The 71,244-nt window shown below is 49.9% G+C and overlaps 1 protein-coding gene across 1 annotated transcript; it reads left to right on the forward strand.

The window, feature by feature from the left end:
• The first annotated feature begins 47,129 nt into the window (after positions 1-47,129).
• On the forward strand, positions 47,130-48,632 carry Lbx1 (ladybird homeobox 1). The gene is made up of 2 exons (XM_050149548.1): positions 47,130-47,454; positions 48,112-48,632. Exons 1-2 carry the CDS (start codon positions 47,130-47,132, stop codon positions 48,630-48,632), a joined length of 846 nt encoding a protein of 281 aa, XP_050005505.1.
• The last annotated feature ends 22,612 nt before the right edge of the window (positions 48,633-71,244 follow it).

Consider the following 71,244-nt stretch of genomic DNA (forward strand, 5'->3'; position numbering starts at 1 on the left):
AGCACAGTGACAGGAGTGGGCAGGAATGGGTGTTAGAAGAGGATTGGATGAAGCCACAGTCCCAGGTTGATAGGTTCCTTCCTAAGGCCCCCTGGCGGCTGTGGTCATCTGCAACATTCCTTTATCTCTGGGAAGGAACACTGAACTGTGGTTCCTGCCTTGAGCTTCCAGCAGGGGCAAACCCTGTGCAGACAGAGGAGGCCATGTGGAAAGTTAAGTGTAGGGACTACGCTACAGCAAGTAAGTCCAGGATGTCTGCAGGAAAGTCCTGGAAAACAGACTAGCTAAAAAGCTGGAAAGCAAGTCCTCTTTGCATGTCTGTCTCCTCCCTAAGCCACTTGCTCCTGTGTGGTCCTGGGCACATCACCTTCTGAGTCACTGCAGGAGGTGGGGGTTCTTGTGGTACCTGCTTCTCAGAGGAGATCTGAGGGGGAAATGGAGCCAAGCATCCTAAGCAGTCAGAGCGTGTTGGCAGCATGTTGGGGTTGGCAGAAGCAGAAGATGGTGTCTCCGTCTTTCACTAAGACCATCTGAAGGCGTGACTCACATTTGTCTAATCTGTGTAAGGCCTTGGGTCCAATCCCCAGGATAAACACGAACAAGCAAAAAATGAATAAAATCTAAATTAAAAAAAAACACTAAGTGCTTACTAGGTGACAGTTTTATACATTGCAACCTGCTAGACCTTCCAGGATAAATATTATTATCCCAATTATGAGACCCCCCCCAAGAAGAAAGTTGCCCGAGGTCCTTCTACAAAGATGAAATCTGAACCCCATATTATTGACGTCTTTCTGTCCAGTTTCTAGGTCCCTTTAAGTGAGAGATACCAGAAATGATGCAAGTAGATACTGTACAGTCAATTACAGCATCTAACATCTGGAGGATGCTCTACAGTCTGGGATCCCTATTTACTCCACTGGAGGAAATTCTCTAGCCCCATGGCCTGCTTCCTGCCATGGCACATGGGGTACTCCACCAGAGGGACTTTACCAGCTCTGTCCTAAGGGCCTGTCTTCGATAGAGCCCGTTAGACAGTGAATGGGAATAGTGCTTGTATAGTCATTGATGAATCCGGCTCAAGGCCTGGCACGTGGTGGCTGACTTGGCCAAGTGAATGACTACATGACCAAATGCACACATGACTATCCTTATACCCTCAAATATACGGAACCCATCTTTAAGATGTCTCCCCCACCCACGTGCTGCCCCTCTGAATTCTCTATTATTTACACACACCAGTGTACAATGGGGCCTCTCACCTCTGCTGGTGAATACTCATGACTCATACGGAGCTCATGGACCATTGTGAACAGCTGCTTCTGCTGATCATGGCTGAGTGTATGAATGTGTAACATGGCAAGTATGTAGAGGTATGAATGAGGACCGTGTGAGTGTTTGCATAGGTCGATTGTGTTAGTGTGTATGAGCAAGCATAGCTGGGTATCTGAAAAAGCATGTGATGTGTGGCCACATGCATGTTCACATAAACCTGAGGCTCCCCAAATCCACCCTATCCCCTCAGACTATTAAAATATGGAAAGGCTGGGACTAGAGAGATGGTTCAGCAGTTAAGAGCAACAGGGGCTCTTGCAGAGGATCTGGGTTCAATATCCAGCACCCACGTGACATCTCACAACATCTGTAACTCCAGTTCCAGGGGACCCAATGCCCTCTTTGATTCCCAGACATTCTTACAAACAAACACTTAGGCACATAAATATACACAAAGTTGAATTTAAAGATAAAAATATAGGAAGCAACCACAAGGTTTTGTTCCAATCCCTCTTCTTCGTACCTGCCGCCCAGTCCTGCTCCTTTTAAAGAAGTTGGCCCTGTCGATTTTTCTGCAGCTCAGGGAGGTTTGGGAAAAAAGTGGGTGATGGGGGGGTTCTGCGGTCACCACTGTTCGTCCCCGTCATCCACTTCCCTTTGCTATGCTTCCTCGCCACACCCACATCCTGGAGAAGACAGATCGCAGCCACTAGTGTCTTCCCCCTGGGGTAGGGTGACCCAGGACCCACAGACCTCCGTGGTAGCTGATCACCCAAACACAGCCTCCTTATTGTCCAGGCTCTTGTACTCTGGTCACTGGGACTCGGTGCTCTTCCTGGGACCCTTCCCGCTTCTGATATGGTCACGTGCAGCCTGCCTTCAGCCACTGTCCCCAGCTCCCTTTCCTCCAGGCGTGGCAGTGCTTCCGGAGGGCTCTGTCCTTGGACATCATTTCTCGGGGGGGGGGGGGATCTCAGAGATCTTCTGCATCCTTGAGATTTAGCCATCTTCCCAAGGTGGAGCCCTCTCCTGGGCAAACACGGTCACTGCCACAGCTTCACCTGTGAGGGAGTTTGGTTTGGGTTTTGCCTTCTCCTCCAAGAGCCAGTCTCTCTCCGGGGCTGCTAATGGGTCCTCTCAGGGTCTCTCCCCCAAACCCTGGACATGGACGTCCCCTTGGCGCCTCCTTCTCAACGTAGCCTCTGTCGGACTCTAAGCCCTGGCCGTTTGCCTGCCAAACGCCTCCCGCACCCTTTGTTTATGAGGCCTCCCGCAGGGAATCCACAGAGCCTCTGCCCAAGGCTCTCCAGGGGACCCTCTCTCCCTTCCCCCATCCCCAGGGCTGCCGTCTGCATCTCAGGCACAGATGGAAGTCACTCACAATCTTCACAGGTCCAGGAGGGTTGTTTTTAGAATATCCCCTGCTCACATCACGACTAAGTCACTACACCCTTCTGTTTCAGTAGAAAGGCTCAAATCTTCTAAAGCCTGCTGGCCTCTACTGACCCGTTTCCATTCTTACCACGGGAGCGCCCTGTGCTCCCTTAGACCCGACTCCCGGCCAGGGACTTTCTTGAGACTTTCCAATCCTGGGTCTCAGCCACCCTCCTCTGCAGCTACAGGATCTTAGATGCTTGTTCTAACGTGTGTTTTCTTCTCCTCACCTGTCTAATCCCTTCTCATCCTCCCAGAATCTACCCTGATGGCACTTCTCCAAACAGCCTTGCCTGCGCTCCTAAACCAGCCTTCCTGCGGCTGAATGGGCTCACACTACCAGGAACACCTCCCTGTGGACATATCTACACTTGTACTTCGATGTTGAGGAGATTGTTGCGGTTAGTGTCTGGCTCGCTAGAGAGCTGTGAGATGAGGAGCCTGTCTTTAGGCATCGCTGAATCAACAGGGCAGTGTCTGCTGTCTCCAGGCCTTTGGTGAACATTTGAGGGATGAACTGAAGAGCAGAGTTAGACTGGAAAAGGAAGAATTTTCACCATAAACCAGGAGCTCCCCACTCAACATCTGAGTTCTTCTAGCACGCTGTTCACCTGCCCAAGAGTTTTTGGTGTTGGCAGGAGAGATGGCTGAGCAGCTAAGAGCACTGGCGGCTCTTCCAGAGGACCCCACTTTGAGTCCCACAAGTCACAGGTAGTTCACTCACAAGCATCTGTAACTCCAGTGCCAGGGGATCTGATGCCCTCTTCTAGCCTCCTGGGGCACTGCATGCGCGGTGCATATACTTACACTCATGACGTAAAATTTAAAAAAGATAAGTTTTCAACGAGGGAGAGTGAGAGAGAAGAGGAGGTAAAATAATTAAGGCACACCATATGCATGCGTGGAAATGTCACAACGAAGTATCATCATCTTCATTATTGAGACAAGGTCTTGCCACGTAACCCAGGCTGACCTCGAACTCAGTCCTCCTGCCTCGGCCTCCCACATGCCAAGAATACAGGCATGAGATAGTGCACCTGGCTTTAAAATGTTTTGTTGTTGTGTTTTGATTTTCCGAGCCAGGTCTAGCCTCAAACTTGATCGGCAGGCGAGGATGACCTTGAATCTCTGATTCTCCTGTCTCCACCTGCTGACTCGTGTGACTACAGATGTGTGTCATCACGCCTAGTTTATTCGTGTCACGGGCTGAGCCCCAAGGCTTCGCGCATGCAATTTGCTAACTGAGATGCAGCCGCAGCCCCTTCCCACTCTTATTCATTACTCATCACTGTTATTTGAGTGTGTGACGTCTGCGTGGGAGCGAAGGTGTGTGCGCGCCAACGTGCATGTGTGGAGGACGGATGACAGCTGGTAGGAGTCATTTCTCTCCTTCCACTCTGGGGTCCGGGGATCAAATGCAGGTCAGCAGGCTTGTGCGGCAAATGCTCTCACTTGCTGAGCCACCTTTTTTCCAACCTCAATTTTTCTAAAGAATTTTCTGGAGCTCCATATGACCCCACAAACTAAGGCTCAGGAACTCTCAGATTTTTTTTCCAAGCTTTTCAAATAGATTTTCTTCCTTTCTTTCTCCCATTTTCCAATTAGGGGTGTTTTAAAATTGCATTCATTTAATGAGCGCGTGCATATGCCATGGTTGGCCACGTGAGGTCAGAGGACAACTTTCAGGAGTCAGTTCTCCTACACGTGGGTCCTGGAGACTGAACTCAGTTTACCGGGCTTGGCGCCCGGCACCTTTCCCACGTTGAGCCATCTCACTGATCAGGTTTGTTTTAAACAGGTTTCCTGTAGCCCAGGTTGGCCTTCAGCTCCCTAAGTAGTTGAGGATGACCAGGAACTCCTGATGCTCCTGCCTCTACCTCTGTGCTCAGATCGCAGACTTGTGCCAACACATCTGACTATTTTCTTTGTGCCCCCCCCCCCGTCTTGGCTTCCAAAAAACCAAGTCAGCAGCACACACGTGCCTCTCGATTAGTAAGACCTTTATGCCATTCTTTCTACCTGGAAGAACTCTCATTTCCTGTTTATCTTCCTTTATAGTCCGTACTCATCCTCTGGGGCCAGAATTTGGCCCCAGCTCTTACACAGAGCTGTTCCTCTCATCGGATACTTGCTGAGCTCTTGTGACCTGTGCTTTGTTCAGAATATCAGACACTGCTAACCTTGCTTTTTCTGCAGTCGAGTTGAACTAGTTACACTCTCAGCCCAATGGCTGTTGACCTTGAAGAATCACAGTGACCACTGGTTCAGCCAGCGTCCAAGCAACTGCTAAGAACATGCTTCCCAAATGCTAACATCAGGCAACAGCTTCACGGTTCATGTCACATCCATATTCTGTCTAGAATGGTATTTCCTTGATAGTTTTCTGTAAATCAATATGCTGTTTTCACTCCAATATGTTCATCCTTAAAAATACCTTATAGAAAAAAAAATACTTTATAGGGCTGGCACGGCAGCACACACCTTTAATTCCAGCACTCAGGAGGCAGAGACAGGTGAAACTCTGAGGTTGGGGCCAGCCTGGTCTACAGAGTGAGTTCCAGGATATTCAGGGCTACACGGAGAAATCCTGTCTCAAAATAACAACAAAGTCAGCTAGAGAGTTGGATGACTGGCTAAGAGCCATTATTGCTTTTGTAGAAGACTTGAATTTAGTTCCTAGCACACTTGTGATAGCTCATAACCGTCTGTAACTCCTGTCCCAAGGAATCCAACACCATCTTCTGACCTTCGAGGGCAACAGGCAGGAACGTGCATGCAGGCAAAACCTCATACACATAAAATAATCTTAAAAAGTTCTTTAAAGTTATTTGTGATATGATACCATTGTGAATAAAATTAAGAGCAGTGAAATTCGTGGAGAGACAGGGTCTTACTGTGTATCTCGGACTGACCTTAAGCCTGCAACCTTCCTGCTTCAGCCTCAGCAGCTCTGTTTTTATAGTTAAGTGCTAGGACTGTACATATGAATCAGCACCTTCGGCTGAAACAGTTAAATTGTGCAGTATAAAGCACAGGTGATGAGGCACATATGCACCTGGGAGCTGAAGCTCCTGCCTGAGACTGACGCTGGTTAGAATCTTTCCGGGTAAGCCACGACCTTGTAGTGTTACACAGATTGGTAAAAATGGGTTAGATCAGGATGTGAGAGTTAGCCAATAAGAGGGTAGAGCTAATGGGCCAGGCAGTGATTTAATTAATACAATTTTTGTGTGATTATTGTGGTGGTTAAGCTAGCTGGGTGACGGAACGCAGTCCGTTCCTTCTCACAACTCTCGGTTAAGAAAAATTGGGTTTGATGGAGGAATACCCCCTGAAAAATCTCCGATAGGGGCAGATGGTCAGATGATCCAATGCTTTAGAGCACCCCTGTTGCAGTTTCTTCTGAATTCTACATCCAAAACAGCTTCAAGACTTCTGACTGAGATGACCAAGCCTCAAAGAATACTCCAGTCAGGACTTGACCATAATCTTAAATTTTCTTTGGGTCCCAATAAGATTATCAATGCCCCCAATCAGCAGGAAGTATCCTAGAAAACTATGCCCACATTTCCAAAATATGGATTATGGATGTTTGTCTTTGTTTAGAATGTTGGTTACAAGTTGTTATGGACAATGGTCAGGAAAAAAAAAAGCTTAACAAAGTAGATTAGATCCAGGGTCTTGTTTTGGAAAGAAAAAAAGAGAAATACTGTGGCTTTTATACACTATAAAGATTTGCCACTCATATTGGTTTAATAAAACTCAACCAGACTAGGAGAATTCTGGGAAGAGAAAAGGCTTAGTCTGCAGTCACCAGCCAGATGGAGAGGGAGCAAGATGAGAATGTCCCACTGAGCATGTAGCTAAATGTAGATAAGAATTATGTGTTAATTCAAGTTGTAAGAGCTAGTAAATAATAAGCCTGAGCTAACAGGCCAAAGAGTTTATAATTAATAGAAGCCTCTGTGTGTTTCTTTGATACTGAATGGCTGCAGGACTGGGTGAAACAGAAACTTTCATCTACAATTATGGGCTGGAGAGATGGCTCAGTGGTTAAGAGAACCAACTGCTCTTCCAGAGAACCCGGTTCAAGTTTCAGCACCCACATGGCAGCTAACAACTGTCTGTATGTTTGACACCCTCACACAGACATACATGCAGGCAAAACACCACTGCACATAAAATAAAAATAAATAAATTATTTTTAAAAACTATGATTATTTATTTTCTTGAGACCAAGTTCCAGTGGAAGGAAAAAAAGAGAGAATGGACAAGGAAAATGCTTTCTTACTATTGATTTAGAGTAACTTAATATCACATCCCAAATCACCTGGTGTTCTGCAAAAGGACCACGTTCCCCAAGCAGATACAAAGCTATAAGCTAGAGGGTGCCTGCCTCATCAGCAATCTTGCCTCCAATATGAGGGAAGTTTTGACTCTGCACTGAGATTCTCAGCCTCATCTTCTGCCCTTTGATTTGCTCTCCCTTCCATGCCCAGCACACGCCTAGACATACATGACCCTGCAATTTGTGTATCAGTTGCTTCATGTTTGAGTTGACACTCTGGAGCAGGAACCAAGGCAGAGTTTTCATCTGAAGACAAAGCAGGGAGACTGGGGGGTATAAGTCAGGAGAGTGTTTGCCGAATTTGCGGGAATCCTTGAATTCAATCTCCAGCATAAACCAGGCATGGCAGTAAGCCTAAGGGTCAAGGTCTTTCACAGTTAAAATTACAAGCATGTGCCACCATACATGGACTTTTGATGTAGGTTCTAAGGATCCGATTCAGGTCCTGGTGTTTGCAAGGTAAGCGCATTGATTACCAACTGAGCCATCACAGCCTCAAAACCGTCTCCTTGACAACAGCGCTGAAGCAGTTCTCTGGTAAACTTCTGATGGTGTTGTGGGAACTCCTTCAGCCAATAATCTTTAAGAACCCGGCCCACGTTGGTCTTTTGTACTATAAGTGAAGACAAAAGCACTCATGGCCCTCTTTCCTGCTGGATTCAGTTCCCAGTTCCCAGCGCATGCAGAGGACTGTGGATCGCTACCCTTACTGGGAGTTTATCCTCAAATAAACAAACCTTTGTTATACTCCATTCCAGGCCACTGTGGAACTCATTGGTACAACTGCATGATGGGATCCAGATTTCTTCTCAGAAACCAGTTCCCTGGGGGCTGGAGAGATGGCTCCGTGTTTAAGAGCATTGTCTGCTCTTCCAAAGGTCCTGAGTTCGATTCCCAGCAACCACATAGTGGCTCACAACCATCTGTAAAGAGGTCTGGTGCCCTATTCTGGCCTGCAGGCATACACACAGATGGAATATTGTATACATAATAAATAAATATTAAAAAACCTGGGGGGGGCAGAGAATAAATGGACAATTTTCATACAACACTACTGTGAGCGAAACTGCTCTAAAATGATATCAACTTTAGCAATTGTAAGAAAAATTAACACTTAAGCAAGAACAAACGCACAAGAAATAAATATTTTCTATGCTAAACAATTAAAAAAAGAAAGAAAGAAACCAGTTCTCTGTCTGTTCTGCTGAGATCAAGGTTTGAAGGAGCGTACTCAGTCTTTATTTTTGTCCATAGCAACAACGATCCCTGAAAACACCTCTCCCAGGAGATAATCTTAACTAGTCCTCATAGAGGGTTCTTGATTGAAGTAAACTCCGACACGTGCTCACAAATAAAAAGTCTAAAAGCCTTTCTTCTGTGTGTTTCTTTTTTCTCTTCTTTAACGTAACTGAATAGTTGAAGTTGGGCTACAATTTTGTAGCTAGGCTTTTACTAACCCGCAACTAGGTTTAATGGAGACTTTTTGGTCCAAATCTTTAGCCCGACCCTGTGTGGCACCATGCCAGCTTGGATCAGTTACTTTCTACTCCTGATAGAGTTCATGGTCCTCGGAGTCCTAGAAGGAGAGGAAGGGGGCCTTGCAGGCCTGGATCCATCCCATAAATCTTCATTGAACCCAGAACTGGCCACAAGGCCACTTCACTCGTCTCCTGCAGCTGTAGACAGAATCTGTCATCCTTTGACCAGAGCCTGACTCAGGATCTCTGTCCCCTCAGGGATAGAAGGTAGGGAGCAGCAGTGACCACCGGTCCCCATCCCTAAGTCTGGCTTCCATCCAGCTCAGAAACAAGCCCCACCTCCCATTGGACACGGACTGTCTCTAGACACAGCTGACTCCCAGCTGCTAGTCTCCCCTCCCACATGGGCTGGTAGTGAGGGGCCAGCCAGCGATCACCAAAGCTGACTAGGTCATAGGCTGTGTGCCTGGAATCTGCAGAAGTTCTAGTTTCCTTCTTTTTGGTTTTTCTTTGTAGCCCTGGCTGTCCTGGAACTCACTCTGTAGACTAGACTTGTTTCAAACTCAGACATTCACCTGCCTCTGCCTCCTGAGTGCTGGGATTAAAGGCCTGTTGCCACCACTCCCTGCCTATAATTTTTAAATTCTAAATATAAAAGCTAGTGGTAGAAATTTTAATAGCTAGAGAAGTAAAAATAAAATCAACCTGGGCATGCTGACTTGCCCCGGTAATCCTAGTGCTTGGAAGCTGAGGCGGGAAAAGGATCATGACTTTGAGCCAGCCTGGGCAGCACATAGAGACCCTGTCTCAGAAGTAAATAAACTGACTGCCCCTGTCAAGAGGGTTCTGTGAGTAAAGGTGCTTGCCATCAGGGCTGATGACTTGAATTAGATTCCTGGAAGATTTGCCCACACTGGAAGGAAAGAACCATCTCCCAAAAGTTTCTCTATGGCCTCCTTTCCTGAGACGGCTCAGTGGATAAGAGTGTATCTTCTTCCAGAGGACCTGAGCTCAAGTCCCAGCACCGGTATCTGATGGCTTGCAGCTGTGTGTAACTCCAGCTCCAGTGGAGAATCCAACCCCTCTGGCCTCCATGGGCATCTACATTTCAACGTGACTACGTGCATGCGTGTGGGTGTGCATGCATGCTCTCTCCCACACACATGACTTTGAGAATATATCTTTAATGTGGTGATGCATCACTTTGATCCCAGCACTTGGGAGGCAGAGGCAGGTGGAGCTCTGTGAGTCTGAGGCCAGCCTCATCTACATAGTGAGTTCCAGGACAGCCAGAGCTACACGGAGAAATCCTATGTAAAAATTTAAAAAAAAAACTAAAATAAAATAAAATAAGAGAAGCCACATACAGCCCAATCACTGTCTGTACTTTGCTAGTTTTCTTCTTTTTTTTTTTTAGTATGTGGATTTATTTTTGCTCCATGCATGAGATTTTAAAACATATTTATTTATTTTTATTTTATGTGTGTGAGTGTTATGTGTGTGCGCCACATGTGTGCCTGGTCACCAAGGAAGAATCAGGTTCCCTGGAAATGGAGTTACAGATGATTGTGAGCTACCATGTAGGTGCTGAAAACTGAACTTCTGGAGGAAGATGACCAGTGCTCTTAAATGCTGAGCCATCTCTCCTGCTCCAGATTTTAAAAACAGAATCTCTCTATGTATCCTAGACTGGCCTTTAACTCAGTCCTGCCACAAGTCCCAGAGTTATAGGACTGTACTAACACATCCTGCTTTAAATGGGCTCATTCTGTGTCAACTACTTGATATCGACTACTATATTTTTGTATCTGTATTAACTATGATATTTTTTTAACATATCCTGAAAATATTCCTTTTTTAAAAAAGATTTATTTTGATGTGCATTGGTGTTTTGCCTGCATGTATGTCTGTGTGAGGGTGTCAGATCTCCTGCAAAGGGAGTTGCAGATAGCCATGAGCTGCCATGTGGGAGCTGGGAATCAAACCTGGGTCCTCTGGAAGAGCAGCCAGTGCTCTTAACCACTGAGCCACTTCCCCAGTCCTGATAGTGCTGTGTGATTAGAAGCTGCTTGAAAATCTAATTTGTAGTGGGTATGGGGTCCCCTAAGATCTCCAAAGCACGCTTCTCCTCCACAGTACTGCTGTTTCTGATGATTCCTATTGCAGGTCTCCAAGGTTGTCATATCTAATAGTCTTGGGATCTCTTTAAGTACAAGAAGAGAGCCTAGGCCAGGACACTGAAACTCTCCAAGTCACGCTGGGATGATAGACTCCTTTACCTGGTTAGATCCTGCTGGATCTGTTTCCTACATTCAGACATGAAAGACATTCAAGAGGAACCTTGCCTTTGCGTTCCTCCTCTCACCCCAGTCCTGCATGAGATCATCTTCTCGTTTTCTCTAGCTTCCTTTCCTTTGGGGGGAGGGGAATGGGTCTGGAGAATTTCTGGGGCTGTGGGAGCATCTGCAGGCCCCACCCATCCCCACCATCTCTCAGATTTCCTTTGGCTCTTGGAACCATTTCTGAGAAGAGTAGGTTCGTGGTAAGTAGTAGAGAGTGGAAAATGGGGACCAAAAAATAAAGGGTGGCTTGGAACCAATGTTTTATTTATTTTGCTTGTTTTATTTTAATTATTATGATTTGTTTATTTTAAATATTTTTGTGTCTTTTGCCTGAAAGCCTGGTGCCCTCAGAATCCAGAAAGAGAGTCAGATCCCTGGAACTGGAGTTATGGATGGTTGTGTGCCATTATGTAGGTGTTGGGAATTGAACTTGGGTCTTCTGGAATAGTCAATGATATTAACCACTGAGCCAGCCCTCCATCCCCAGAACCAATGTTTGGTGTGTAGAGTTTTAAAAGCCCACCCTTTCCCATCTGGGAAGCAGATGAGGGGCTCAGAATGGGCCCTGCAGTGACACTTGGGCAAGGAAGGATTGACCTGTCAAGGAAGAAAGAAACACACCCTGTCATGATCCAGGAACTGCTACCCCTTCTCCGACTCTTCCCCTCCCCTGTCACAAACCCTCTTCTTATTTCCCAGGTCCTTGTCCGGATTGTTCACCTCCAAGCATTTTCCAAGGTCATTTCCACTGCTGCAGACCCCCATACACTTGGAAAGACACAGAAGTGTGCAAACTCCTTATTTCCTTATAAGAAGTAAGAAGTCTTTATCTGGGCAGTGGTGGTGCAGGCCTTTGATCCCAGCACTCAGGAGGCAGAGATAGGCAGATCTCTGAGTTCAAGGCCAGCCTGGTCTACAGAGCAAGGCATTCTAGAACTGCCAGGGCTACACAGAGAAAACCTGTCTCAAAAAAACAAAACAAAACAAAAAGAAACAAAAAATTTAAATTAAATTTAATTAAAGAAAAAGAAAAGAAGTCTCTACATCCAACCCCACCCACCACCCAGCTTGACCTGACTTCTAGAAAAAGAAGGGAGCTTGAGCATCGCTCCAGGTCTGCCTCCCAACAGGACACAGGCACAGGCTGATGGCCACATCGTTGTGGTGCTTTCGGCAGTGCCTGAACACATAAGCCTTCTTTTCTGGCCTGCCCACATCACTAGCAAGCAAGCAGGGCTGTTCTGAAGGTCCTCGTTTTACAAGCAAAAGAAGCTGAGGCCCTGATGTTAGATGGTTGGCAATGCCATGCCTAGGTCTTGCAGTCTGTGGCCCAACTCCAGCCCTTCCTTCCTTTAGTCTTAGCTCTCCTGAACCCCCAAAAGTCAAGGTACCCCCTTCCTTGGTTTTCCAGGCCTGTATGCTTCACACAGAGGCATCCTCAGTTCTTCCCAACTCAGATGCTGCCATTTGCTTCCCCAACGCTCCTCCCCCACCTCTCCTGAGCATTTTTGCCTGCCAATGGCTCCAGCTCAGTGGCTTGCTGTTGGAAGGAAGGGCCAGGAGGGCCTCATTTTCAAACCTCCTCTAATTGATTTCTCTCTGATGAGGGTCTTAATTCTTCCTGGCTGCCCTTAGAGCACCTCTAGCATCTTCAGACATCCCGCCCTCCAGCATGTAACCTGGGCTGGAAACACCATTCTGTATTTAGTCTTGGCAGCCTTTGCCCATGAGGGCCTTATACCCTGTCTATCGTTATAAGAGCCCAGCCCCCTTCTCAGAGCACACATGCAACACACACACACATGCACACACACCACACACACGCATGTACACATGCACACACACACAACACACACACATTTTGTGGCAGGTTTCACATTGTTTAAGTTAGACAGTCATATTTAAGTTAGACAGTGGGGAGCAGCATTTTTAAGGGTGGATTTACATAATTCTGCCCGAGGTGAGGCCTTTCCTGCCAAATCTATCAATGACTTGTTGGAAGTTGAGGGGAGGCTTGCTGCTTGCTCTCAGTCAGCCTTGGGACAGCTGGGGGAGACAGGCTTGCCTGGCCACCCTGACCCCATGGCAAGGTAAGTAGGCAGAACCTAATCTTTCACTGATTCTCTGCCTAGGATGAGAGCTGCAGAGACTACGCCTGTTTGGAGCACACACTCCTGGCCCCAGACCCTCCGGAGCACAGCCGGATCAGAACCCAAGCTCAGAGCCCATCACTCTTGTCCCCCTTCATCTTGCCAGCTCTGGGGGATGGAAGGGAGAGATGGGCTGGGTGCAATGCGGTGTTCCTGGGGACGGGGGGCAGGGAGTCCATTCAAATTGACAAAAATAGAACATCAGCCTCATATCATTTTTCTCAAAACAAGATTTATTGAAGTTCTGTCGGTGAAAATCGCTGCTGTGTGGAACGCTTAACTTATAGATTAGATTACTCAATCGTGCCTTACTACATTTTTCATTAGAAAAATATTGGCTGGGAGAGTTTGACCTCATAATCTCTGCATTTTAAACAATAACCAGAGGAAAACCAAATAGAAGGCACAAGTTAACGGGTTTTCTCCCCCAGCGTTCCCCCCTGGGAGAGATCAGAGCGAGGGCTGGAAGGGAACAGGAGTGGAATCTGCTGCGTGAGCAATTCCCCATCTCCCAGTCCATTCCCCAGAGGCTGCAGAGGTGCTGGCAGGAGGTGGGGGCTGCATGGAGTCTTTGGGGTGTAGGCCCTAGCAGCTCCCTGTAGGAGGCCCAAAGTGAAGCTGGAGGTTAGTCAACTGGCCTCTCCCCGGAGGGTAAGAAGAAGATGCTGGCAAGCAGGAGGCTTTTCCTTGTGTCCAGGACTGTCGTCTAGTCCAGCCCGAGAGATGAAAGCCCTGATGATCCAGAAAAGGTAACAGAACCATCACGCCGAACACCTTGAATATACTCGATCTTTTGTTTGGGAGGAATGATCTTACTCCGTAGACATAGAATTGACCATGTAAACCAGATGGGCCCCGATCTCACAGCAATCCTCCTGCCTCCATCTCCTGAGTGTTCAGATTACAAGTGGGATAAGTTTACTCAGTCTTATTTGACAGTTCGCCATGTCTTAAAAGTCTCAGAATAATCTCGAATCCCAGGACAATTGTGGGACCCTGTTAGGCTGCAGACGTCCCCTACCTGCACCCCTGCTGGAGTCGAGTGCTCTTTCTCAAGGAGACAAGTACAGAGGGGGAGCAATCCCAAGGTTAGGCCAAGATGAGACCCTCTAGCTGGCCTTGGGCAATCTACCCATCGCCTGGCACTCAGGTCCAGAGGCTCCCCAGGGACTGGAGGTCTGTATGCTAAGGCTGAGGGCAGGAATGGCCATGCTGGCTGGCCACGGGGGAAGGCCAAGTGTCATGGGACACAAGTGGATCTTGGGCCACTTTTCCAACTGCTGATCAGATCCCTCAGCAAGCAGCACCCCCATCTAGTCCTTGTCTTGGTTTCTACTTTCTGAGGCTTTGGTGATTTCTAAGTTCTGACACAGTCATTAGTTACAAAGAGCAATTATTTTCTTTTTGTCATTAAGTCATTTTTTAAATGGCTCCAGGCGACATCACAGAACAAAGAAACAAAATATCCATGAAAAGACTTAATCACAAATTACTAATTATTTCACCCCCTCCTTCCTCCCAAAATCGTGAAATCTGAGCCCCATGAAAAGGGAGAAGGTCTCCCCACCCTTGAGCTTGCCATGGCTCTTAGGCACCTAATCCATCATGGAGGGGCATTTCCTGGCCCCCTCTGAGCCCTGGGGGATGGGGTGGCAGGGAGTCCCTTATTTCTGACTTTTGAAGTCTCCTTCTGTCCATAGATAGAGAGCTTCAGCAAATTCGGTGAGGAGGGCAGCTTGAAACTGAGTGGGGAACCCCATCTAAAGCCCCCACACCTTGGAGGGTAATGCCCCCTCCTCCCAGGCCAGCAGTCCCCCAGCTGGCATTCCACTGCCCTTTGAAGCCTGTGGGCCGCAGAGGAGGAGCCGCCCCCTGCAGTGGGGCTCCTGGAGTCTCCAGCTGGAAAACAAACCGGAGGAGGAAATAATCCTGAAGGGGAAGCCCCTGGGTCCCCAGACGTGAGGAAATAAAATGTGTTTGACACCAAGATGTATGGGAGAGGGGGAAGTCTAGGGTGTGGGCCCCACTACCAGGCCAGGCCTTCTCCTAAAGCTGATTATGGTCGCCTTATCTGACCCTGGCTGAAAGAGAAGGCGCTGCTGGAGCCTGCAGCAACCCAGGGGAGAACAAAGGAGCCGGGAGCCCTGATGAAAGGTAACCTCTTCAGAGATGCCTACACTCACCCCATCTCTCTGCCAACATGCCATGTTCCTCATAAGCAGCTCGCCCTGAGTTTAGGAGACCAAACCCATCAGTGGAGAAGAAGGTGTTGGGAAAGACAGGCTTGTCGGTCCACAGTATTAAATCACTGAGAAGGAGTGGGGGACCCACCTCTCTGAGTCCCTACTAAAAGCTCAAATAATCTCCTAAATAGGTCACTCAACTCTGAACAGGACTCCAGAATACACCTAGGCCCATTCATTCATTCATTCATTCATTCATTCAACAAATGCTCCTCACACTTGCTATCTACGCAGAAAAGGAACACATCAGTGAACAGCGGTGGGAGTCCTATATTCATGGGCCAGGTTTTCCTTTTCTCAGTCTTTCTGTTGTGAAGACCTGGATCAAAGAGAATAGCAAGCCTGGCCCAGCCACTATCCACTCTGTGGGTACTTGGACGATGGTCCTTGATTTTTTTTTAAACTGATTTCCCAGAGATACACTCCCTGGAGTATAGGTCTTTTGTGTCCCTTGGGTCTATGAGGGTCCCTGCCAGTGCTGGACACCTGGCAGAGGTAAAGAAAGTTGCAGAAGGAAGGACAGAAAGGAAGCAGCCAGAGTCCACCCAATGCTTGAAGGAAGCAGCCAGAAGTTCACCCAGTGCTTGAAGCCATTGTTACTGTACCATGTGATTAGTGAAGACTCTGACTATAAATTCCAAAATATTGCAGTCATGGTCTGTGTCCCAGCCCCTTTTTATAGGAAAAATAGTTTATTCCGTACACAAAAGGGCAGCAGGCTGAAGCTGGGCATGGTGGCGCACTCCTTTAATCCCAGCATGTGGGAGGCAGAGGCAGGCAGATCTCTGAGTTTGAGGCCAACCTGGTCTACATAGCAAGTTCAAAGACAGGACTACATAGAGAGACCCTGTCTCAAACGTGTGACGGGGCAGCAGGCTGGGAAGCAACTGGAATACGACCTTCAGCCTAAAGAGGTCTTTCTACTCTGTGGCAGAGGCAGGCAGAATCTCTGAATTCAAGGCTAGCCTGGTCTATAGAGCAAGTTCCAAGATAGCCAGGGCTACCTGTCTTGAAAAACAAAAACAAGACAGAGAGAGAGAGAGGAGAGAGAGGAGAAGGCTTTGCTTAGAGACCATTTCTCCACTCCTCTGCTCCCGGCTGCACAGCATCTCAGACTTGGAGGAGAGAGGGGCCTCGGGTAAAAGCCCTTCTTTGGGTGTCGCGAAGACTGCCATCGTACCCCAGTATTTATTCTCCTTTGTTTTCTTGAATGCTTAAAATCCTCAACAGTCGACTGGACAATGGCCACCGAGTTTATGACTGTGTTTCCTAGATTCCCTTGCAGCCAGATTTGTCCAAGTAACTAGATTCTGGCTAATGAGATATAAAAAGAAGTAATGGCCAGGCGGTGGTGGCACACGCCTTTAATTAGGCACTCGGGAGGCAGAGACAGGACTTCTGTGAGTTCGAGGCCAGCCTGATCTACAAGAGCTAGTTCCAGGACAGGGTCCAAAGCTACAGAGTAACCTTGTCTTGAAGAACCAAAAATAAATAAACAAACAAACAAACAAATAAATAAATTTTTAAAAAAGGTAGTAATGAATATTTCCTGGGCGAGTTTTAAAAAATTAATTATTACATTTATGTACTTAGTTGTATATGTATATAGGCATATAGGCACACACGCTCCATGGTGTGTATGTGTGTGTATGTGCATGTGTGTGTGTTTGTAGGTCAGAAGACAATTTGGAACAATTGGCTTTCCCCTTTCCTCTATATGGGTCCCAGAGACTAAACTCACTTGTTTGACTTCTCAGTAAGCACCTTTACCCTCAGAACCATTGAAGGAACTCATGGTTCTCTGAAGAGAAGGGGCTCACCATCCACCTGTTCTCGCTGGGTTTAAAATGGGTGGGGAGCTGGAGCAGCCACGTAGACCTCAGTGTCACGAGCCATTTCCCCCCTAAAAATCATTACAGGAACCATCACCCTGGGGAGTCTGCAGGGAACCTCACACCCATAATTATGTTCTATTGAGAGAACCTGCCCCACACCCAATTAACTTATCGGTTAGCGGAATGCGCCTCACATTCCAGCTATTCAGGTGTGGCAACTCGTGACTTCTTGGCTTACCTGTTCGAACGTAACCTGGCCTACATGACCGGGACCACGCGGCGAGATCCCGTGCCCTGCCCACCAAGTCCTCATGCAGGGCCTATATAAGCAGCAACCATGATCCTAATAAAAGGAGGCTTTGACAAATCTGCTTGGCCTCATTCTTCTGTCCTAGCTCATTCCCTTCCAGATAGCGCCCCTCCGAGACCCTGGAATAACTGATTGCAGGGTGGGTTGCAAACCCCTAGACTGAGTAACCCACCCAAACGCAATCGACACCTCAGGATAAAAGTTCTGTTGCGGACAGTAGACACGTGGTGAAAAAGGCTCCCCAAGCCCTGACACTGGGGTGTGGCTGCTCTATCTGCGGCTGCATGCTTCTGATTCTTTGTAGAAGAGAGAAACAACCTTCTCATGTGCTTAACTCACCATTATGCTGGACTTGGCCTCATTTGTTCTCTGCTTTATCATCCCCAGACGAAGGAAGAGCAGGTGAGCAAAGGCAGTCCTTCAGTGTCATGTGGACCACATACAGCATTTACCTTTTTTTCCCAGCAGACACCTGAAAAATAAGAGCAAACAAACATGCAAGCTTGATTTTAGTGACAGTTTTACCCACTCACTATTCACACAGTATTTCAGCATGTGAGCAACATATAAAATTATTAAGTGGATCGTTTACACCCTTGCTCTCATGCTAGGTCTGCAGACTACTGTCTCAGTTGGAGCACCATTTCCAGCGCTCAGGAGCCACATTTGGCTAGTAGTGGTAGGATTGGCCAGCACAGATCTCAGGGAATTGCTGGAGGCTGAAAACCAATTAGGGATTGAGGACTAGCCCTGAGTCGAGAATAGCAGCTCCGGTAACCACTGCTCCTACTGCTGCAAGGAGGGCCTTTTGGCAGCGTCATCCCATTTCCAGCCAGATGCTTGGCACACGGAGTAGGCTCTGGCTTCTAAGCCTCAGCTTCCTGTATTGGACCCTGGGGCAGGACTATCTCAGGAAGCAAGTAGACCCCCAGGAAGATGGAGGCAGGGCAGGGAATGCTGGAACATGGGCTATTGCCATTTCCCCTTTGCCTTTAATCCGAACCAGGAAAGGTCATGTGTGATCATAGAAGGCTCAGGGGGACCCAAGGCCATGGGGTGTTCCTCCAAAGCTCATCTAGTGTGTCAGGCCTACCTCAAACAGTGATGGGGTTAAAGGAAGAATACCACGCAAAGCGCTCCTACTTACCAACATATTCTGGTTTCCTACACACCTGGATAGCAATTCAGTGCCTCAGTGATGATCCCCTCACAGCTGCCTTCATTTGTTACTATAATTATCGTCAGGATCACCCACTGACGCTACCTCAACTCCAGAAATGACTGTCCCCTGTTACTCTGAGATTGCATATCACCACACCCCTCGCCATGACAATAGCCAACACCACTTACTCCCTTTATCACCATGGCAACACTCATTTACAACGACCACTCATCACCCCATTCCTGCTATTACCACAATCAGTTCAATAGCTTCAATTTCAACCTCACTATAACAACCATTCTCATTATCCCCATAATAAGAAATGCTATCAATTCCAATATCCCTACCATCTCCATATTGTAAGAAGACACCCTGCCCTCCACCCAGTCCCCCTTCTTCTGTCTAGAAATCTCAGAATATTTCCCTAATTTCCTGGTGAAACGATTTCCTGGGGCTGGAGATTGGTTTTATGGGTAAAGCATGTGGCCCTCAGTTCGGAACCCCCGACTCCACACTAATTCCAGGCCCGGCTCGTGGGGGTGGTGTGGAAACAGGTTGATCCTGGGGAGCTTGATGGCCCCCCCCATCTAGGCAAAATGGTCTAGCTCCAGGTTCAGCGAGAGATCTTGTCTCAAAAAATTCATTAGAGGGGCTGGGAGATGGCGTAGTGGTTAAGGGCGCACACTGCTACCGCAGAGGACCTGACTGAGTTCCATTCCCAGCACTCATGGTAGATGGCTTACAATGCCTGTGACTCCAGCTCCAGCGACTCTGATGCCTCTGGCCTCGTCAGGCATTTGTGCTCACATGTGCATGCTCAAATAGAGATAGGCACATTCAAAAGCAAAGATAGGAGCTGGAGAGACAGTCCAATGGTTAAGAGCACTGGCTGCTTTTCCAGAGGACACTGCTTCAAGTTCTATCACCCATGCAGTGGCTCACAACTGTCTGCAGCTCTAATTCCAGGGGATGCGATGCTCTCTTCTGGCCTCTGAGGGTATCGGGCATTCAGTAAGTGCACAGAGATACAAGGAGGCAAAGCACTCAAACATACAGAATAAAAATTTTAAAAAAATAAATAAATGCAAAGTAAAATCTTTTTAAATTTCCCTGCCTGCTTAGACATAGTAGCTTATAGATCCCTGGTTGATATCTCACTTTCAAGACCTCTGCCTTGACTACTCTGCCATCAGTTGCAGAGGGTGGCCTGGCTAAGCGGAGAAGCTTGGCAGTGCCTCGTCCTTCCAGGACTAATATACTGCCAACGTCTTTTCTCGGACTTTTGCTGAGCAAACCAAGCAAGGTTTTTTGTTTGTTTGTTTGTTTTGTTTTGTTTTTGTTTTTTCGGAGACAGGGTTTCTCTGCAGCTTTGGAGCCTGTCCTGGAACTTGTAGACCAGGCTGGTCTCGAACTCACAGAGATCCGCCTGCCTCTGCCTCCCAAGTGCTGGGATTAAAGGTGTGCGCCACCACCGCCCGGCTACCAAGCAAGGTTTGGATAGTTGGTCTCCAAAGGCTGATGTGGAACTCTCAAGCCCCACGCAGGCTAGGAAATGGTATTTCCTGGCAAGACTTCCGGTGTAGACAACTAGGTGCTCAGGAAGCATAGAGGAAGGAGAAAACCTGGAGAGAAGGAGTGTTTTGTCCAGAGTCAGACATGTTAGCACGTGTGTGTGATCACCATGTAGGTGGTGAAGGCAGGGGCACTTCAAGTCGCATAGCCTGGGCTGTGCAGGATTTCGGAGTCACACCCTTCACCTGACTGAAGCACCTTACACAGTGGTCTCACTCTGAGTAGTCTCCCAGGACTCCTAGGAAGAATGAGGACCCTTAGCTCTGTTCTAGAAGGCTTACCATAGAGACCAATCCTGGCTAGACTAAGGTCCTCTGCAGGCAGTGAGATCTTGGAGTCTGAATTGGGGAGAGGGTCCCCCTCTACTGTGTCATTATCTCTCCCCTGCACTCCTGCCACATGGGGTACACAGGCTTCTGGGTTTTTTTCTTCAACCACCCCTCCATTCATATGTGGTTTTCTTCATGGGAAGGGAAAAGATCCAAATGTGTTCCAGGGTGTGTACATGAATTGGGCTCAGATCCCTAACCTGATCCCATAACTTGTAGGAATGGATCTTGATTTCATTTAGATAAAATTGACAGGGTCTGGAAGTTTGTTGACCAAGGTTTCTGTCCCACCTGGTCCTGCAGCCATTTAGTCCCAAATAAACACACAGAAGTCTATATTAATCATAAACTGTTTGGCCTATTAGCTCGGGTTCTTATTAACTCTTATAACTTATAATAGCCCATAATTCTTTTTTTTTTAAGATTTATTTATTTATTATGTATACACTATTCTGTCTGCTTGGATGCCTACAGTCAGGAAGAGGGCACCAGATCTCATTACAGATGGTTGTGAGCCACCATGTGGTTGCTGGGAATTGAACTCAGGACCTCTGGAAGAGCAGCCAGTGCTCTTAACCTCTGAGCCATCTCCCCAGCCCCCATAGCCCATAATTCTTGTCTGTGTTAGCCACATGACTTGGTACCTTTTTCGGCAAGGCAGTCACATTTTGCTTGCTCTGTGTCTGACTTCCTCTCTGGGTGATGACTGCAGACTGAAACTTCCCTCTTCCCAGAATTCTCGTTGCCCCACCTCTACTTCCTGCCTGGCTACTGGCCAAACAGCGTTTATTAAAATACAATTGACAGGGTTCAGACCATTGTCCCACAGAAGGTGTTGTTTGCAGAGGACCTGGGTTCGATTCCCTGAAGCCACATGGCAGTTTTCAACTAAAATTCTGGACCCAGGGGATCCATCACCTTCTTCTGACCTCCATAGATACTGCACGCACATACATACATGCAGACAAAACACCCATATACATAAAATAAAAAATGGAAACCATCTTTTAAAAATTGACAGAGGGCCAGGGGCTAAGAGGAAGAAGGGAGCTAGGTCCTGGTTTTATAGATTTTGAGACCAGATCCCTTCCCAGTTCCTGGCATTATGTTCTACCCTAGACAAGGTCTATCTGTAGAGAAGATGTGTGGGTTGGCTCTAAGGGTGCCTAGACTTCCTGAACATTAGATAGAGCCCATAGCTCATTAGTAGAGACCCCATCCAGGGCTGGCCAGATGGCTATGAAGAAACTCAGAAGGCCAGGTGGGAGGGAAGGGGGCAACATCTCCTGACCAGTCCCAGGAGACTTTATGGCCATAGATGCATTAGTTAACAAGACTCACCCTCTGCCAGAGCAGGGAGATACTAGCCCTCATTCCTCATTAACTTTATCTATTTATTTATTGGATTTTTTTTTTAGATAGTCTCATGAGCCCACCCAGGCTGGTCTTGAACTTACTATGTAGTCAAGAATGATCCTCCTGCCTCTACCATGAAAATGCTGGAACTATAGACAGTGGACCCCATGCTCAGTTTTCACTGAGCTGAAGAACAAACCAGGGCCCCCATGCATGGTAGGCCAGCACTCTGTCAGCTGAGCTGCATCCCCAGACCCCTCCACTCACTTGTTTACTTCTTTCAGCTTTCGCTGAAGGACTACCAAGTACAGGGCACTGAGCTGGACCGTGGAGGCACTAGATGAATAAGGCTTGCTGCTTATCCTTGAGGAGCATGGAGTCTGATCAAGTTGTCACCGGGAGAAAGGAAAAGATGCTTAGGCTCGTCCCAAGAGGGGGCAATGGGCAAGATCCTAGCCGATGATGGATGAGCCCAGCTCTGCCCTGACAGGGACATTACCTGCAACTGGCTCCAGTCATATGTGGAAACAAGAAGCTTTGAGAGTTGGGGGAGGGTAATGAAGAGGCTTGCAGACCTGGGCCCACCAATACCGTCTGACCCTAGGACCCTGTCTTAATCCTCTTGGGACAGAAAGCCAAGAACAGAACCAACACCTTTTGGGGTTTTTTTGTTTGTTTGTTTTTATTTTATTTTATTTGGTTTTATTTTGTGTGGGTGGGTTTCTTTTTTCCTTAAGATTTATTTTATTTTATAGTGTGTTTGTGTGTGTGTGTAAATGTGTACATGAAGCAAGAGGCATCAGATTCCCTTGGAGTTACAAGTGGTTGTAAGCCACCAGACATGGGTGCTGGGAACACAAAGTTGGGTCCTCTGCAAGAACTGACTGTGTTCTTAACCACTGACTCCATTCTACTGTCCTTGGTGTGTTTCTATACAGGCTGAGTTCTGTGTACGAGAGAGAGAGAGAGAGAGAGAGAGAGAGAGAGAGAGAGAGAGAGACAGAGAGAGAGAGAGAGAGAGAGAGAGNAGAGAAAGAGAGAGACAGAGAGAGAGAGACAGAGAGAGAGACAGAGAGAGAGACAGAGAGAGAGAGACGGAGAGAGAGAGGGAGGGAGGGAGGGAGGGAGGGAGGGAGGGGGAGGGAGGGGGAGAGAGAGAGAGAGATCTAAAACAAATAGCAAGGTGTCTGCTTTTCTAACAAAGAAGGGATGGGAGAAAGTCTGCGGAGCTGAGGAGAGAGGACAAAAGATTAGAGTCCCTGTGTTTTAGGGACGAGGTTACCAGGGCTTGACAGGTACTCTAGACTCCATGTCTGAAGTTTTGCTGTGAAAGTGGAAGCCAGGGGCAACCTCTGAAGGAATGCAAAGTTCTCAGGCTTTGCTCCATCTAACAGAGCATGAGGTCTACCCCTGTCAGCAGAGCGGGAAACAGAGGTCCAGGCCACATTAGGACAGCCAGCTAGAGCCTCTCCGGTCAGACTTTCCTGTGGTTCTGAGGCAGAGGACTCTGACCACATGTCCCCAGCTAAGCAAATCCCTGTCTCAGTCACTCAGTGCCAGCATGAGTGGGTCTCAGGAGTGGCTCCAGATTTTAGGGGCAAAAAGGGTTGGCTGAGTTGATGGCCACCTGAGGCCCTGATGAACCGCAGACTTCCCGAGTCCATCGTCTAGCCTCACTAAGGGCATGGTAAGTCCTCTGCCCTCAGCCATGTGCCATGGGTCTGCCCTGGACATGTTCAGCCACCAGACCTCTCATTTGTTTTCACCCTCCATTCCTTCCTAGCTCATTGTTCTCTCTGCTTTTCTTTTTTTTTTTTAATATTTATTTATTATGTATACCATATTCTGTCTGTAAGGCCAGAAGAGGGTGCCAGACCTCTTTACAGATGGTTGTGAGCCACCATGTGGTTGCTGGGAATTGAGCTCAGGACCTTTGGAAGAGCAGGCAATGCTCTTAACCACTGAGCCATCTCTCCAGCCCCGTTCTCCATGCTTTTCTGCCAACCTCCACACACCAACTCCAGCCTGCCCTAATCTCTGTATGTATCTCTCCTTCTATCTCTCTCTAGATTTCTTTGTTTGCTTATTTTTGTTTTTCAAGACAGGGTTTCTCCATGTAACCTTGGCTGTCCTAAAACTGGCTCTGTAGACCAGGTTGGCCTTGAACTCAGAGATTTATCTGCCTCTGCATCCAGAGTGTTGGGGTTAAAGGCATGCACCACCACTGCCCAGCAAGTTTTTTGCTATGTTTTACTTGTTTGATTATTTGTTTGAGACAGTTTCTCTGTTTAGCTCTGGCTGTCCTGGACTTACTATGTAGACCAGAATGGCCTTGTTCCCGGAGACCTGCCTGCCTCTGCCTCCCAAGTGCTGGGATTAAGTATGTTCCAACTCCACCCAACTCTCTCTGGCTTTTTAAAACAACTTTTAAATTTTTTGTTTTGTATTTATTGTGTGTATGTGTGTGTGTGTGTGTGTGTACACGCATACACACAAACTTGGTAGCAAGTACCCCTGCCCACTAAGCCATTTTGATGGTCCCTCTCTATCTACATCCCCCTTTTGAGATCTTATTTGTTTTTTATGTGTAGATGTTTGCCTAAATGCATGTCTATAAACCACATGTGTGCAGTGCCTGCAGAGGCTGGAAGATGTCCCCTGTGACTGAGTGACAGTCTGCTATGTGGGGACTAGAAATTGAACCCTCAGTTCTCAGGAACAGCAGTCAGTACTCTTTACTGCTGAGCCATCTCTCCAATCTCTCTGCCCTATTCTGAAATAGGGTATTTCTATGTAACTTTCCCTTGTTCAGAATTCTCTACATAAACCAGGCTGGCTTCAAATCTGCAGTAAATCCTCTTGTTTCTATTGCTCTAGCTCTAGGATTTCAGACCTGAGCCACCACGCCCAGCTTTTTGGTTAGCCCAGGCTGGCCTCAAAATTGCTAAATATTTGAAGATGACCTTGAACTCCTGGTTTGCATCTTTCTGAGTTCTCTGGCAGTGCCACCAGGCCGAGTTTGGGACAGAAGAGTACCAAGGGCTGGCTCTAGGACAGATCCTGGACAGTTTGGTCAGGAGTTTCTTCTGAGTCCACTTCTGAGAAACAATTGCCAGGGCCCAACAAGGCCTGGAAAATGAGGTGGGAGAACATGTAAAAGGGCGGGAAGAATAAGCTTTGGCTGTCCCTACCACGCCCTCCACCCTGACTCACTCCAGTGTAGAGGTGGAACTGGCCTCAGCCTGTTTCTGTTAGCTTCCTGTCTTTGGACAATCCAAGGGTAGAAGGCTGGGGAGAAGAAGGCACAAGTATCTTTGGGAAGACAGTGGTGCTCCTGGAATGCACATCCAACATCTGGGAGTCCACATAGACTCCCAGCTCAGGTCCACACTGGTACCTGTCTGTGTGTTCACTCTGAAGCACAGGCTCCCTGTGTGGCTCAACAGACAGTCATCCAGTAAATATATATGAAGACACTATCCTGATTTCCTAGACCCTTGTTTAGCTGTTGGTGTTGCTATCCCATGGAAGACAAACCTAGCCAAGGGTTCTTAGCCACCATGATGTTTTATTGATGCAAAATCATCAGAGATATTAAAATTTTAAGTCCCATGATAAAGATCATAAAGAAACAGAGTTGGGACCAGGCAGGCTCTTTTTGGCATCATGCAGGCTGGTACTGCACAGGGAGTTCCTTGAAGGCACAGAGACCTGGGAGGACATACTGAGGGCTAGGGCTTTACGGCAGGACGGTCTTGTCCCATCTTTTGCCTTTTCTTTCTTTTCTTCCTTTCTCTTTCTTTATAAACAGGACTTCGAGCAACCCAGGCTGGCCTCCAACTTTCTCTGTAGCCAAGAATGATATTTAACTTCCTGAAGTTCATGCCTCGACCTTCTCCAATCCTAGGATTGCAGATGTGAGCCACTGTATTTGGTTTATGTGATACCAGGGATCAAAACCAGGGCTTCATGCATGCTAGACAAGCACCGTACCAGTTTAGCTACATCCCCAGTCCCTGGGGTATCTTTCCAAATCCACAGAGGCTCCTTGTGGGCCGGCAATCACTTACTCAACTTTCTCCAGGGGCTCCTTTCCTATCCGCCATCTTTTATACCCAATCCACTGGCCAAAGCCCGATTTCGGCTTCTGTCTCATTGTCACCATCCAATGTTACGTACACAATACCTGCCGTACATGCTCACAATTGCCTTGTGCAATCGGCATCACACACAGACTCACATAAACTATAACACTACCTTATAGACATGACTTTCAAAGGCTCGATCACACAAATATTCTCACACATGTCCTGTTAAGTGTGTGCACACAAACCTCATAACACAAGACCCATTATATCCCATCTATCACTAGATCCCATGCAGGATGCCACTCCCATAGCCACCACCTCACTACCGCTGCACACAGCACCTCACACTCTGTTATGTGTGCCACGTCCATGTGCACACACCATGTAGTTGCTCGTACACAACAACCATGCTCCTGTTAGGCTTCTAGAGACAGGCATGTGGAGCCCCCGATCATAGCTAAATGTCAGTGAGTCCCTCTCCTCACAGTTAGAGATGAATTGTTGCTCGGGAGATATTTCATCCTTAATGCCTCCTGCTTGAACTGGAGCATGCGTCTCCAGGAGGTTACACTTCTCCCAATCTGTCTACTGTTTCCCCCCACCCCAGGGACCTGCCCTCCTGCTTCTCAGTTTTCATGGGGGGGAACAGAGGCTCCCTCTCCCCTTACAGCTTCTCCTCATCCCTTCTCTCCCTGAGAGCTCAGCTCCTGGCGAAAGAACAAAGCCCAGGAAACTGCCCTGGCCCCCTCTGCAGCCTTCAAGTCAAGAGGTGTCCCTAGAGCCCAGGAGTCATAGCTTAGCCAGCCCCCACTCTGACTGTAACCTCCATTCAGGACCAGAGTAGCTGTTGGCAAGGAGAAAAGTTGGGGCTACAAAGAGTGGGTCTGGCCTTGAAGGACAGCCTCTCTTAGGGTCTGTGCAGCCACACCCCATTTTGTCATATTTTTTTAAAAGTTCAACATATTCAGGACCTTGGGTTCAATCTCCAGCATTACAAAAGCAGCACACATACAAAAAAATAAAGTTCCGAAAAGGGCTGGCATGAGAGTGACCCGGCATAAACTTTCAGGAGGAAGGCTGTGTCAGAGGCACCCGACGCCTCATAAGGTATATTCCTTCGCCCCAACACTGCCACGTTTAAGAATTATTGTAAGAGCACAGACCAGGAGAGTCCAGAAAATTTGGCTTCAAGGGCTCATCCCAGCCTTGTTTATAAGAATGAAAAATTGGAAACAACCTAAGCCTCTCCCACAGTAGGGATTGGCAATGGTACAGTCATCCACAGAATACTGGGTAGCCATTGAAACAATGGTGTGGAAGAATGTCTACATCACTGAACGACATTCCCCACATAACGCCGGATGAACAAGCAGGTTGCAAAGCAGTGTGTGCACTAAAGGCAATGTGGTGTCCTGGACTGGATCCTGGATGAAGAGAAGGGTTTTTGTGGAAAACCCAGCACCGCCAAATGAAAGCATAGAGTTCAGCTGTGGACTAAACCAACGCTGATTTCCTAGCTCTGAAAATGCCCCAAGATAACCTAAGATTTCAAGAGTAGGGGAGACTGTGAAGGGCAGACATGGACACTCCTGTAGCAGCTTTACAAGGGGTAAATTTAAAATGATCCCCGTACTGCATTTTATTTCTAAAACCGTTATGTATAATTAACGGGACTCCCTATTTTGCTCTTACAACATCTACATAGTTCTTTCTCCATGTGAAGCGCTGTTCCCAGCCAAGAAAGAAAGAAATTTCTGTTGTTTATAAGGTAAGGAAAAAGATATGCAAAATGCAAGTGTGTGTGTGTGTGTGTGAAGATGTGGGCGAGAAAGACGGATGTAATAGTACATGCCTTTAATCGGGAGACAGAGGCAGGTGGGGCTCTGTGAGTTCGAGACACATATAAAATGAGTTCCAGGACAGCCAGGGATACACAGAGAAGCCCTGTCTCAAAAAAAAAAAAAAAATTCAAAACCTGTGTCCCAGGGGATGAGGAGAGCAATGAGGTCTGTAGCTGTCCCCATCCTGGGACTGCTGAGGTCCTGTAGGTCTTGAGAACAGCCTTTCACCCTGTGTAGCCCCAAACCACACGATTACCCTCAACTCTGGAAATCCCAGAGTCTGTAATCATTTTTGCGCCCAGTCCACTATTCTCTCACCTTGTTTATTTCCTCAGTAGGTACCCTTGCCTTCTTCCTGTCCACCTCCCTCTGCTTCTGACTTCTTTCCCTCCTGCACCAGTCAGTTTAGCCCTGTGCCTCCGTCAGTCCATCTACCCATAAGCCACGCAGCCACTCCGTCTTCTGGCTCTTCCTCCTGCGCACACTGGAGCAGGTGAATAGAATAGCCCATTCTTGTGGCCTTAAAGCATCTTCAATCCATACTTGACAGGAAAATTAAAGCTCTCTCTTTATGCTTCATGTGCCTTCTTCCTCTCCCCAAACCTGCCAAGCCACCCCAGAATTCCCCTGCATCTTCACCTAGCCTTCTCTCCTGTTTCGGAGAGAACTTGTGGAGGAACTTTCTCCACCAACACCATCTGTGTCCTATCTCTCTTCTCTCTCCCTCCTCTTTCCTCCTTGACAAAGTTGGCTTTTATTACATTTAAATCTTGTATGTATGGGAGGGATGGGGGATGTGCACGTGAGTGCTGGAGTACAGAAGAGAGGGCATTAGATCCCCTGGAGCTGGACTTACAGGTGAGCTACCTGATGAAGGTCCTGGGAACCAAATTCTGGTCCTTTGCAAGAACAGTAAGCACTCTTAACTCCTGAGCCATCTCTCCAGACCCCTGGATAAAGTTCTTGAACGAGTAAGCAATTCTGCCCACGGCTGGTTCTTTGCCACTTGTCACCCAACACTCATTGTCCTCAGGCCTATCACAGCCACTGTACTCTGCAAATGACCCCAAAGCACTGGTCATTCCCTTCTCGCTCACCGATAACTTTGCAATCCCCTTCTATGGTCTATAGGCCGTTGGTCCCCTGATATTCCTCTCCAGTTCTCTATTACTCCTTCACCATCTCCACTGACTTCTGCTCTTCCTCCTGCTTGCTGCATACAGGCATCTCCTGGGACCTGGGCTCAGCTCTCATCTAAGTCCCCCTCCCTAGCATGCTAACCACTTCCCTAGTTATAACTAGCCATCTGCTTGGAAGAATCAGCTCCAAGTCCTAGTCTGGAATGTCCAACTGCCTGCCAAGCATCTATGATAGCCCAGAAATGTCTCTAACTACCATATCCACCTCCATTCCCCGTCTCTAGCCCCATCTCAGATCCCACCACGTTTTCAATCAAGCTCAGCCCTTAGGAGCTAGTGGAATCTACCTACCTCCTTCCCTCTTCTCCACGAGTCCCCAGACCATAGCTACCAGCTCTACAGTGGCCCTGTCTCTTGCCTACCTGCTCTGTGTTCTGTCCTTCCTGCCCTTCTGATCTGTCCTCTCCCAGACAAGGGCAACTTCCTCATTCTGCCTCTTCCTTGCTACATTCAGCCATTGCCAGATCCGAACATAGCAACAGCCATGAGCCCAAAGGCCAGGGTGACCACAAACTTTAGTATTTAAACCAGGATGCTTCTTTTTTGTTTTATTGTTTATTGTTTTGGTTTTTTGTTTGTTTTGAGACAAGGTTTTGGCTATCCCAGAACTGGCTCTGTAGACCCAGCTGGCTTCAAACTCACAGAGATTTGCCTATCTCTGCTTCCTGAGTGCTGGGATTAAAGGTGTGCACCACCACAGCCTGGCCAGGATACTTCTTGATTATAAACCCACCACCACCACCAAAACAGGGTCTCATGTAGCTCAGGCTGGCCTCAAACACACTACATAGGCAGGAATTATCTTAAACTGTTCATATCCCGCTTCTACTTCCCAAGTGATGGGATTACAGGATTATTACTACATCTAGGTGCATCACAACATAACCCAGTGTGACCTTGAACTCGCTACATAGCCCAGACCCTCCTAGCGTCTCAACCTCCTGAGTGCTGGAGTTACAGGTGTACATCACCATGTCTGTTTAAACCAACATGTATTTTGCAAGAAGAGCCTCTGCAAATAAATAATAATAATAATTCAAGATTAAAATACACAGTTGCAGTGGAACTGCCCAGGGCTCTGGGAATGCCACTCCTAGGAGGCCCATAAGGTCATGGAACACAAAACCTCCTGTGACTCCCACTCAACTACATCCCAGCTCTTCTTCTTCTTTCCTGTATGTAGCCTTGGTTGTAGACCACGCTAGCCTTGAACTCACAGAGTTCTGCCTCCTGACTGCTGCGACGAAAGGTGTGTGCTACCACCACGCAGTATATCCCTGCTGTTCTCCACTGACCTTCAGGTCCTACCTTCTCAGCCTGTTTGCACTGTTCTCCTGTGCTCCCTGGCCCAGCAAGCCACCGTGACTCACACCAGCCCCTCCATCCTATATTCCCGCTGGTTCTTCCTTCAGAGCCCATTGTCTCCCACTCTGCCTCCCAAACCCCACCCTTCTCTCAAGACCCAAGGCACAGCCTGCCCTCCATGAAGGCATCCTCTTTGGGGCACCTTGCGTTTCCTTAGTAAGTTTGCTTTCACCCTTAGCGCACTCAGAGCTGCCAAACAGTGAGTGTACAGGGCTCTACTCAGCTGGGCAGCTGCTTACCATGTAGCCTGGCATTAAAAGATGAGCTGGGCCAGTCCAATTCCCTCTCGTGGGAATTTGAACTGTGAAATACTGAGAGACTGGAGCAGTTAGCAGAGGTGATGTAGAGAGAGACTCAAAGAGGCCGGCTGGTCAAATGCAAGTCACAGTTATGAGAAATTATGAGAAAACCCGGGAAGCTTTTGCTGCTGCACAGGGGTCAGAAGTAGTTATGAGCTGGGCTCTGGAGGCCGACCTAGGGGGGGAATCCTGACTTTACCATTTCCTGGCTTGAATACAGAGCAGGTGACCGAACATCCATGAACCTTTGTGTTCTTGTATGTAAAATGGGGATAGCAAAATTAGCTAACCTCACAGCAAGGGAATTAACTGAGTAGAACATGGACACTTGGGTCTGACTCAGGGCATGGAAAGGGTGATTCCTCATATAATAATAATAATTTAATTAATTATAATATTTATTTAATATTGTCAATCATTAATTACTTAGTAATAACAATAATAGATAAAACTAATGAGGGGAGGTACACTTCGAAAAAAAAAAGAGTTCCCATGGAGTGCCTGGGTCTCACCAGAGGAGACTTGTTTCCCAGAGCCCTCTCTGTCCCTGCATGATGCCTTCCACACCCAATTCTAATGACAAACCATAGGCTCAGCCACCAACAGCCCTCTTTTTGTTGTTGCTTGGATGGACCCCCAGGTCTTGCAATGGAAGAGACCTGCCCAGCTACTGTTACCCTCTAGTGTTTGGGCTTATAGCCCTCAGTCAAGGATACTGGGCTGGCTGCACCGTTCTCCTGCTGGGCTGATGTTTACTGCTTGGTGACTGAATGTCAACCATGCCCTTCCTCAGAGACCTTTGGAAGGGCTGACTGTAGAATGCTCAGAAGTCACAGGTACATGGTTAGGGGACAGTGGTCTGCTGTGTCACAGCCCTGTCCTTCAGCCCAGGAAAGAAGAATGGCCAGGACGAAGATGCCCCTGAAGGACTGGCAGGTCAGGCTTTGCTCCTGAATTCTAGCCTAGCCTCTGCGATGTCTCTCACTCTTCCCCTTCCTCCTTCACTCTGGTCCTAGGGTTCAGTGTAAAGGTAACAAGAGGGAAGCTGGGAGATGAGCCCTGTCAGGTTTGCCAAGCGGTGACAGAGGGTCAGGATTGGTTCCCCTCTCCTGTCGAGTTCCATGTCCACTGCTCCTCCTCCCGTACTCCAAACCCCTGTCCCTTCCACACTGATCCAGACTTTGACCATCGTCAGGTTCCATTTTTGTTGGCAGGATACGGGGTTGGGTGGGTGGGTTTAGACAGAGTTTTTCTGTGTAGCCCTGGCTGTCCTGAAACTTATTCTGTAGACCAGGTTGGCCTCAAACTCACAGAGATCCACCTGCCTCTGAGTCCTGGGATTAAAGGTGTGCACCACCACCACCTGGCTTCCCCTACCTCATTTAAAGACAGTAATTTTGTTATTTTGGCTTTTTTGGTTTTGTTTTGTTTTGAGATAGGGTTTCTCTGTATAGTCTTGGCTGTCCTGGAACTCTCTCTGCAGACAAGGCCAGACATGAACTCAGAAATCTGCCTGCCTCTGCCTCCCAAATGCTGAGATTATAGGGGTGTATCACCGCTCTTCCCCGCCAGGTGCTCTTCTTCATGAAAACCCCTGCATAAGCTCAGAATCAGCCATTGCTGGCATCCTCCTGGATCTCCCAGGTAGGATGCAGTTCCTGTCCTGAGCTTCTGCCATCCTTCTGCAGACGTATGAGTCCCAGCTCACTGCTCCAATTAACCTGCGTATTTGTCTGCCTCCCCGATCCGCAAGAAAATAAGTTATGCATTATTTATCTTTAAGAAAGGAATTGGCCCACAAGAAGTTCCATTGCCTGTTTGCTGATTGACTATATTAATATGAGAATCAACTACTTCAGACAGAAATGATGGCAGGGGCCTGTAATTCCAGCAATAGGGAAGTAAAGACAGGAGGACAGAATCAGGAGTTTAAGGCCATTCTCAGCATCATGGTGAGTTAGAGTCCAACCTGGACTACAGTACTTTCATACTGTCTCAGAAACAAAACCAACGCCAGTATGAGAGTCTCAAATAATTGATAAAGTATATTAAAATATAAATATAAACTGGGCAGTGGTGGCGCACACCTTTAATCCCAGTACTCGGGAGGCAGAGGCAGGTGAATCTCTGTGAGTTTGAGGCCAGTCGGGTCTACGAAATGAGTTTCAGGACAGCCAGGGCTACACAGAGAAACCCTGTCTCAAAAAAAAAAAAAATGATAACTATACATAATGTTAATCAAAATGAAATAATGTATTTCTTTTGAGTTTTTCCCAACTCTGGGACCACTTGAGACTGTCTTCTCTCCTCTCTCTCACTGTCTTGGGTATTTCTAAATGTCCTGCACGGCCCATGACTATTCCTCTCGATGGTAGAGTTGTCTTCTCCCAGGCTCACATAAAGTTCCCAGTGCAGGGCACTGTAATTCGTGTTCTGGAGTGTCTCAAGGCTTGATATTTGTGTGGCTGGATGCTGAGGAGAAACCACAGAGAGCAATGACCAAGTGGGGTCAGCTGGGGACTTGACCATCTCCGTTGACCATTTGGAACCTGGCATGTGGGTTCAGGCTCTCCCTCCCTGACAGGTCTTGTCCAGGCTCCAGGCAGGGATGCCACTCGCCTGCCCTCCTACCTCCGGGCCTGTGGATGAGCGGCTGGCGGAGGCAGCCCGAGCAGACAGCCTTGTGCGGCTGCTGGCTCCAGGCCTCCCAGCCCAGCTTGTAGCTCCCCCCAGAGTGGCGCGATTGATTGGCTACAGCCGGAATGGGCACCAGTCTCCCTGGCTTGGACAGAAACGGGGCCATCTGTTACACCTCTAGTTAAAAGTACATAAAGTTGAGCATTTGTGTGCCGACAATACCACCCCTGACACCCTCCACGCGGCACAACGCTCTGGCTCCTTGGCAGGCTCGCGCTCCGCGACAGGCCGGTGCAGCAACGCCTACATGCTGCCTCTACCGGCGTCACCACAGGCAGCATGGCACAGCTGGGTCCGGCTGGATGCTAGGAGCCCACCTGTATCAGAGGGCGACAAGAAGAGTCAGGATTGGTGGTTATACAGCACCACAGAAGGACTCCTGTCCCTTCCCAGGATGCCTGCGAGGCAGAAGTGCCCGACTTCAAGCTCTGGTTTGGGGAATGCCAGACAGCTAAGTCATTCTAGTCCTGGGAGTCAGGCTTCAAGCAAACTTGGCCTCTTAGCTTGGTTTTCTGTCTCAACCAATTCGAAGAATCCCGTTTTTTTGGTTGATTTGATTTTCTTTTGAGACGATGTCTTATTTATCACAAGGCCTCAAACTCCCAGGGTACCAGAGAGTAACTGAACTACCTAGCCTCTTACTCCCATCTCCTTAGTGCTAGAATTATTGCCTGGCACCACCACACCCTTGCTTCCCGACAGGAATACACTGAGATTGGTGTTGAAGCCCAGTTGGCTGAATGATTGCCTCGGATGCAAAGGTGTAATCCCCCATACCACATAAAACTGGCCAGGGCACAGCTGTACTCCAACACTGAGCTTTGCAGCAGGAGGAGCAGAAGCTTAAGTTACCCTCTACTACACAGCAAGTTCGAGGCCAGCCTGGACTGCATGAGACCCATCTCAAAACAAAACGAAACGAACAAAAAACCACCACTATCAACAACAACAAAAGCCATCTCTTAAATCACCCGAGGGACCAACTGTGGATGAGACTAGGTGTTGAATTTTGGCCTTGGGCTCTTGATTTTCAGACCTTGGTTACCCTGACTTCTGAATTCTGGTTTCTGGTTTCTAGCTCTAGACAGTCAAGGTATTCCACAAATGTATCCTAGGCCACTTTAGCCAGACCAGCCTGCCACCCCCAAACCATCAGGGACATGTCTGAATCTGACTGTTGGTACTTGCTCCTCATTCCAGCTCTGAGTTCCTTGTTTCTCCCCTCCGACCACTTGCTCCTACCGTTCTTCAGAGAGAACTCAGACCCAGATCTGCCATGTAGATTTCTTGGTTCTGTGTCCTGTCCAGGCTCTGATCTCCCATGGACCCTTCTCGATCGGCATGGCTTCTCAGGAGCCCTGAGCAGTTCATGTTCCAGGTCCTTCTTCCCAGGCAGACCCTGAGCTGACTTGTTTAACTCACATGCCAGCATACAGCTTGACACGGAATGTCAGAGGAGGCCCCAGAGGCCCCAGTCGTACTCAGCTCAGCTGTGGAAAAGGCAGAAGCAATACCTGCCGAGGTAGTATTGGCTCCCCCCGTAGTCCCCTTAGTGACTCTGCAGATGACAGTCTAAAACACAGCCAGGCAGATAGACAGCGTTTAGACATTGGTGTCTCCATGGGGGTTTCCAGGACATGTTTATTCCATACCTGCTATGTGCCATCTAGTTCCTTGCTTGACTTGGATTAGAGATCACACACGCATGCACACACACACACACACACACACACACACACAGAGACAGAGAGAGACAGAGACAGAGACAGAGAGAGAGACAGAGAGAGAGACAGAGAGAGACAGAGAGGAGAGAGATGAAGTGAGAAGCACTAACCCGTCATACATATTGTGCTGGAGACAAACCATGTGTAACAGCCACAGCGCAGCAGTGAACCGCTCCATGAGCCAACACACTCTGCACTTTACACCAGCACTGTTAGAGCTGGGCACAAACACAGGGCTAAATGTTATGTGCAGGAGACGGGGCAATGAGGGCACACCTCCTGCTTGACACAAAGTAAGTGAAGGCAGAAGGGGACAGATTGCTGCTGGTGTGGTGATGTGTGGTGGAATTGGTGTGGTGATGGTGTGGTGTTGGTGTGGTGATGGTGTGGTGGTGTGGTGATGGTGTGGTGGTGTGGTGATGGTGGTGTGGTGATGGTGGTGTGGTGATGGTGTGGTGATGGTGTGGTGGTGGTGTGGTGATGGTGTGGTGATAGTGTGGTAGTGGTGGTGATGGTGTGGTGGTGGTGTGGTGATGGTGGTGTGGTGGTGTGGTGATGGTGGTGTGGTGGTGTGGTGATGGTGTGGTGGTGGTGATGGTGTGGTGGTGTGGTGATGGTGTGGTGATGGTGTGATGTGTGGTGGTGTGGTGATGGTGTGATGTGTGGTGGTATGGTGATCGTGTGTGGTACGAATCCAAGGTTATTTTTATCCACATGTTCTAAGCTCGGCTTGCATACTCTGCTTGTTGGGAAGGTCACTCCCACACATGGTGATGCCTTCTGCTGCTTCCTCATCATCCAGGAAAGATGCTCACAGGGATGAGTTGAGCACAGCCTCTCTGTTGGCTCTCAGAAGATCACAGGTCTGGGGACCATGGGATGGACTCAAGTACAGTAGTGCTCTGGCTGAGGCTCAAGAGTCTCCACACATGGAGATCAAAGTCTCCTTAAGTTTGAGCCCCCCAGCACCTTCCTTGCCTTGGCCTTGCTCAAAGTCCAACCTGCTCCCTGTGCCCCTCACTTAGCCTGCTCAGGGGAAGTGTCGGATTCCTCAAGGACCTCCAGCCTCAATGGGAACTTGCCCCAGCAGCCCTCACCAAGGGTAAGCTGCTGCAGTTCCTACCACACAGATAGGGCATTGGTACAAAGGAAGACTGAGAACTGAGGGAATTGTAGGCCTAATGGGGGCATCCCCAGGCTTCTTCAAGCTCTTCCTTCTCAGGGTCTCAGGGTAGTCTTACCCAGCCACCTGTTGCCTCTGGTGCATTACCTAGAGATGTCTAAAGCAAGCCCTATCTGGACCCCACCAGCATCCAGGATCCAAGCAGTCAGCCCTGGGAGCCTTGAGCAGCAGGCCTGGGTCTGACAGTCAGCTGGCATTTCTCCTTCTTTAGGGCATTGTGTGTGTGTGTGTGTGTGTGTGTGTGTCTGCGTGCGTGTGTGTGTTTGCATGCATATGTATCTCTGTGTGTGTATGCGTATGTGTGCATGCGTATGTGTGTGTGTGCGCGCGCGCGTGCATATCTGTGTGTATGTGCGCGTGCGTATCTGTGTGTGTGTGCATGTGCGTGTGTGTGTGTGTGTGTGTGTGTTGGGGGAAGTCTCCACGAATGTGTAGAAAGCAGAGTGTAAAGTTTATAGGCCATGGAAACCCTGGAAAGTGTGGTGAGAACAGGGATCCTGAGAGCTGTAGGAGGGAGAAGCACAGAGGCTCTGGGGTGATCTGCTAGTCTTCCTGGCTAGATCTCCTCAAACAAGCTTCTTGATCCTTTTGAGCCTCAATTTACTTACTGTAACATGGGACTTAAAGATAATTTTCCTGGGGCTGAGCTGCTGGCACAGTGGGTCAAGCACTTACTATGTAAGCATGAGGGTCTCCCTCTGATCCCCAGGACCCAGGTAAAAACCCCAGGTGTGATCAGGCACGTGGTGCTCACCTTTAGTCCCGCCACCCAGGAAGAGTAGAAGGCAGAAGCTGAGGCAGGTGGATCTCTGTTGCTGTGTGTAGCAAGTTCCAGGCCAGCCCAGGCTGCATAGTGAGATCCTTTTTCAAAAAACAAAACAAAAACAAATGCCATGTGCGGGCCACAACATTTACATTTGTTTCCAAGTTTCATTCCCTGGGAACTCTCATGGTGGGAGAGGAGAATTTCTCTGACCAAAAAAAAAAAAGAAAAAAAAAAGTGAACAGTTCCTGAAGTATAACACCCAAGCACCCAGAATTGTCCACACACACACAAACACACACACACACACACAAGAGAAAGAGGAGAGAGAGAGACAGAGACTGAGATACTTTTCTTTCCAGGGAAGAGTATTCAAGGGCTAAGCATGGCAGACAGGGTTTGTTCTTGACTCTTGGAGGTGAGACCCAGGAGTCTGTGGAGAAACCTCCTGGTTCCCCTCAGCTCAGAGCTACCCTCTGTGTACCCTTATGGCACAACCTGGTCTAAGTTGTCCGGAAGCACTCCTGCGACCCTGGTTTATTTCTCTGGCCTCCATACATCCCCTCCTCAGCGATCTTCTATCCTCAGGATCCTTAGTCTCTAAAAACTTTATGTGATGAAATTCCCCCCGTTTTCATCAGGGCAGACCGAGGGTTAGGAAGGGCGTTTGTGCTCTTCTGAGAGCCTGCTGCCAGACTGGAGCCCCAGGAGCCACACGTAAGGCCCCCAAGGTGCAGACTAGCCTGTGCTTCCCGCCGTCTGCCAGCAGTAGGCGCTGTGACGCAAGCACTCTCTGCCCAGGAGCATTAAGAATGGCTCATACTAATGTCCCTGGCTGTGGGGAAACAGCGTTTTATTAAATGCTTCACACAGATTTGGTATAATAAAGATGAATATATTATATCCGTTGCCTCCCCCAGAGTGAGACCATAATAAGAGAGGGGAAAAAACAATAAAGTGAAACATAAATACAATGTAATGGGACTTGTGGCGCAGGATGCTTGGTCTGTACCGGCTACCACAGGCCCCGACCTGGTTCCCGGGAGCTGCGCACTAGCTCACCGCTGCCTGCTCAAAGGGTCTCAGGTTCCAATTTCCACTCTGCGTCCCTACAGCCCGCCCTACCTCTGCCACTTCCGAGCTCTCTGAGAAGCCTCCCTAGAGAGGAAGATAGTGACTAGCGGGAGGAGGGAGGCGTCCTCTGGGCTCCTGCAGGGATACACACAGGCTGCATAGGAATGAGCTGATGGACGGACTCTAAAGAGGACAAATGCAGAAACGATCGTTTCTAGCTTGGTCCTGGAAACCATTGCTTCCTCCCATGGGTTCCTCCCATAACTTGACACAAGACCCTCCGTGGGTCTTACTTCCATCCCTTGGATGCTCCCAAAATCGTTTACTTGAAAATGAGGCGTTCAGCCGGGCGTGGTGGCGTGGCGCAAACCTTTCATCTCAGCACAGGAGGAAGAAGCAGGTGGATCTCTGAGTTCGAGGCCAGTCTGGTCTACAGAGTGAGTTCCAGGACAGGCTCCAAAGCTACGCAGAGAAACCCTGTCTCGGGGAGGGGGGAGGATTAAAAAGAATAAAAGAAAAAGAAAGAAAACGAGGCTTTCAAAACTTTCTAATCAAAAACAAGGTCTACTCTTCCAGGCAGCCTTCCAGGACTCCATTCCCCATCCAAGGAGATTGTTGAAGCTTAAACTCAAGAGGAGCTCAGATCGGGGTCTAGGTTGAAATGACAACGCTTGTGGCGCAGTCCAGAGCTAAACCGCGGAGTTCTTTTCAGTAAAAGGAGATGTGACAAACACTGGAGAGGATTCAAATGCCTGGCACCCCATCGACTGCAGACAAGCACAAGAAACGACTGCCAATGGTTTCCAAAATACCGTTAAAACTAATGGCCCGCCTTTCTGATCTAGCAACCTTGCTTCCCTGTTTAGGCTTCAGCGCAGGCAGCAGCGCATTTCCCTAAACAAAAGAAAATGCTTAGTCTTGGTCACCCTTCCTAAACCTTATGACAAATCAAGGCTCAGAGAGGTTAAGACTCACCCAAGTCCACCCAGCCCGCCAGGTGTGGCGTGGTCTTCAGGCTAAGGTGCACCTGCGGTTGTGTGTCTATGACGAGGCCTGGACTGCCCTGCGGTCTCTGGGAAGCGGTTAGATACTTGGCTTAGAGAAAACCCCTCTGCAGGAGTGGCAGAGTAAACCCAGACTTTTCCGGGAGCCAGGCCTGCAGACCAAGAACCTCAGAACAAATCCAAATCAATAAGAAAGGACTGCTGAGGGACGAAGTAGTGTCAGGGGTGGAGGGAGGGAGGCGCAGCAGGCCAGAGGCTGAGCGATCTGCGTCCAATCTGGGATCCCGCGGCACAAAGTACCTTGAAGACACCCCTGGAACCAGAGTGAGGGTCTTGGCCTAAGATTCACTAAGAGGAAAAAAGGAGGAGAAGGGAGCTGGCAGACAGCGGAAGAACCAGAGGAGTTGACCTCACAGAGGTGACCGAAGAGCAAGGTGTGCTCTCACGGAAGTGGAGGAGTCAGGGGCTTGTATGTGGGGGCGGAGTCCTTCCAGATAAGGAACCCAGGGTGTGAAGAAAGCGGGCAAGGCCAAAGGGACCGAGCTCAAAGGAGCTGGAATGAAACTCAGTGTACTACCCTCCCTCCCATGCCCTTGCAGGGATCGAATGGGCCAGCTGGGCTTGGACACCAGGTGGAAATTCGACCTGCGGATGCCAAGCGCCAGGGAACCTGGGTCCTTGAGCCCGTGGAGGGCCCTGTTGCTTCGCCAATAACTCACTTCAGTCTCAAGGGAAATCCCATCCCACCGGCCCAAAGCAGCCTGGAGGGAGCCTGAGCTCCCAGTTCGGAAGGAGCGCCTGTTCTCTGCTTTGCTTAGAGTCACGTTGGCATCCCTCCCTCCACGCCCCCAGTAGGGCTCACCAGCGGCCAGGCTTTCTCAGGGCACACACTAACATCCTCTTTTCCTACCCTGGCCTCGGATGGGCCTGTCTTCTCTCTAGAGCCTTAGGTGGAGCAGCCCTGTCCAAAAGGACTCTGACCACTAGAGTCCAAAGGGATCAAGGGCAGTGGTACTGGTAGGATTCTGGCGGGAATAATTCAGGATACCTGTGGGGCAGGGGCGTCTTCCACCTAGGTCTCTTACTTTTGCTGGTTAGTGAGCTCGCTGCTCGGCACACTCACAAGGCACTAATGCAATGAGCCTCGGAGGCTGCTGAATTATTCACGTGCCGTTTATTATGAGAAGCCTGACTCAGGCCTTTTCTGCACCCGACTAGCCGCGCAGACCCGCTCTTACTTACCCTGGTCTCTCCCGCTCTGTGCCCCAGTCTTTCCATCAGGCCTCATAGCCCAGGCTTCAAGCGGGTCCTGCACCCAGGGTCCTCTCCACGGCAGGGAGGCCTTGGTGGAATGGAGAGTGCCATTACCATTAGTGTGTTTACCGCGATCCCGAAGTCAGTAAAGGAGACTCTCAAAACTGAAAGGTGACCGGGAGAAGGGAACCTACCTTGTTGGCCCATCCACCAGGGCAGAGTTTAGCTGCTCAGCCCCTCCTCTCAAGGGCTAAACAGCATCCCAGTAACCAAAGGACTGGGGTTTCGTCCTGTACTGAGGCCAGGCATTCACTTGCCTGGTCAACAGAAGGATGCACTTCCTCCTTCGGGGCTGACACCTCTCTCTTGCTATATTCCTTGCTTCTGAACGGTTCCGCCTCAACCACCTACCCAAATGCTTCTGGTTTTTTAAAGGGCAGTGCTAACACCAACTTCCGCCTGGAACAGAACAAGCAAGTCCTGCAGATGCCCACAGGCTCCTGTCCCCTTGTCACTGACTCCCCAGGGCTATTGGGATGCAGTGGGTGTGTTTTCTGTCCCTCCCTTCTGCACCTCACTCCTACCCAATCTTCAGTCTTTCTTCCTCTCCATTTCTGAACCCATAATGTGGCAGCGAATCGATCCTGTTAAAAACAAAACAACGCAAGGAAATCCAATTATTAGTTAGACCACAGCTGGATCCAGACCCCAGCACCCCCAGCACCCCCTCGCCCGTTAAAGAATGATGTCTTTGTGCACCTCTGCAAGTGTGAGCAACAGAGCGCCTCACACATCTGCATGCAACTGACAAAAACCACAGACCTACCCTCTCCTGGATCCTTGGCCCCTCTCAGAGGCAGAGACCAAGCCAGTTTTCTAATTGGCTCTCTTTGTCTTTTATCCGTTTGGTTTATTTATTCAACAAATGCCCGAGGAGCTCTTGATATATGCCCGGCTGGCATGGGGCACACAGAGAGACGGCCCTGTCCTCAAGTTCATGACCAGATGGAGAGAGAAGCATAAGGGTTGACACGAAGCATCACGTGTCTGGCAATGTGACAGTGACTCCCAGGGAGTCTGCTGAAGAGCAGGACAGGGCTGGGAGGATTTCCCCAAGGTGATGAGTTGGGCACTATTATAGGGAAAGAGTTGCCAAGAAGAGAAGGAACAGAGGCCAATCTGACCCTGGATAAGGGCAGCAAAGGCTTGGAACAAAAAGAGATGTCTGTTCTGGAGGCTGCAGAGACTGGGCAACAAGCAGACCTTCAGCATCTCTGGGGAACTCTTCCATCGCAGCCTGCTCCTGCCATTTGGTGGTGTGTCTGTGTTTCCTCCATACTTCCAAAAGACATTTAGTGTCCTCACATGAGGCGGAAGTGCCTTGACACAGTGGTCTAAAGGAATTCATTCCACCAAAGAAGGGAGGGGGTGAGCAATAATGTGTGCTCCCCAAAGAATGGCCCAGACACAAACCCTGCCCCCCCCCAAGCAGAGGTCAGGAGAGCTGTGCCTAGCTAGGGGAGAGCAAGGCAGCTTCAGAAGTAGGCTTGGAGCCCAGACTATATTTTGGAGCAGCTGGCTTCTTAATTCCCAGGCTTGGGAGGAGGCAGCTCCCCTTCACTTCCCCATTGGCCTACCTCCCTTCCCCCACCGGCCTCCTTCTGCCTTCTGCCCTTTGCCTTCTCTGGATCTTTGGTGGAGAATCCACTGTGTTATATAATATTAGTCACAGAAAAAAAATGTGTTCACTTGGACTTGCAGACAAAGTTTACACAAAGTGTCTGGGGTCTTCAGAACTCCTGAAACCTGTTCACAGAACCTGTGGAGACCTCTGGCTAAGAGATCAGAGAATAAGAGCACAGATTCCAGTCGGGAAAACAGGAGTGTTCCAATCCCGATTAACCCCAGACAAGCTGTGTGATTGGCTCCTGACCGTCTCTGTTCCCCATTTTTCTTATTGTAAAATGAGGAATATTAGTAATAACTACCTCAAAAAGCTGTAAATTATCAAATGACTAAAGCTTAGCCAGGATCCAAGAAATGTAAGTGCATATGGCATTTATGGTCATAGTTATTGTTCCTATTTTAATAGATGGTGGCCAAGGACAGAATGTAAAACCCACAATGAATAATCTTAGCTCAACGAGGTTGATGGGACTATGGAAGATTCTTCTACAATGAAGCGCTCTCTGAAGTTCAGGGACGAACAGAGTACCCGTACCATGGGACAAAAGCCATTCAAACTAGAGATCAAGTTTGTCATATTGGTGCCAGCCCCAGACAGTTTTCTTGGGAAGGAACTGGCTTGAGAGCAGATGGTGGTCCTTACCAGACATGGGAATGAATGGAGCTACCCAAATAATCTGGGTGAAATCTGATGGAGCCTTGGGAATGAGTTAAGTGAACTGTTACCCTTTACTAAGAGACAATTTGTTTCATTTGGGTCTATAAGGTCCTCTTAGAACACAAATCCATGACAGTTCATGGAATGCTTATTCCCCCACTTTGTTTGGGATGTTCCCTAAATTAGAGGGTGAACAGATTTTTGTCAGAATAATACCTTCCGTTGGGGATGGAGTAAGGCTGGACCCTGGTCTTGTAACCAGTGAGCTATGATTCAGTGGTAATGGGCACATGGGCAACAGCATTGCAGTAGGTGCTTCTCAGAGGAGGTGGAGGAGGCTGCAGGGTCCAGCTGCCTCCAGCTTCAAATGAAAACCAAATGAAGCTGGGCAGTGGTGGCGCATGCCTTTAATCCCAGCACTCAGGAGGCAGAGGCAGGCGGATCTTTGGGAGTTCGAGGCCAGCCTGGGCTACAAGAGCTAGTTCTGGGACAGGCACCAAAGCTACAGAGAAACCCTGTCTCGAAAAACCAAAAAAAGAAAAAAGAAAAAAAGAAAGAAAGCCAAATGAAAATCCCCAGGCCAGGTGGCGCTCTCTCTCTCTCTCTCTCTCTCTCTCTCTCTCTCTCTCTCTCTCTCTGTCTGTGTGTGTGTGTGTGTGTGTGTGTGTGTCCATTGCATGGCAAAGGCTCCTAGGAAGGCATCTGGATGGAAACACAGTCTGAACTCTGATGGCTGGGCTCCTCCATCCCTCTGAACTTTTGGATTCAGAAACTTCCTCTCCATTTTGATTCTTGGGACCTCTCAACTCCTCTGAGCTGGCACAGTCTGGCCCAGAGCCATTCCCCTCCCACTGTAGAATCATTTTGACCTTATTTGCAGGCTGGAAACCCCATCTGACATATTTGATGGCTAAGAGCTGGATGTTTCCTAGGATTGGGTAGGTCCAGGTTGCCTGGAGTCCTGCCCCGACTGATGCTCCTGCACTCAAGGGTCTAAAACTGTGGAGTGGGGTGGCAGTGGGGAAGGACCCTATCACCAACTCAGAATAGACTCAGTTTCTCTTCAGGAGGAATACCAGAGGCCAGTGAACTTAGATTCCCAGGATTCTAGAAGATCCTGGTCCTGTCACACACTTTTTTTTTTCTTGAGGGCTAAGGGATTAAAGATAGGGTAGGCCTTCAGGTTGCCGCAGTTGGACAGGTTTCAAGGTGGCCTGCACAAGTGATCTGGGCAAAATGAACTGAAACAACCAAATGCCAGGTGGTACCACACTTCCCTGCACCCTCAAACTGGCTGTGCTCCCAAGCACGTCCCTGAGAGGCCAACCAATTAGGCCAAGGAAATAAATCCACAGGATAGGGCAGGCAGGAAGGGGAGGTGCTTGGAGGTAAGAGCAAATGACAGTAGAATGCCCTCCCTTGACATGACGCTGTGAACAAAAATCCCTGAGAACAGGGTCTCTGGTCACATTTCACCTGTCTTGGCAGTTACTCAGAAATCCTCAACTCCACTGGTCTTCAGAAACTGGGAGATAAACCATCCCAGGCCCTGGTCTTAACCTTAAGGTTTAGTCTTCATGGAGGGCTTGGTGTTATACCAGCAAGGGGCAGGAACAGGATCCTAAGGGCAGGAAGTCCGGAGAGAGCAGACTTTCTCTCCCTCGGGTTCCTCTCCACCAGTCTCTAGACTTCGACTTCACTTCATGATACTCGGCTTAGCATCTCCTGGCTTCCAGGATTTCAGGGATGGCAGAGGCAGATGCTGTTTGAGAGACAGTGGGTGATGCATCAGGGCATCAGGACCTGGGATGGATGGGGGGGGGGTAGGACCTCTGTTATCACTATTTCTGCCTCAGAGTACTACCCCACCTCACTCCCCATCTCCTGAAAAAGCAAGGTGAGGACTGGGAAGGAAGTAGAAGGCCAGCTTCAAACATTCCCAAGCAGGTTGGTCCCTCACCACACTGGGGCCTCCAGGCAAGAATTCTTTTTCTCTACTCCATCCCCTTTAATCCAGAGAGTTACAGACCTTGATTCCCAATCAGTTAAACTAGAGACAAGAAAGCCTACCTCTTATATGCAGAGGACCTTGTACAGAGGAATTGTACAGAGAAAGCCTATTCAGTCCCAGAGCAAGATAAGTTTCTCTCTCTCTCTCTCTCTCTCTCTCTCTCTCTCTCTCTCTCTCTCTCTCTCTCTCTCCNATCTCTCTCTCTCTCTCTCTCTCTCTCTCTCTCTCTCTCTCTCTCTCTCTCTCTCTCTCCATCCCTCCCTCCTTCCACTCCCCCCTTCCGACAAGGAGGGTCCCATTCTTTTAGCCCCACTCCCTGCTGGGGTCCACCAATTCCCCAGCTGCTCTTGAAACCCTTCTCTGGCCCATACTGTGCTTCTGGACCACACAGGCCACTCAGGAGTTTACAAACAAAGCGAGTCTGCTGTGTGCAGCTCGTGGAGAGAGAACAGTTCCTCCTCCTGGTTCCTACACCCTCTTCACGCTCTTCCTTCCCTCCTTTTTCCAAGGGAAGAAGTGGAAAATTAGGGCCCAACACAAACCAGATGGACTAGCAAGAGAAAGGGGCCCCAGAGCACAGCCCCACTGCCGTACCTCAAGGGAAAAGAAAGGCGCAGCTGAGGTTTAATCCTGCTTGTATGCCCAGAGGTTCATAAGCGTTTAAAGAAAGACACACGGAGAACCAAACATAAATACACACATTGAAAAAAAAAACACTTTCAAATAACGGTGCACCCAAAACGCTCGCCTAACATTGAGACATTCCAGGCCCACAGCCACCAGCCTCACTGGTTCCCCGGCCTCGCTGCGAGTTTCCGAGAGCGCAGCCCTAGCCGTGGCCAGGCCCCTTCCCGGTCCCCACCCTGCATCCGGAACAGCTGGAGTCGGCCGTGCAACACACTCAAGCCCTGTGCCCGGCTGGGCGGGGCGGGCAGCGGGGCCCCGGCCCTGGCCGGGGCAAACAGCAGCGGGGAAGCCCGCAACCCGCCCGAGTAACCCCGACACCCGGCTGAGTTTCCGTCAGACGCCTTTCATCAGACGTGAGGTGGCCCTAGCTGGCCCCGAGAGCTTCGGCGGGAGGAAAGAGTGTGCAAGATTGCAGAAGGAGGTAGGGCGCCCGCCTCAGGCTCAGGCCACGGGAGAGGCTTGCAGAACCGCCAACTCCTCCCTCCGCCTCTCCTCGGGGTGGGGAAGACTGAGCTCTCCAATTGTTCCCCTCCCCCAATCCTTAGGATCCCCACCTCTGTCCCGTGCCGCCCACCTAGGACTGTGAAGCCCGCTCTGACCTTCTAGGGGCCAGCCCCCGGGAGTCTTTAGCTTCTCCTTTTCCAGGCACACGGCCCAGAGCTGCGGTTGGGTGACAAGGGAGTCTGGGAATAGGGGCGCTGGATTCTTGATTTGGAATCATCAAAGTCCACGTTGGGCAGTAGCGGGGGCCCGCCCGGGCTCCAGTTCTTACCTGGCCCGTGCGGCGGCCGCGTCACTCGGCGACTGGGGCTCCTGGTACCCTTCTCTAGCTCCACAGTCGCGGCTTGCAGAGCCTGAGACCTCCGGGCTGGTCCTGCCATCGCGTCCGGCCAGGCCGGTGGGAGACCGGTGTACCGGAGTGCGGCTCTCAGTTTGGGGTGGGGGCGATAGCTTTTTAGTCACCCCAGGTTCGGGAGCACTAAAGGTGCCTCTAATGTAATTTACAAACATCTCGGGCCGAGGGTGGCGAAGAGCCGGGACTGACAGGCGCATTAGGCAGGCTAATTCCAGCCGGCTCCTCCTACCCCCGGCCCGCTAATTAATGAGCTTCCCAACTTAGAGCCGCCTGCATTGGACAGACAGAGAGTGAAAGAGAGGGCGAGGGAGAGGTAGAGAAGGAGACGGACGGGGTGGGGGGGAGCAGAGTGGAGTGAAGAGAGGGAGGGAGGGAGAGAGAGGACGGAGAGAAAGAAGAGAGAGGAGAAAGACGGGAGAGCGAAGAGAGAAAGAGAAGTGCCGCTGCAGATAATTGATTACTCCTCGATCAAGGCTAACTTGTTAGCAATAGTCAATTGCCCCGTCTCTCCGCCTCCCCTCGCAGTCCGGGATCGGCGCCCTCGTCTCCGCTCTTCCAACTGCCGCCGCCAGGACCCGGGGCCAGGAGCCGCCGCGGCGGAGCCACCTGACACCTTTAAATAGCACCGGGGCTGGCGAAACTGGAGCCCGGCGCGGCGCTTCCCGGCTCCGGCCCGGGCTTGCTGGAAACCCCGGCGGCGGCGGCGGCGTCCGCGTCAGCGCTCTCCTCCCGGGGCCCCGCGCCGCTCCGCCTGCCGGGGTCGCCGCGCTAATCGGCCCGTTGCCCGTCCTCACCCTGCCCATTGCGGCCTCCTGCCTTCCTTTGCACAGTCGGGCGCCCGAGCTGCCCGCGGGCTGGGTCCCCGCGGCCCGAGCCTCCCCGGCCGGGCCCCCAAGCGAGGCCGAGATGACTTCCAAGGAGGACGGCAAGGCGGCGCCGGGGGAGGAGCGGCGGCGCAGCCCTCTGGACCACCTGCCGCCGCCCGCCAACTCCAACAAGCCCCTGACGCCGTTCAGCATCGAGGACATCCTCAACAAGCCGTCAGTGCGGAGAAGTTACTCGCTGTGTGGGGCGGCGCACCTGCTGGCGGCCGCCGACAAGCACGCGCCGGGCGGCTTGCCCCTGGCCGGCCGCGCTCTGCTCTCGCAGACCTCGCCGCTGTGCGCGCTGGAGGAGCTCGCCAGCAAGACCTTTAAGGGACTGGAGGTCAGCGTCCTGCAGGCAGCCGAAGGTAGGCACAACCTAGATTGCCCTGCGCCTAGTCGCCCACACTCAGCGCCCAGTACTTCCTAACTCCCCTGCCTCTGCCCACGCCGGCCGTCAGGTCTCTCCTGTCCTAGCTTCTGCAGCTAAGATGGGAATAGAGATAGGTGAAGCAGGACCCTATTTCCTAGGGACCTCTGCGTCCTGAATCGGGGTGATCTGAGAGAAGTGGGGGTAACCCAAGCTCTCGCTGAAGTCTGACCGGCTTCTTAGAGTCCCCATCGGCTTGGATGCCCCCTGACTTTACTCCTGAAGTGGGGGAGAGAGAGAATCTTTTCCTGGAAACTTCTGGGTAGGATGGAGTCGGGCCATTGGGAAGAGATGGAAAATCCGTGTTCACAACACATTTGGGGAGTCTCTGTTTGGCTTCTCTGTACTCTGTGAGACTTCGGGTCTGTCAGATCAACTCTTAGGGAGCAGAGATCAAAACGATTTTTCCTAGGGAATTCCAGGAGATCAAAGACAGGAGGTTTCCCATGGCCCAGCTTGCTCTGGTATAGAGACTGGAATCAAATTGAAGAGGGAACAACAGCGAGAGGGGCCTGGGTCTGGTGGAGAGTTATGGGATAGTCTGGGTGGGGTCTTCACTCTCCCGTTGCGAGCGTACACTGTCATTTCTTTCCAGGCCGCGATGGGATGACCATCTTCGGGCAACGACAGACGCCCAAGAAACGACGAAAATCACGCACGGCCTTTACCAACCACCAGATATACGAGTTGGAGAAACGTTTTCTATACCAGAAGTACCTGTCCCCGGCAGATCGCGACCAAATTGCGCAGCAGCTGGGCCTCACCAACGCACAGGTCATCACCTGGTTCCAGAATCGGCGCGCCAAGCTCAAGCGGGATCTGGAGGAGATGAAGGCCGACGTGGAGTCCGCCAAGAAACTGGGCCCCAGCGGGCAGATGGACATCGTGGCACTGGCCGAACTCGAGCAGAACTCGGAGGCTTCGGGCGGCGGCGGTGGCGGCTGCGGCAGGGCCAAGTCTAGGCCCGGTTCTCCCGCGCTCCCCCCAGGAGCCCCGCAAGCCACGGGCGGTGGGCCATTGCAGCTCTCGCCGGCCTCTCCACTCACGGACCAGCGAGCCAGCAGCCAGGACTGCTCAGAGGACGAGGAAGACGAAGAAATCGATGTGGACGATTGAGCAGCGCCCTGGACCTTCTGCCTCCCGGGCCCCCAGCGCCCGCATGCCCGCCGCCTCCCGGACCGGACTGCTAAGGGGAGCTGGGACCTCCTCTGCATCTCCTGCCTCCACCCGTGTCCCGGGGCCCGGACTTGGCTCCTGACAGCCACCTCTTCCCTCTCGAAGCAATAAATCCGGGCCGGCCGGCGGGGCCGGCAGCCACACGCGGCCTCCGCCGCCCCGGAAGCCCTCGCCTGCAGTTCTGTATGGCTTCTGTATAAATATTTAAGCCTATATAGAGGGTTCCTCCCACCGCAGCCTGATCTTTTTCTTTATTTTATTTTATTATTATTTTTTTACTCTCAGATATTTCGATTTTATCAAAGCCCGAGTGCTACCAGGTCGGCTGACGGTGAGGCGGACACGAGAGCGGCGAACACTAACTCCTGCGGTCTAGAAGCTGTTTTCATTTTTCTCTGCATGTAGCGAATGCACCGGTTCGCTCACTCCCTCGGCCTATTACAGTTGACTTTTCATTTCCTTCTGCCTTTTTTCCCCTGCGTGAGAATGGGGTGGGGTGGGGACAGCCGAGCCTTGACTTGCAAGTTTCAAAACCGATCTTTTTCTTTCCCTAGCCAGAGAAGTCTGTTTTCGATGGCGTGTCTGCCTCCCTATGTACACTATTTTTTAAATTTCTCCAAACCTTCTTGCATTTTTCTCGGACTGACTGCTGGAGTCTGGCTCTTAGGGAAAAAGCAAGGGAACATCCAAGCAACCATCGAAAACAGAACCCAAAGCCCTGGAATTATTTTTTACTCTTTTAAGATTTTTCTTCCTTTTTGCATGTGACAGAGACCTAAAGATGGGCGACCCAAAGGCTCACCCTCATCTTTTCTGCAGCTTTGGGTTTGTCTGTCAACATCTTTCTCCCGTTTCAACTTGGCGATATGAACGAGGGTGGTCCGCTAAGGGTGGGTTCCGGATGCCCCTTCCCAGCTCCTGCCCCTTGCCCCCTCTTTCTCCGACTGTACCCAAGGCCTCTTTCTCCGATAAATAAAGTCTTTGCCATTTTACTAGAATGGGCCGCGACCGCATTTGCAAGAATGGGCCGAATTTACCCCAAACAGCTGAAGGTTAAGAATGTTCCTGTTTCCCCTTGTGGGTCCCGCTGGCCTTGGAGATTTGGGGGAGAGGTTTCAGGGCAGGCTTGGGGGCTCGGGACAACAGGGAAGCAATAGGAGGAAGGGCTTTTTGCCCAGGCCCCTTAAGCACGCAGCAGCTACTAAATGGACTGAGAAGTCTGCTTCGTCGGGTCGGGGTAAAAAAAACTAGTCTTGTTGATAGTGACAGAAAACTCGTTTGTACACGGCAGGCACCAAGGTGAGGCAAGACTGTCCTACAGTTTTGTGTTCCATCGCTGAGTATGGTAGTCTACCTGTGCTTCCGGGACACCTGCTAAACCCGGAGACACTGGCTGGTGTCACTCAGTGAAGATCAGGGTGGAGCCTGGAGACACCCAAGTTTTGGTCTTGCCCTGAGGGCTTCAGCCTGGTTTAGGATTCCGTAAAAGAGTGTAAGGCTGGAGGCAACTAGGACGCGCAGAATCGCACTTGTGGGCTTCCTAAAGCATCTGGGGGTTGTAGTACATTTCTAGTAACATTTGCAAACGCAGGCCCATAATTTGGGTAACAGCAGAACCATCGGTATCTCAGGGACTTCCTGCTTTCCTAGCGACTTTGAGAGACTGGCGTGGGGGCTAAGGCGGCTTTCACTTTCCTGAGCTGTGGGGCGGGGGGGGGGGGGGGGGGGGTCCTCTCTGGGCTTTTGTTGTCGCCGGACTGGCGAGTGGCCGCAGTCACCAGAGTTGGGTCCCGCCTCCAGGCCGCTGGGCTCCCTTTCTCCGAAAAATTGATGTGAGAAACGCGCATCTGGTCTCGGGCAGGCGATGGGGCCCCGGGGCCTGAGTCAGGAACGTGTGTGTCCAAGGAGGAAGCTAAGAGACAGCCAGAAACAGGGAAAGAGCATAGAAAGACACGAAGAACGGAGCGAGAATGTGAGAGACAGAGAGGGAGGGTGGAGAGAGAACCATTTATAGACACCGAGAAACGGGCACAGAGACGGAGACGAAGGAGAAAAAGAATGGGAAGACGCAAAGAGAAGAGACGACAGGGACGAGAGAAGGCAAAAGGAGGCCGGACAGCCGCGCGACCGTGCGGCCGGTTCCTTCCGGGCGACATAAATCGCCCTCTCTTAGGATGGATGGGTCTGTAATTCGGAGCGCGGACCATGAAGGCCGGGACGAATGGGCCCGGGCGGCCGCTGACAGGCGACAATAGCCGGGCCCAGCCCCCCGCGGCTCCCGGTGCGGGCATGGCCGAGGCCCTCCGCAGCCCAGAGCGCGCCAGCGCTGGCGACCATATGGTTTTTGAATTTTCTTCACAATTTGTAGACAATTTGATGGATTAGGTCCCCGCGCGCGCCTCCCCGGCACAAAGGCGGCGCAGGGACCGCGGCGCGGCGGTCACCCGGGCATCTGCGCCCGCCGCGCACTCCTCCCCCCGCCCGGCCCCCACCCCGCGCCCGGAGCCCCCGGGCCGCCCGCCCAACACGCCCATGAATCCCAATGAAGCGGCCCTGGCACCTCCGGCCGCTCTGCGCATCCAGGCCCTGGGCTGGGCCCTGCTGGGTCCCTTCGGGCTGGGGGCGGCGGCCCTAGGGCTGAGCCCACCCGAGCTGCGGCGCCCGCGGGGCGCGCAGCTAAGCAGGCGCATCGGGGCTGAGGAGAAACGGGGCCATTTATCCGCCCGTCTAGTTAAAGCGGGTTATTTGTTTGCTTCTCTGGCCTCCTCCCCTCCCCTCCCCCTTCCTTCCTCCCCCTCCCTTTCTCTTCTGCCTTTTATTCTTTTGTCTCTAAATGGATTTAATGAGCCTGAAAAACATGACAATTGAATATAACCAAGAAATAAAAAATAACGAGGGAGGAAGGAAGGAGGAAAAGAAAGAAGGGAAGACGGAAGGAGAAGGATTAATAAAATAAAGGGGGAAATCGATTCAGCAAGTATTTATTGTGTGCAGGTGTCTAGGGAAATTGAAACGAGGTAGATCTGGTCGCTGCCCTCAAGTAGCTCCCAATCTAATCCGCCGGCTCGGAAGCAGTCGTGACTGTTAGGAAATCGTCCTCGTCGACCATAAGGGGAGTGCTGCTTGCCAAAGGCTGAGACCCAGCTCCCAGCTTCGGGCTCTAGGGTGGCAATGGCTTCTTGGAGGAGGAGGCAGAAGACTCAGGCCTTGAGAGACGGAAGTAATTCGTTGTGTCTGTGGCCTCGAAAGGAAGAAAAGAGTGACCGTGTGGAGGGGAGGGAGGGAGGGAGAGAGAGAGAGGTGTACTTCAGCACCGGAGCCCCGGTCAACAGAGTTTGGGGGGGGGGAGCATACTGGAGTGTCAAAGCCACTCTGCTGTCAGAGCGTGCTTCTGCCCGCTGACCCTGGGTTTCTGAGGCGCGCCAGGGTGAGCTTACCCAGGCCTGACTCCAGTCACTGACTTCTAGGCTGGGTCAAGCAAACAACAGACTGTGGGGAAGCCTCTAATCGTGGGTGAGGGCTAAGGGGCTTCAATACTGGGAGGCCGGGACTCTAGCCGGCCATCTTCTTAGCTGTCTGATACCAGCATGCGGTCCAGGGGAGCTCAAATGGCCTTGGCCACCACCCAGGTCTTGCCTTTGAGACCTATGACGCAAGAAGGCCTTGAACTCCAGGTGACACCCCAGAGGCTCTCACAGGGTGCCTGTCTCTAGTGAGGTTGTGTGCTGTTAGCACGTTCAGGAGTGGGCTCTGGGCGAGCTGGCCTTGTACTTTGCCTGTTTCTTCTTCGTGTCTGAAGGTGACATGGGCCATGTGTAGGGCCGCGGATTCTACTCTCACTCTAGGCGAAGTTCGTTAAGGCTCGACCCTTCGCCTAGAGTTCTCTTACGGCTTGCGACCAAGGCAAATTTGTTTCCTTGGGAATCCTGGCCCTGTGCGGACCCACTTTCGGTTCCTGGATGACCAAAGGAAAGTATTTGTCTCTTCCTTCTCGGTTGCGTCCCTGACCTTGTCTTGTTGAGTCTTGTTGAGACCCGAACGCGACCGATTCCGTGGACTGGAGCCCCCTCCTCGCTGTGACAGGTCGAGCTGCGCGGCCGGAGCGTGCCTCCTCTGCGCCTGCGGTTCCGCCTTTCCCGGCGCGGTGGCCTGGCGGTCGGCGCGTTGGGTGAGGCCGGGAGGCGCAGTTCCTTATTTTACGAGGTGTCGGGCCAGTGTCAGACGCAGCTCCGATAAGTAATACTCCAGTCTGAGGGACCAGAACGTGGTAATTAATCCCAAAGACTTAAGTGTATTTTAGTTCAGGAGAAAAAAAATCACTAATTCAATCGTCCGGAAAATTGAAGTTTGATGCATGAGTCCCCCCTGAAAGGGACGGGCTGGGGCCGCCCGTCTCCCCTCCGCCCCTGCCGGTTGCCGCGGGGACCCCCCCTCCTCCCCACCCTTTTGAGCCAACGGGTCCAGGAAAGTTCATTCACCCAGCCCTGCTGGCACTCAGACACCAGAACCCAGGGACACCGGGGCTTTTCTCCTTATCCCCCAACAAACACCCCCTTCTTGGGACCCAGAAAACATTTGTGGTGGAAGCACATTTGCTCCCCAAACACAGGGACACAGGGAGCCTCAAAGATGTGAGAGAAACTGTCAGATAAGAGGCCAGTGTAGGTGAGATCAAGAGATGCGAGGCCAGAGGGGAAGGGGACAGGGGACCTGAGTGGGCAAAAGTGAGGAGGGCTGACTGCTTGTGTACAATAGTGAATTCCATGAACTTCCTAAAGGGGAAAGCTAGCGGAGCTAGGCGGCGCCATTGGGACGCGGGGGTAAAACGCTGTATCTCTAGAATATTCCCGTGCAGGTATATGAGCCTGTGCCCCAGGGTGAAGCCACAGACCCAGCCTCCCAACGAACAGGCACTTAGTACTGAAGTGAAGGAAACCGAAGTTCCTGGGCTTTGTTCCCTGTGGGGGTGGGAGAGTAAATTCTGGACGGAGGCACCTCCCATCTTCAGTTTCTCTTGGGGCCCCATCTTTACCCTCCCAGGCTCTCGGCTGCTGTTGGCAACCCATTCTTTCTCTTCCCCACAGCTGCCAGTCCTGAAAGACACTTGGTGCTGGTGTGTGTGTGTGTGTGTGTGTGTGCGCGCGCGCGCGTGCTGAACTGCACTGAGACCAACAACGGTGCATTTCTGAATAGTGTGTCATCGCAAGTGTGCAACCAGAAACTGAACATGTACAGCTGATTGATGGCAGCAGAGCGTGTGCAACTGGGGGTGACTGGGAGAGTACCTCCATGGCCTGCGCAACCAATCATCATAAACTAGTGTACGCAACTATGTGTGACTGAATTGGTGCTGAGGAGAGGAAAAGAGCGAGGCTACCCCTGCGGTGGGTGGGACCCGTGGGTGAGCACCACTAGGCTGTGTACACAGCTGGTGTGAGCTGAGAGCCAGGGGAGAGCACTGGGGTGGAACTGAAGTACACGCAGCTAGAATCCCAGCTCGAAACTGCTAGGCCAGCATGGCTCAGGCAGATAGATGTTCAAGTACAAGATGAGGGGAAAGGGGAGAAGGTACCTAGCCTGAAGTAAAACGTAGCCCACAAGAGGTGAACAGCTGGGTAGATGGTGGTCTAGCGAACTTTTGAAGGGCCGTGAGTCTACTTTGAGGGCAGTGGAGGCCACTGAGGAACAGCACCGTGTAGGCTCTGCTTCTTTGAAAACAGGTTGAAGAGGGAGTGGTATTCTTTGCTGTCCTGAATGGCTTCCTTATCTACCTACCCCCTTCTGTTCAACTTGATTACTAGGCTGAACCTAAGTCCCAGAAGTATATATAGCTGCAAAGGGCTAGGTCCCCTCCAATTCACCGGTTCCCTGTGGGGGCTCAGCTCTGCCCAAACTGGAAGAGCACACATGACAATTGTGTGCATATACGTGCAGAGGCGGCAGGGAAGAGCTGTCAACAAGGCTTGATGTAAGTTTGGAATCTGGTGTATGCCATGTATGCATGGCTGTGCGTTTGTAGACATAACAGCATCTACAGGGCTTCCTAGGGAGAGCTAGATGCTTCTCCTTGTTTGCAAGTTCAGTGGGTACTTCAGGAAAAGAAAGTTGGTTACAAACAGAGCTGCTGGTGAAAACGCTGCCGATGTCCTGGTGTGCTGAGGGAAGCACAGTACCTGGGCTGTGACCGTCTGTCTGGGGGAGGTCTCAGTTCTCTGTGTGCCTTGTAACTGCATCTGGGTGTGGATGTGACCTCTGAGTGCAGGGCAGACAGGTACTTCTGGCTGAGTGTGTGCTCCCTGACCCTTCCAGCACTCAGGAGCTCTGGGTTCTGGGTCTAGGGTTCTATGTAGTGGGGAGAGTCAGGACTGAGAGTCCCTTCTGCCAAGCAACAGGGGCTTTTCTCTCCTCTTCCACATCCCTGCTCAGTACAGAGGATCAGACTAGGGGCAAGAAGTAACCCCTCCAATCTGTTCCAAGGTGTTCAAGGTTAAAAGTCTGGGTCTTTAGAGGTTATCTCTGCTCCTGAGGTCTGTGAGGAAACCTTTGCACCCAGATTCCTGAGGTCTTTGCATGTTTATGCAGAGTGGGCCAAGCAGTCCCACAGCCAAGACAGAGCACTGTAACTCACAGCCCCCAAACAATGAAGATACATACAACACACACACCCAGCAATACGGACACACAGGATTCTGGACACAAAGTGTCTCTGAGTAGGATGGCACATCCATCCAAATTCAGACAGCCGGTAACCTGTGCACAAATTAAACACACAGGGGCCTTGGTGGTGTTTGCTTGTAATCCCAGGACTCACTTGGAAGGCAGAGGCTGAGGAAGGATCACAAGTCTGAAATCAGCTTGTGGCTCAATAGTGAGTTTCAGGCCTAATAGAGCAACAGAGCAAGACCTTGTCTCCAAAAAACCAAACAACAACAAAATGAAAAAAAAAAAAAAAAGGAAGAAAGTGGGGAGGAGAGGGAATAAACAGATAAGCATTGCAGCTAACGCGTGCGCAACACCACCGAGGACATCACCGCTTCTCAGCCCTTCTACACACAACACAAGCCAGGGGAGAGGCTCCGGCCATAGTTACCGGAAGCACGGAAGGCAGGCTTCCTGATAATTCTGGCAGGCACAAGAGTGGAGAGGGAGCTGGCTGTCTGAGTGACTTTGGTGGAAATGTCGCCAGTGTTGTAGTGTGCTTCTCGGGCTGCTGTCACACGACAGGGTGGTGGGGCAGGGAGGCTGCTGTCTGGGGGGAGCTCCCAGTCCTTGGTCCAGGAGAAAACCAAATCCCCAACCACCCTGGAAATGCAATCCAAGCCGCCCGCCGCCCACCGCTCTGCACAATGACTGTGGCTGGAGTCGTTATCATTTTTGTTAACTTTTTATCGACTGTTTGCTAGATGGCGTGTCAGTAAAGTGTATGATTTGAGATGAAAAATTAGGCAGATTAACCTGAGGGGAGAGCCTGATTGATTACTAAATAGGATCAATTTGAAAGTTTTAGTCCTGGCGTTTCTGCAGAGCCTCTTAATACTTCAAACTTCAATTTTACGGGCGATTGAACTAAGCATGTTTCTGACAAAATTGATATATGTATTAATTTGCTTTAACTGGTGATTAATTACTCTCCACTGAAAGAATTATATGGAGCTGTTTGCCTGCGATTTGCATATTAATCAAATTCTAGTTGATAATTCTGCCAGTGGGGGGGTCAGGGCTGGGCACGGGGCACAGGGTGTGAAGGGGCATTGGTGTGAGTGCCGGTGTGTGTGTGCCGGTGTATGTGGGGGCCTCCCCACCCCCTCCTTTGCTCGCTCCCTGCTTAGCTGCCAGTTTAGTGCATTAAAACCAAAGATGCAGAACGAGTTTGCCCGGCTATTTGGCGGGAGCAGAAATTGCCTGTCCGGTTTTATGATCTGCTCAGCCTGAGCAGCCGGGTCCTTAATGTCCCCTGTCAAAGTGTCCTCGATTTAAAGGGAAAACGGCCCCCACTCTAGTGCCACACCAGCCTGACAAGGGACAAGGCAGGGAGGAACACCCCCTTAAATACCCCCCCAAAGGACCATGATTTCCAGGTGGCACCCTAGCCCTAGGGACCCTGGGAAAATAAGCAACGTCCTTGGTGCAGTAGACCTCACGGAACATTTCAGTCACAGAGGCCCCCCACATCACTCAGAGGCCCAGCAGAGTCCCAGAAACACTGCCAGACACTGTCACTTGAACTCATGGGCAGGAGGCCACTGTCTTAGACACACACAGCTATCCAGTCACATTCTTGCTCACTTAGACACCCGAGCTCAGGCCTGTCTGTAGACACACTCAGCCACGCACATGCACACGCCAACGCACAGAACCACACGCAGGATGGGAGCGCACATAGGCATCCAAGTCACGTCCACACAGCCTCGGAGGCACACGTGGTCACGCACATTTTCAGATTCACAGAGAGGCTGCATCCCTACATGAACTAAGGCATAGAGCACCCCACCCCGCCATGTGCTAGATTCTCACCAGACATATTGAGGACAATCACCCACACACTCCTGGGCACACACAGTCCCTATGCCCCCTCCTGGTCCCTTCCCTGGTCCCGACTCTTTAAGCTAAAGGGGGCGGTGCCATCAAATCAACTTTTCCCATCTCCAGATTCAAAGGGTAGGAGTGTAATTAAAACCAGATAATTAATGAGACAATATTCCTCCAGCTACATCTTTAATGAACAAACCCCTCCAGGGCAGCCTCTTCTTCTAGGGCTCATTAAAGAGAAGAAAGTTGGGCGGCTTGCGGACTTCCCAGTGCGGTAATAACGAACCCGGGGTGGGTGCCTCGGCCGGAGTGGAGTGCAGAGACACAGCCTCTTCCGTCCTTAGCCCTTCTGTCACCCACCACTTTGTCCCGTTAACGGGACTCACCCCTCACCTCCCTTCCTCCCCCACCAACAGACTCCAAGCTCTCCTGTTGCCCCCAGGGGCTTTCTTTTTTCAGTGTCCCAGGCCGGGCCTCTCATCCTTAGGTGACACAGTTCACTAGGACGTGGCAGGCCTTCGGCAACAGAGTGTGTCTCCCCTCCGACTCCCCACCTCTGACGCGCCTGCGCTAGTTTAGAGTGTTTCAGGTGATCTGGCTGGATAAGGCAGGTTCTCTGTAAAAGGGAAATGGAGGCCCAAGACTTGGTTCCTAGCTAAGTGGCCTAGGATCAGCAATTGAACTAATGTCGTGGGAACTGGTGGGCTGGAGAGAAACTGGTCGCGCAGCCGCGTGGTGGGGGTGGGGGCGGTGCGGGTCGAGTGGTTTTCCGTGCACACCCTGTGCTTTCGGAAGAACACGCACTAGCAACAGCAAATATGTGAATTGTCTCTCACGCTCGCGTGCACATAGAGATTCCCACTCGCACATGCATACACATGCCCTGCCACGATGCCAGCCTGCGGTCCAGGGAGGGACAGGGAGAGCCTAGCCTGGGACTTTTCTTCTTGGTCTGAGGTCGCTCGAACGACACTGGTCTCCAGAGTGAGAGCCTTCTACTCCTTGGCAACGCTGGCCCGCCCTGGAGCGAACCAAAAGGCTAGAGAGAGTGGAAGCCTGGTTTGTGCTAGGCGAGTGGGGCTCAGAGTCAACCCGGGCGGCGGCTGCAGCTCTGGCGGCAGAGCCTGCGTTCGCCAGCGCCGGCTTTTAGGGATGAGTTATGTGGCAATGAGCGAAGTAAATCTGCATGCGCAAAAGATGCTAATTACTCTTAATAGCCTACCCAGACGCCCCGAGACTGGAAACCCAGAAACGTAAATCTGCTCCCGATAAATATTTTTAATTGTGAAATTTCCTGGAAAGAAGGCTTTGGGTGCGCGGGCCGAAGCATTCGGTTTTGGAGGGAGGCACTCAGCCCCCACTCTGGAAGCCGGATTCGGAGTCAGGGATCCACGCGGGGGCGTCGGGTGCGGGCCGAGCGACCGGAGTTCGGCTGGCCGACGCTGGGTAAAGTTAGTGATGTATCGCATTAATTACCAGTGTGAGCTGCAAATGGTTCGAGGCCCAGGGAAAATTAATGGGAATCCAAATTCTAATTATGTAGCTGTTGTTAAAGAGTTTAACTAGATAGTCACGGAAAAAATTGGATTATACATAGAAATATGCAGCCAGCGCGCAGGCTCCAGGGAGCAGTCTGGGGGACTCACAACCAGGCAGCCCTACACTGTCCTCGAGGACACTCCTCCTCTTTCGGGAAGGAAGAGATCCACCCCCGCCCCGGCATATAAATAAAGATCTCTGATGATCCTAGGGCAGCGGTCTCAGGCTAGGACGGGAGGCTGAAGGTCGCAGAGGTGCGTGCTTGGTTGCAGAGTTGGTGTGGAGGTTCGGGCCTCCTGAGTCCCTTGTTCTGGGTAAGCGTTTGTGCCCATTTTCTAGCCGGTAGATTAGCCTAGTACCCTGTATGCCTTTCCTCCTCCTCCTCCTCCTCCTCTTATCTTCTTTTTCTTCCTCCTCTTCTTCTTTTTCAAGACAGGGTTTCTCTGTGTAGCCCTGGCTGTCCTAGGACTCACTCTGTAGATCAGGCTGGCCTTGAACTCAGAGACCCGTCCACTTCGGCTTCCCAAGTGCTGGGTTTAAAGGCGCTTGCTACCACTTCTTTCATTATTTTTCTCTTAAAGACTATGTAACCCTGGCTGTCCTTGAACTCACAGAGCTATGCCTGTCTCCACTATAGCAGGGCTGGGCTCTGTGCCACCTCACCGGGCATACCCTGTACTTCTGATAGCTGCACAATTACATCTGGATGCCATGGGTTTTTATTTTTCCCACTGTCAGTTTAAGGAAATAGCCACCAAACAGAAGCCCAATTACACTCGAAGCCTCGTCATTCACTTATTAAGGACCCTGGATATGTTTCCATTTTCGCAGGAAATGAGGTCTGATCAAGCAGCACTAATATCTCCGGCCTCAAGGGAGGAGGGGGGACTTTCCAGGGTGGGCTCCATTCCTACGGAGGCCTTGGAGGAAGCCAGTGCCAAGCTGCAAGGTGAGTGGGACACCCTGGGGAGACAGATACCCTACCACTCACTTCTTCCACCTTGGACTCTTTGCTTCCAGGGCCACCTTCTGGGCAGAGGCTGGGTCCCAAGCTCTTGGAGCTGGTACCTATGGTCAGCAGGTTTGAGGACGGAACCTCAGTCCCAGAAGACCCAGACTTTGACAGATTCCCTTTCCAGAAACCTGACAGCTCTTGAGTTCAGGGGATTGCTGCTAAGGTCCCTAGAGCAGGGCATGGGCCACCAGGGAAAGCACCTTGCCAGCATCCCAGGCCACTTAAGACTAATTTCTCTCTCCATGAGAATTCGCCCTGTAACTGCCACTCTGTTTCTGGAGGAGAAGCAGTGGGGTCCAGTCTCCCTAAGGAGATGGTCACTTAAACCTGTGAGGTCAGCAGCTTTTAGAATGGACCTGGATTTCTTAGATGGATCAATGAGGTTAACACTTGCCCTGATGACCGCAAGGCTACATTGTTTCTGGCGGTCTTCCCGTCCCTAGTTCAACTAAAAAATTACAAAGTGAGAAGGAATGGGAAGGAATGGGGAACGTTTTTGGGTCAAGCCTCAGAAGACAGAGAAAGGCTGAAGGGAGTTAGAAGCAGAGTCGCTCCAATTACAGGCTGCAGGGAATCCAGGGTCGTCCCTGGAAGGGCAAAGAATAGCGAGCTCCCGCAGCCCTGGGAGGGCCTAGAGGACATTTAGGGTCCATTTCCTCATTCTGGGAGCAGTTCTAGGTTTGGAATAGATTCTTTCTTGGGATTGGGAATGCTAGGATGTCCAAAGGAAGTGCAAAGAAGGGGGCCCAGTGACTGCTGGGTGAGCCCCACCTTTTCACCATCCCACCTTCCGTTAGAAGCAGGGGCGGGGCTGAAGAGCCTAGCTGCAGGGGCTGTCACAGACCAAATCTGCAGAAAGCGGATGGATATGTGCATTGCGCCCCCTTCAAATTCAGACAAAGATCCGAAGAATTCTTTCGACAGGGCCTTAGGATGGAATCCATAAATTCCAAGAGGCAGGTGGTTTGATGACAGACCAAGGATCCAGTCCTAGGCGAAGCCTGGGCCTCTCATCTCCAGTTTTGTATGTCTTGAGCCCCCTTTCACCTCGGCGGTGAAAGTCTCTGCTGAACGGACGAAGGCTGCTTTCTGGTCCTCCATGTAGTCAGGCGGTCCTTCTGTTTCAGAAGGCAGTGTCGTCGGACCCTGGCTCCAGTCCCTCTAGGGTTTCAAAGTCGCTCCAGCCCGCCCCTTTAAAGCCCGCGCTTTGCCATGACGCGGGCTTTGTGTGCCACCTAGCGGCATTTGTGGAGACACTCAGCGGCAAGCGCCCTTCACCGGAGGTTCCCGTACCTCATCTGGAACCTGCGAGCCCACGTAGTCGCGGCTCCAAGATCAAAACAAAAGCTCTTATTTGAGCAACTGTCGCTGCCTCTTCCTGGCACTTTAAGAGGCACTTCAGCAAGGAATAACTAGATCTTTCTGCGGGCCTTCCTTTGGAACCCGCAGGTATGGGGAACTCACTTTCAGGACTGAATATTAGCTGGAGCCGGGGGTCCACCCGAACAACAAAACCCTAAAACAACAACAAAGGCGAGGTCCTTCTTGGATAGTGGGAAAAGACAACTCCCCCCTGCAGTTGAGCGCCCAAAGGGAAAGTTCGTCGTTCCTAACGTTCACTTCTCTTACTGGTTCCTTCTGCAACCAGGCCCGGCTCTGGTAACAAAGACCCTAAATCCCTAAATCCGGATCCTGGCGCCCGCCTCTGCCTCGGAAAGATTAGGCAAGCGCTCCCTCTGCTGGTCATAATTTGGCACTGCTTGGGCCACCGAGCTACAAGACTGTAGATCTTAGACATACCTCTAATTTTACGAAAGAGGACCCTTTTCCAAACAGAAAGAAAGGCCTCACGGACTTCATGAGTCTGCGCAGGAAAGCAACGGCTCGGAGCTCAGCGCCAATCTTTCATCACCATATCTCTTTTCATCTTCTACTGCTGGCCCTACTATGCCCAACTAACAGTGTGCCAACATGGTTGGAAAGGTTAGCAGTTTCTGTACACCGTGAACAGACACAATTTTATTGTCAAGTGTGTATGTATGTATATATGTATTATGTATGTATTATGTATGTATGTATGTATGTATGTACGTATTCAGTAACCCCACACATACTGACCCAGAGGGCCACTATCCATTAACACTTACCCAGTGTCCCTGCACAGCTACCCTCTCCAAGGTCCCACCCTTGAGATTTGGCCCCACTGCATTGCAGGGTATTCTCCAAGCCTGTGCATTAGGAGACACAAGGGCTCCAGGGTGGGCAGGATGCCTGGGGCGGGTATGGAATGAAGTATTCCGTTAAGTCACTTCTGGGTCTGTCCCTATTGAAGAGAGATGGAAGACAGTGTGTGCATGCGTGTGACAGGAGGGGCACTGGGCTTCCAAGTTTCTCTGTGACCTAAGATCCTGTGACAACCTTCCATGAGGATTGATGTTCAATGTCTGTGAACAGGTCACAGAGCTCTGTGGCACTTTGGTCCCGCTCACTGTGTTCAGAGCCAAGTTCTAGAAGGTGATGGCCAGAATATCAAATTATAGTGGGCATCTTGTGTTCTTCTCGGCCAGCAGAAATAAGTCCTGAGCCTCAGGCCTTAGGCAGGGAAAACGATGAAAAGATTCTCTGTCTTCCCTCCATAGCTTCCACCCCCCTCTTAGGACCTTCCGTGCGTTTCTATGGTTTCTATGGTGTGGGCCTGGTGTCTTTGGAATCAGTACACTGGAACCAGAACACACCTTGTCCCTCCACCAGGGAGGCACGGGAGATGGCACACACCTTGCGCCCCTCCCCCTATGGAGGAGCAGGAGATAAGACACACCCTGCGCCCTCCACCACCACGGAGGAGCAGCAGACAGGCTCATTCGAGTGCTAATCTAAGCTACAGAAATTTTGGACTCCAGGACCCAACTCCAGAGCCACAGAAAGAGATCACTGGGAATAACACTGAAAAATGTCCCTGATGTGGATGGAGACAGGGTCCTTCCTTACCCATTTTCCAATTCTATTTTGTTTGGTTTTGCTTTTAGACAGGTTCTATGTAGTCCTGGCTGGCCTGGGACTCCAGATCCCTTTGCCTCTATTTCCTGAAGCCTGGGATTATGGGCACATATAACCCCTGGCTCCTTTTGCAGTGTTTCTTCACTCTTGAGTCAAGGTCTGTCAGTGTAGCCCTGGCTGGCTGGGGACTCTACACAGACCAGGCTGGCCTTGAACTCACAAAGGCCCACTTACCCCTGCCTTAAAGACATGGGTCACCACACATGGCGACCAATTTTTCTTTTCTTTTCTTTCTTTCTTTGTTTATTTTATTTTTCAAGATAGGGTTTCTCTGTGCAACAGCCCTAGCTGTCCTGGAAATATCTCTGTAGTAAACCAGACTGGCCTCGAACTCACAGAGATCCTCCTGCCTCTGCCCTCCCTAGTTCTAGGATTAAAAACGTGGGTCACCACATATGACCTCTTTCCCAATTTTTAAAAACTATTTTTACAAACCATTGGATTTATTTGTTCTATGGGAGGAGTTTGATATGTCGCTGTCTCACAGCTGAGCCGTCGATCCTGTAGCTTGGTTGGCACTGGCTGGTTCGCTTTCCCGGTGCCGGAGGAGTCCGCTCTTTCTCCACAGTTGGAAAGAAACCTTTTGAGAAGTTTGCAAGTTCCTTCCAGATATCTACCAAAGCTCTGGTCTTCCTGCATTCTCTCAGCACTCAGGTTTATCTTGTTAGGATTAGCCGTAACTAGTTGCACTTGTTTCTAGCCTGGAAGGTTTTCTATCTGGCTGTGTGAAACACAACCCTGGACCTCTGCCTTTTAATTCATTCTTGGCCATTTTCTTGGGAAGCCTGCTCACTGCTCCGTGTTCCTACAAATTCCTGCTTTTCCAGCTCTTACGCATACCAGTGAACCCCACCCCCACCCCGCCACCGTGGCTTACACCCCACTCTGCTCCTGGGGTTAAGTCTGTAGCTCTCCAGTTCTTCTCTCCGAGCCTCAGATCTGTTTCTTGTTCTTGATTAGAAACAGGATCTTGCTGTGTAGCCCAGGCTGGTCTCCAAGTCACAGTCGTTCTGCTTCAGTCCTCCCTAGTGCTGGGATTTGGTCTGGTGTCATAGTGCCCAGCCTGAGTCTCAGTTCCTCACCCACGAGAGAAGGACAATAATTAAAATCTCAGGAGTAGGGCTGAGCAGGCTCATGTCCCCACAGGGTGCCTTACAAAAACACAGTTCAGTGTTCTTTCTGGTGAGCCCTTGGGAAACCACCACCACACTCAGGGGTGCTGGGAAGCCCAGGAATGCCTCCTCTGGCCCTGAGTAGTGGGTTCTGGGGACAGCAGGCACACCTCAGGTTAGAGGACAGGCGGATCCATGCTTTCATCTCTCCATATGGGCATGTGTGGGTGTCTCAGCCTCCCAGCTCCTCCTTTTCTTCCTAGCCCACTGCGCCCACAGGAGAAAGCCACCCGATGGCTATGTGGCAGACTGCTGGAGAAACCACAGAACCCTGTCCTCCAGGGAAGTAGTGAAGGGTCATGTTCTCACTGGGTTGAAGTGAGAGTGTGACCTAGGATGGGGAGAGTTTGTGCGGACCCCATGGAGGACAGAGACCCTTGTGGTTAAGCAGAGGTGATGCAGGGACTGGGGAGCCAACTAGGATGTAGACTTTCTGGCTTTGTTTGTTTTGTTTTTTTGAGACAGCATTTCTCTGTGGGTAGCCCGGCCATCCTGCACTCAATCTGTGTAGACCAGGCTGGCCTTGAACTCAAAACTCTGCCTGCCTCCAGAGTGCTGGGATTAAAGGCGTGCACCACCACTGCCTGCCTCTTTCTGGCTTTAATAATATACAACCCAAACAGAAAACAAATGGAGCCAATGGGAACTCTCTGTCCCTAGGAAGCTTCCTCGGGAGCCTTCCTGCTTAGTCCCTGGTCTCCAGGGACTCTGGGTCTGGAGGTGGGAATGCCTGCCTGGTTTCTCTGGTAGCAGAGATGGGGTATGCTAAGGTATATATCCAAGCTGCTATAACAAAGAAGCCTCCAAATTAAAAAGCTTACTGGAGTAGGCATCACTCTCCCTGACAATACATAGACTTTGGATCCAAACTCACTGGGTTCAAATCCCGCCCATGGTAACCTTATAAAAATTATTCAACCTCTCCATATCTTAGGTTCCTTTTCTTAAAGTGTGTGTGTGTGTGTGTGTGTGTGTGTGTGTGTGTGTGTGTGTGTGTGTAGGGGGTAGTAATAGCACCTGCCTCAGGATTGTTAGATAAATTAAGTTCCCCAGTAGTTATTCAGCATTAGTTAAGGCTGGTCATTGTTCTAGGCTTATGATAATCCCCAGCAACAAGCTCAAAGTGGAGCCTCCGGCTCCTGCTCTCACTTCTAGACTATGCTGAGAGAAAAGCTGTTTTCATCTTTGTCTGGACCCTAGGATGAAGATTTAAGAGTAACACTAGGGGGCGCTCCAGGCAGGGAAAGTGGGTCCCAGAGTCCCTGGTTCAGACACCACCATTCCGGTGCTCTCCTGGGAGAAAGAAGCACAGCCAAGGATACCCCAATGAGCCAGTAGCGTCTAGCCTGGATCACTCAGTTTCCACAGCTGGCAGAAGATGGTTCAAGGGATTCCAGGAGGATGAAGATGAAGGCCACTGAGGACCTGAGGGCCCAAGGACAGTAGGGATGGCACTGGTAACTGGGACCCTAGCCAGGGGGAGCACATCTGGTCATTTTGCAATATAATACAGAAGTGACGTCATCTGACTTTACCCCACCCTGCTATCTGGTGGTGTTTTCAAATAGCTGTTAGTTCCAAGAAGCTTTCAGACTCAGATGGTATCTAAAATACCTTGTACCTGGAGCAGAGTTGGGGCAAACATACTGAATCATAGTTTTGTGGTGGGTGACTTCTCTTTTTTACCAGATAGTTGTGCCTCTGGCCTGGGGAAGGTCAAGGGCATAGTCTCCCTTTTCTTTCCCCATCTTCTATGAAAACAAACAAACAAAATACTTAGACTTTATTTTAAACTCCAGAAGTTCAGCCCAAGTTGAGCTGGAATTGCTTGGCCCCTTGCCCCTCTCAGGACAGCTGGTACTTGTGGTTGAGGCTGCATGGAAGCCCTGTGGCCAGGGCAGAAGGCTATCTTCAGGTAAGAGGGAGGAGCTGCATACTGAAGTGGCCATACTCAAGGGGCTCTTAGGGAGAAGAGACAGCTGTGGGGTGTGGGAATTTTCTGTATCTCTTCCTCAGACTCTGGGTTGAGGAGGATGTGGGGGAGGGAGGGATAGCAATGAAGAGGAATTTGTCTTAGGAGATGGAGGTGTGATACAGGCCTCCCCCCCATTCCTGACCTCTACACATCTGGATTCTACACAGAAAATATCAGTCAGTTCTCTGAAGCCCAAATTCCCCAAGAAAGCTGCTGTTCTTCAGTCCACATGGAAGCTCAAAGCCTCTTACTTGTACCCATCCACTGGATGACTGAATAACACAAAATAGCTTCCATGTGGTCATACCCAGCTACATACTGACGGGGAGGAGAACTAGGGCTACATGCAATGCTGTCACAAAACCAGAAAGTTCCTAGAAACAGAATCCTTGTAAGTCAGCAGATCCTTTGGCAGGCGCTATGGTCATGTCAATAAGCAGTCCCATTGCGTGAGGAGTCTGTTGCATGTGGTCACTGGGTCCAAGATCCAGAACAATGCAGAAACATGGGTGTCTGGTGTTACAATGCCCACTGTGCAGTGTTGATGGAGGAAGGTCATTGGTTAAATAAAGAAATTGCCTTGGCCCTGATAGGACAGAAAATTAGGTAGGCAGAGTAAACAGAACAGAATGCTGGGAGTAAGAGGAAGTGAGCTCAGACTGGATAGCTCTCCCCTCTGGGGCAGACGCGATGAAGCTCCGACCCAGGATGGACATAGGCTAGAATCTTCCCAGTAAGCACACTTTGGGGTGCTACACACATTAATAGAAATGGGTAATCAAGATGTAAGAATTAGCCAGTAAGAAGCTAGAGCTAGGGCTGGAGAGACGGCTCAGTGGTTAAGAGCATTGCCTGCTCTTCCAAAGGGCCTGAGTTCAAGTCCCAGCAACCACATGGTGGCTCACAACCATCTGTAGTGAGGTCTGGTGCCCTCTTCTGGTTTGCATACACACAGACAGAATATTGTATGCATAATAAATAAATAAAATATTTTTTTAAAAAAGAAGCTAGAGCTAATGGGCCAGGCAGTGTTTAAATGAATACAATTTGTGTGTTGTTATTTCGCGGCATAAACTAGCCAGGCGACCGGGAGCAGGGTGGCACAAACGCCAGCCCGCAGCTCATTCTACACAGTGTGAGGCTTGGGGTGGGGGTGGGGGTGGAATTTGTCCAGTGTGACAATTTGCGTGGGGTCAGTCAGAACTGGACCTGCTCTACAAGGCTGGGAGACTTGTTTGGCTCTCCTTATTCAGTGCCTGTTGCAATGTTGCACACCTCAGTCACCAAACCTCATGATCTACAACTTCCAGATCACAGCCTCCACTTCCACTTACCGGCATCTTTCTCCTCCTCTTAGGTGATGGGCGGCCCACAACTTTCCAGTTTCTTGTACCTCAGAGTGTGGTCAGGGACCAGCAGCATCTAGGAGTAGACCCCATCTGGATCTGCCAGCCCAAATCTTTGTCTTAACAAGATAGCCCCAAGACTGAGTGCATGGTGAAGTCATTGAAAGTCATCTGGAGTCCATGTCTTTTGTCCAGGTAAGGAAAACTGTTTTTTTCAGGGGTGTTGGATGTAAATGCATTGCGATTTCTTTTATTTTTTTTTTAACTAAAAAATAAAGCTTTGAAGTAAATATCAGGGAATATAATATAATATAAACCTGAGAGGGCCATAGAGTGAGGGAGTCACAACACTTGCCCTCCTCACACTTCCTGGGCTGAAGAGAGCATGAAATCTCCCAGCTCTTCTTTGTACCCTTCTATCTCCCTCTGAGTCTGTCAGGAAACTCTATGGTCCACTCTAGTCGGCTGAATGGGGACTCTGCCTTCTGAACCTAGGTCAAACTCTATTGGAGCAATCAACAGAAACAAATATCTCCCAACATATCCCTCCACTTTTGTCTAAATAAAAAAAAGGAAGGGTTTTTAACTCTAACATAGTAAAACTACATACAATAAGAATAATTACCAGGTATTGTCTAAATAGAAAGGTATTAACTTTAACAAAATGAAACTATATGAAGTAAAATGATTATCAAGTAAGAATTACATTCACAAAATCAAGTTCATTTGCACTGACAAATTCAGAGAAAATACTCCATTACCTATCCTCTTCGATGAGTTCAAAGTTTTTTTATATAATTTACTTTCTATAATGACTAAGTAAAACTGTAACTTTAACTATCTAGTCTTTAACTTCATCAAAGAGCTGAGACGGATTATAACTTTACCCGAGTAAGCAGGAAATTCAGAGCAAGCAACTTCCAAAACTATGAAATGACAGAAACATCTGACTGCCTGGAAAGTCATCCCAGGGTTCCTTTGCAACACTGAGGCATCCATCTTTGGCCTACATAGGACTGTCCCACCTTGTCTTGGCAAAGTTTGGCAATTGTCTTCTTTTGTGTCCTGCTTGTCCAATTTGAACCACAAACTGTCAGCAGTTGAGGCAAGGGAATTCCAGGCTGTAAAAAGTCCATTGGCTGAATCGCCTTATTTATGGCTCTTAAATCTGTTAAAAATTTCCCTTTTTCCAAATTTCTTTTTAATGACAAACATAGGAGAATTTCAAGGACTGGTTGATTCTTCAATATGTTGAATATTTAGCTGCTTCTGTATCAACTGTTCTAGTGCCTGTAAATTTTTTTGATGTCAAAGACCATTGTTCCACTCAGACAGGCTCATCAGTTGACCATTTCAATGACAGGGTTATTGATATCTTTGAAAGACCACCAGCTGTTGAGCCCTGCTTATGTACAACCTGAACAGTCTGTGACTGTTCTTTATAATACCTTTAAATATTTCTTTCAGAAGCATTCTTTATCTTATGGTTGTTTCTGAGACTATAGGAGTATTAATCTGTGTTTTCCATTGCTATAACAAATCATGTCCTTACAAATTCATTGCTGTTTATCCACACATGGCTTTAATTTTCCTACCTGTCCTTCTAGCCCTGTACATTCAATGCATCTTGCACTTTGTTTTACCTAAGATAAAGTTCCAATCCCAAGAAGTTGAACATTTACCTCCTAAAGAGGCCAATCTGGATGCCAAGATATTGAAATTATTGTTATATCGATGCCTGTGTCAACCAAACCTTCCATTACAGTGGCATTTATCTACATTTTTAGCTTTGGTCTTTAGCCATTTATAGAGGTTTGCCAAAATACTTGTTTTATTGTCTCTCCTGAAAATGTTGTTCTATCTTTTGAAGCTGTTCTGTCATTCAGAGCAGTGTGGTTTTTAACAACAGGCATTAGGTACTTTAATTATTCTGTGGAGGAGTTTTTCCAATGCTGTCAGGAGTGGTTGAGCCAAATTTGACATTGGGACATGCGAGAGGTCCCCTAAGGCAGTTCCCAATGGCAAAGGTTACCTTGCCTGTCGCTTGTTGGTGCATTCACGAGTCCAGTGCTGGTCTTTGCTGCACTTTCTGCATATTCCAGAAGGCTAGAGCCTTCTGATTGGATTATCTCTAGAAAGAGCACTGTTTTTAGGAATGATTCCGTTCCAAACAGCCCATTAATTTAACATATGCTTCACAAAAGGTGATGAAATTACTGTTTTCTTAAGTCTCCTCAAACCTCACATTTTGACAGCACTCCAGTTAGCTTCTGCATAGACTTGGGGATGCCTGTCATCTGGTGCTTGTTCTTGAGTGGTAACTGTATAAGTTAAGATTAGTTTTCTAAATAATCCTGGGCCACTTCTTTTAAATTTCATAATGCAATGGTGCAGTATATTTTGCTCTCTCTGTGTCTGAATATGTTTCTTATTTTCATTAGTAGGTCTTTCTAAGACTTGCATCTTATCAGTTACAATCTTTCTAAGTCTTCTATCTTATTAATAGAAAGTCCTGTATCTTTTTTTTTGGTTTTTGGTTTTTAATATTTTGAGACAGGGTTTCTTTGTAGCTTTGGAGCCTATCCTGGAACTAGCTCTTGTAGACCAGGTCGGTCTCAAACTCACAGAGATCCACCTGCTTCTGCCTCCCAAGTGCTGGGATTAAAGGCATTTAAGGCTTTTATCTTATCAGCCAAATTTTTCTTATTTGCTTGTATCTTATCAGTAGTAAGCCCTTCTAAACCAATATTAAGTCTTTTTAAGGTTTGTATCTTATTAGTCAAATTATCATATTTGGCACAGTTATCAAACCAATATTTTAGGATAAAATATGAATTACCAAAGTGATAATAATTAAGATCATCATCATGTCAATCCAAGCTGTTTTTTACCCCCTCATTTATTTTTTCCATTTGCAAGCCACCTATAGTTGCATGAAACAGGGCCCTAACTCCTTGCATTGTGATATTTCTGATTCTTACTATGGGAAAGATTTTCCTCTTTTTTTTAAAAAAAAAAAAAATTCCCTGTTTAAATTTCCCAAGTGTCTCACCAGCTCTGATGTTGCTGAGAGCATAGATGGAGACGAGGTGGTGGGGAGTCCGCTGCAGTGATGTTGTGGTGGTACCAGCACCGGGGAAGGGATGGGGGAGTGCACTGCGGATGCTCTCTTAATCTGCCTGGAAGGGGTGAGCTGTCTGAAGAGCTCAGATAAGGAAACCAGCAAGATAAATCTACATGGCTGGGGTACAGCAGCATGGGACAGGACCACCCTGCCTGTTGCTGTTGCTGCTCAGCATGATGGTACAAGTCCAGTCATGGCAGCTTGCAGCCAGGACAGCCACAGTAAAACCCCAGACCCTAGCAGGGGCACAGCAGTCGAGGGCTGTGGTGGTTGTGGGGGTGTGGGGTGGCCAGGCAGCTGGACTAGTTACTCAAGTCTGGTGCTTGTTCTGTCTACATGGGACTGGCCTGGGAGGGGAGTGGCTGGCTTGCTCCACTCTGCCCAGGTATTTGTCCCAGCTATGCAGGGAAAGGGAGGGAGTGGCCTGAGAAGCAGACACAAGGGGAAAATGGGCAGGAGAGCCCTCTTGGATAGGACACAGAGTGGGGGAGACACCAAGCCACCTGAATGACAGGGCCAGCGATGAGTGTCTGACTCAGGTGGCTGCAGAGCTGGTGGGTGACTGCACAGATTGCAACAGGAAAAGATCTTGGTGTGAAAAGCCAAGACTCACGGTGGCACTGTGATCTGTTTAGAGGCTCTTTTTGCCTGAGTCTGTCCTTAGGGTGCATCTAAAACCTTTTCTGTCTACATGAGCAAACCCTAAACCTGCAATGCGGCTTAGTTTATGGCATGTTGGCATGCTGGTGGGGCTTGCTCTGGCAGCAGCTCAAGCCTGCAAGCAGCTCAACCATG

Source organism: Alexandromys fortis, unplaced genomic scaffold (assembly GCF_014885135.2).
Source record: "Alexandromys fortis isolate MF-2015 unplaced genomic scaffold, M_Fortis_MF-2015_v1.1 scaffold_16, whole genome shotgun sequence".
Classification (NCBI taxonomy): Eukaryota; Metazoa; Chordata; class Mammalia; order Rodentia; family Cricetidae; genus Alexandromys; species Alexandromys fortis.

Coding starts and splice junctions, on each gene's coding strand:
- Lbx1 (XM_050149548.1), top strand. CDS start 47,130: ATGACTTCCAAGGAGGACGGCAAGGCGGCGCCGGGGGAGGAGCGGCGG. Junction 47,455..48,111: donor CGTCCTGCAGGCAGCCGAAG/GTAGGCACAACC, acceptor ATTTCTTTCCAG/GCCGCGATGGGATGACCATC.